This window comes from Glycine max, chromosome 19 (genome assembly GCF_000004515.6).
Source record: "Glycine max cultivar Williams 82 chromosome 19, Glycine_max_v4.0, whole genome shotgun sequence".
Classification (NCBI taxonomy): Eukaryota; Viridiplantae; Streptophyta; class Magnoliopsida; order Fabales; family Fabaceae; genus Glycine; species Glycine max.
Genome location: NC_038255.2, coordinates 6,293,202 through 6,365,290, shown reverse-complemented (window position 1 = coordinate 6,365,290; position 72,089 = coordinate 6,293,202). Strand labels below are relative to the sequence as shown.

At 35.6% G+C, this 72,089-nt stretch overlaps 1 pseudogene; it reads right to left on the bottom strand.

Annotated features, from left to right (window-relative positions):
• Nucleotides 1-59,329: 59,329 nt before the first annotated feature.
• LOC100809153 (uncharacterized) lies at nucleotides 59,330-70,849 on the bottom strand (annotated as a pseudogene).
• Nucleotides 70,850-72,089: the final 1,240 nt, after the last annotated feature.

The following is a 72,089-nucleotide window of genomic DNA, read 5'->3' as shown; positions in this document are numbered from 1 at the left end:
ACTTCAAAGTTGAAAACTAAGTTTTTGGGAAACTCTGTTGATGTTTACCCTGTTGGAAGGTGACAAATATATTACCTTTGTTTAGTAGATTTCCTCTGTCATATTGTTTTATTCTTCTTGTTACTAATTTTGTTTGTATTCTTCAAAGTTCCATCTTTAATTGCTGCATTCACCTATGGTACACTTTCTGAAAGAGTTTTCATGTCATCTTTATTATCTCAATAACTTTTTGGTGATATTTAATGAATGTATGGCATATTTGCTCTCTTAGAATATGGGTCTGGGCCTAACTAACCCATATTCTAAGATGTTCCAAGCTATTTAAAATGCTTTCTTATTCCCTATAGTTCTAAGATGTGGATGGTTTAGGTTTATATCATTTATGTTTCTACTTTTCTAAAAAAGAAATTATTACCTTTTTGACTAGCTTGTACTAGTTCTATAAATCTATTTCTATATTGGATTTAGATTTCAACATTTGAGCAATTTTGTTAGTCTATTACAGGTTTGACTTCAATGTATAATGAAATTGAAATGATTTTTTGAGTAATATGTGAATAAAAATGTTCCATGTTTCACCTGACTTTGATTTGATTGACCACTATTTGCTTACCAATATGTGCCTGTTAAAAATGAGTTATTGAAAATAATTGAGTGGACCTGAATTTTGTTTTCGCCTTCATTTAGGATTATGAACTGTCGATTTAATTATAAATACTAAATAGTATTCCACTCATGACATAAATAGATTTATTGTGGAATTAAGGTGCATAAGGAGGGGCTAATATACCCTATCATGAGTTAATCTTGCACTACATAAAGCTCTTTAACTTTTTTGTTCTTTTGTTTTGTATAACCACTTTTTTTCTTTGACTAGAAATGAATCAATTAATGAAGAGAAGTAAAGAAGTTTCCTTGTACAAACACAGAGCATCTCGAAAAAGCTATGTTGCCATTTGCAAATTACAATGCAAAAAATTTTTAATGCATTAAATACAATCACGATGTATATAAATTGGGACCTCAAACTTTGGAGGACTAAAAGGATGATTCTTTTATTTTAGTATGAGATACCTTGTTAATATAATATTTTTATAATTTATTTTACTATAACATTATTTTTTCTACATTTTTTCATCACATATTTATCTCTCTTTTCTTTCTGTTTGTCTCAGTTTTTTTATATAAAAGATTAACTTAGGATAAGGTATATTAGTCCCTCCCTATGCACCTTTATTCCGCTGTTAACTCGTTGGCAAGTGTACCAAATTTGTCACAAGTAGTAAAATACTCGGAAGTTCGAGTGTCGAATCCATAGGGACTTTGTTTGTACTTAGATTAATACAAATCCAATATAAAAGCAATAGATAAAGAATTTAAAATAAAGAAAAGAAAATATAGTAGATAAGATAAAGATTTAAAGATGAAAATAAAATATTTAAATTAAAAGATGATAAAGATAGAAGATAAAGAAAATAAGAAAATAAAAGTAGAAGATAAGAAAAATAAAAGATTAAGATAAAAATAAGATAAGAAAAATAAAAGATAAAAATAGAAGATAAAAATAAAATAAAATCAGAATTTGATAAGGTTGAGACCAGACCTGCCTTGTTTGCCTAACATGTATAAGTTTATGATTTTTCTTTATCAATTTAGGTAACTCTATTCTACCCACATCTATTCAATTACCTGCCCCTGATTCCTCACGATGACAAGCCTATTTTATTTATCTATCTTCCAAATTCCTTTGCAAAGACTCAACAAATAAAATGCATAAAGTATGAATTCTAGATATTTGCAAGAATGCATAGGCATAAAATTATCATTTTATTCCTAGTAATGATTTTCTTATGAAATCCTTTCTTTTTCTTCTATTAGAAGTTATCCTCTTCCGAGCGTCTAACCCCTAAAACCAATGCATGCATATCTTCTTTAAATCTTATTTAGAAGTTACCCTCTTCCGAGCGTCTAATCCCTAACAGAATATAAAGATGAATAATGCAAGATAAAAACAGAAAAGATAATAGAATAGAAAACACCTTTGCATTGATAAATAGTGAGTACATCATACATCACTTGGCTTTTAGGCCTGCAAGGCCCTAACTAGGGGTTTAGCCACTCATGACCATTGAGGGCTTTACAATGGATGAGGTATAAGAACTGATAGGATAAGAGGGGTGAAATAAAGGGAGTAAATGAAACCCCTAGGAGAGGGGATCTGTGTTCTTCTCTACTGCTTGGCTTCACTCCTTTTTTATAGTTGTTGTAGTGGACTTTGGCATAGTTCTAAAAATCTTTCTTTTTGATATTTTTGATATCTTTTGGATTTGTGTTGCTTGTAATCATATCTTCCTGATATTTTGGATATTTTCTCGATCTTTTTTTTCTTTTAATCTCTCCTTTTCATATCTGCAAGCCATACATAAGAAAAATATCAAATCTTAATATTTAAGCCAAAGATAACTGCTAAATAAATATTTTTAAAGATATTTTCAATATATTTTTACTATCAAAATAACTCATATTTATCCGTTATCAAAATCCCCCAAATTAAAACTTTGCTTGTCCTCAAGAAAAAACAAAAATGAGAGCAGGCTCCGAATACTCCAACACTTTCAATAGCTGCAATTTTTTTCAAATTCTTTCAACTGGTCCTTTCTGCATTTGCCATAATCTCGCAATGGAAACACAAACAACATCGAAATGAAAATAGTTAGTATCGGAAATTAATCAAGTTGGCTTGCTTGACTTTCCTCACAAGGTTAGTGTTTCTCTCTGCGCACAAGTGTCTTGGGTGAGTGTTTGAAATTCTACGACCTGCAATTAAGATTCCCAAATTTGCACTTCATCTCAGTTAAAGTTATTCTTACTTACACTTGGTGGATCACTAAGGACTTTTATTGGCTTGTAACGGGGCCTGGCTAAACAAGAAATCATGGTTTTTCTCGGATTTCAAAAACTTAGGATTATAAGAGAGCATGCATCCTTAGAAAAAACTTTCACTTATTTTCTGCCAAGGCTTATTTATTTTTCAGCCTTTATTCCTCTGACAACACTTTTCTTCTTGGCACTTATGACACCTTTCTTTTTCTGCCCTTATTTCAAAGTTTTTTTTTTACCTTAGCACTTATGGCACCTCTTTTTTTATGCCCTTATTTGAAATTTTTTTTTCTTTTTTTTTTTATAAGAATACTTTGGGCTTACAAGCTTCTGAGGGTGCCTTATTGTGTGCTGCTTTTTTTTTTTCTTTTTTTTAGGCAAATTCCCTTACGAATCCCCCAAATTAAGGACTTATCATAATTTGAAACCCTTATGCTCTCTTAGAACCCTAAAACAAGGTCAAGGATATCAAAATTAGGCTCAGGGGTTTATTCAAACAAATCATTATTACTTTTGGCTCAACAGGGGTGCAAGGGATAAATTCATTACAGGTTGGCTTTTTGGCTAAGTGGCTAAAATAAAAAGAAACATGGCCTTGATCATATCCACCTTATGCAAATAATCTAACAGTCTAAGAATGATGCAAAATTAGGAATTTAAAAGCAGACGTTCTCTCATAATTAAGTTCACACAGCTCACCGGGACAAGATAAAGTTATCGGCTTACCGGACCATGATCTCTTTCCATCAAGCTAGCCTTTTCTCTCTTTGTGATTCATGTTCCACTTTTGACTAACTCTTGCTTTCAGGAAACCAGTATTTTCACGATTGTCATGCAACATTTCAAGTGTTGAATCCTTCAGAAAAAGCCTAAATAATGACTTCACAAATATCATGCAATTTTTATTCAATGACTAAATTTAAACTACTAGAATTAAATTGCTGAAATTAAAATGCACAAAATCAAAATAAAGAAAGGAAATAACACAACTATCCTAAAAAAAAACAAAACACATAATGCAATTAACTAAAAGAAAGATAGGGTAAGAAATCCTGGGTTGCCTCCCAGTAAGCGCTTCTTTAATGTCATTAGCTTGACAAGTCAAATGCCTTCAAGGTGGCATGAAGGTCACGTAGAACACATCTTTCTTGCATTTTTTCCTCTTAGCTAGAGACGCCATGAAACTCGTGTATTCTGGAAGCACCTTCCACATTATTGCAAGAGAAGTGGTGGCGATCAAGGAAAGAATGACACTTAAGGCTTTTTCATGTTCTCCATGTCTTTCTTCCTTGACAATAAGTTGATGAGGAGTGGTATTGACTTGAAGAATGTTTTCTTGTTGAATTTCTACTTGTGAGTACTTCTCTCATTGTTGTGTTTTCTCCTCATTTCTTTCTCTTTCTTCCTTTTTTTCTCCTTCCTCATCACGGACATCTTCCTCAGTTTTCTTTTCCTTCTCTTCTCTCTCAGTGAAAATTACCTTGCAATCCTCTTTGGGCTTCATCTCAGCATTTACCGCAAAGGTTTCAGTGGGCTTTTTAGCAACTAGCTCAGCTAGTTGGCCTATTTGTACCTCCAAATTTTTTATTGCTGCATCAGTCCTCTTCATATGTGACCTTGTTTCCTGCATGAACTGTATTAGCAATTCTTCTATATTAGTGGTCTTCTCTTGATGACTTGGTCCTTGGCTAGGATGCTGATAGGGTGAACCCCCTTGGTTGAAATTATTACTTGGATAATACCTCCAATCATGGTCCTGCAAAAAATTATCGCTCTGATAGAATCCTAGTGGTCCTCTTTGATGGAATCCTTGATGATTATGATTGCCCATGTAGTTAACTTCATTGGATGTGTCGTCTTGGACCATGCATAAGCCTGACTCATGTGTTCTTCCACATATGTGACATCCCCCTACCTGCATAACAGAAGAGTGGGAAGGATTTACCGCTTGTAGTTGCTTTTATTTATGTCATGAGTGGAATACTATTCAGTATGAATACTATTCAATATTTATGCTATTAAATGAAATTCATAATTTTAATATGGCAAGAATTTGTTTGCAATTGGGTGGAAATGATGGCACCAATGTTTTCTAAAAAGTCTTGGCAATGTGTATGACATTTGATCCATGTACGGATACTAAAACTAGAGTGAAAACTAACATTTTTCTGGTATGGTGTGGACAGGTTCCATTTCAACGCCAAGGTATGTATTATGGTCCCTACATAATTATTGTTATTTCTTTCATTAACTATCTAGATATTTTTATAATTACTATATGAGTATTTTATTTAATGGTATTAATTTATAATAATTATTTGAGTTAATAACCCAAATGAAATGGTAGTAGGCATTATGATTTGAGTGTATTGAATGAAAAAGAAACATGTTTTCTAAGACGGTTGTGCTAAAAACCGTCTTAGAAAGTCTCTACTTTTTGAGACGGTTGTCTAAAAAAATTGTATGAGAAATTAGATTTTTTAAGACGGTTTTTCCAGACTATCATCTTAGAAAATCATTTTCAAAGACGGTTTAAAAACTGTCATGGAAAATGTTGACTTTCCATGACAGTGGCTTCAAAGATGGTTTTTGAATAATCTTGGAGTGCACTATAGAACCGACTTAGAAACTCTATTTTCTAGTAGTGTAAGTTCAACAGATGACAAACTCAGGAAGCGACATACGACCATTTGATTCTTAGACCTTTTCCGAAAGGGTATACAATTTGGCTTAGACATGGGGAGACAAGTACTTTACATACTACGGTTGAAACACCTACAATGCCACAACCAAATGAAGATAAAGTTCTTAGTAATGATCCCATATGTGACATGGCTAATGATGCATTTGGGCCTTATCTTGAGAACAATGATAATGGACGAAGACAAAGATGTGTCTCCATAAGCAAGCCAAATGATGCCAGATGATATAACAGAGCTTTTGGAGTTAATGAAGGATGGAGAACAAAATTTTGTATGAAGGGTATGATAAATATTCAAAACTTTCCTTCTTGATCAAGTTGTATCACATCAAATGTCTATGCAGAATGAGTGACAAAGCAATGTCAATGATACTGAAGTTGTTATCAAATCCCTTTTAGCATGCTAAAATTCCACGTTCATTCTATGAAGCCAAGCAAATCATTACTAAGCTTGGCCTTCATTACACCAAAATTGATGCTTTCCCATATGATTGCATGTTATACTTTCGGGAAGACAAAGACAAAGACATTTGTAAGAAATGAAATACATCCAGATGGAAGCTAGAAAAAAATGGAGCACCTATTGGTACTATTGCTAATAAATGAAAAAGGTGCTTGCAAAAGTTTTAAGGTATTTTCCTTTGAAATCGTGTTTACAAAGGATGTTTATGTCTTCTAAAATAGCTAAGCATATGTGGTGGCATGCATCAGATAGTACAAATGAAGGCTTGCTAAGGCATCCAAGAGATTCTGAAGCTAGGAAGAGGTTTGACTTAATGCATCCTTAATTTGCTTTATACCCTTGAAACGTATGACTTGGTTTGGCTATTGATGGGTTCAATCCATTTGTCAACTTCGACAATGGTCATAATATTTGACCAGTTGTACTCATACCCTACAACCTTCCTCCTTGGATATGTGTGAAGCAAACTTCATTCATTCTTTCCATGATCATTCTTAGTAAGAGAGCACCAGGAAATGATATTGATGTATATTTGCAACCATTATTTGAAGAGTTGATAGAGTTATGAAATATTGGTTTTAGAACTTTTGATTCTTATAGCAGTGAAAGGTTTAATATGCATGCAACTATATTGTGGATTATTAGTGATTTTCCAAGTCTTGGAACCTTATTTGGATGGAACATGCACCCTGTGTTAGCTTGTCCAAGATGCAATTTTGATGCTTTTCATACTTAGCTTCATAATGGGGGAAAATGGTGTTTCATACATCATCGTCACTTTTTGAATACAAGACATAGATTTAGATTAGTACGAAGACGATTTGATGGAAATGTGAAAAACAAAAATCCACCTTTGGCTGTAACAGATGAAACTGTCTTAGAACAAGTTGAAAATATTAATGTTGTATTTGGGAAAGAACCAAAGGTGAAAAAGCAAAAAATAAAATAAAAGGGCAAAGGTCATAAAGTAGACCCTCTACAATGGAGAAAGAAGAGTATATTTTTTGAACCGCCTTATTGGGTGGACAATTTATTGCCCCACAATCTTAATTTCATGCACATTGAAAAAACGTATGTGATAATGTGATTTTTACATTATTGATTGATCCTACAAAATCAAAAGACAATTTAAAGAGAAGATATGACTTATAAGAATGGGGTCTTAGACATGATCTTTGGCCTAATGAAAAGGGAAGATATCTTCTTATTGTATACACATTAACAAATGCAAATATGGTAGTTTTTCTTAGAACTTTGAAGAACATAATTTTTCTAGATGGCTACTCAAGTAACATTAGTAGATGCGTTGATATGAAACAACGTAAGCTTGGGAGATTAAAAAGTCATGACTCACATGTCTTAATGGAACAACTTCTACCTTTAGCAATGAGAAGCATACTCCCAAAGGAAATGTTTGATGTTATGATAGATTTGTGCTCTTTTTATATACAACTATGTGGTAAAGTATTAAAAGTTGATGAACTTGACCAACTACAAAGTAGAGTTGTCTTCACATTATGTCATATGGAAAAGTTATTTCCACCTTCATTCTTTATTGTCATGGCTCATTTGACTGTGCACTTAGTTGAAGATGCCAAGCTTGGAGGACTCATCCAATATCAGTGGATGTATCCTATTGAGACGTACCTAGGAAAATTAAAGTCTTATGTGTGTAATAGGGCTCAACCTGAAGGCTCAATAACTGAAGGCTACTTAACACAAGAGGTTTTAACTTTTTGCTCTAGATATTTAGATGGAATTGAGACTAAATTCAACCGATTGGGTCGTGTTGATGATGAACCTCACATTGTGCCACCTAATGTAAGCACTTTGTTTCCACCCGTTGGAAAATCAGTTGGAGGTTTTACTTACTTCACTTTATCTACAAGGAAAAAGTTACAAGTTCACCGTCATGTATTGACTAATTGTACACAAGTTGAAACATTTATTCAGTAAGCATTCTAACTATAATTTATTATTTATTATAACTTTTCTTCACTTGAAAAATTGAGAAATATACTTTATATATTTCATATAGGGAATTTCGAGATATTCTATGGAGACAATTGAGGAGAAGCACACAATTAGCCTCTGAGATAGACAAAAGGGTTCATAGGGAATTCGTTGAATGGTTTTTAGTCGTGCACATATATTATATCTCTTAACTTTGAATCCTTTGTTTTTATGAATGTTTTTTATTGTTATTTTTTTTCTTTTAGATAAAAAGTCACTCAAATGAATCCTATTCAGATGATTTAAAGTTTTTAGCTACAGGTCCAATTAGTTGTGCAAAGCTCTATACTGTGTACAATATTAATGGACATAAGATTTGTACGTTGGAGAGAGACCAAGGGCTTAGAACACAATATAATGGAATATTTGGTACATTTGGGACAAGGAGTATGCAAGTAGTAGTGACAATTAAATACGGTTTGGTGGTGTGCCTTATTATGGATAATTGGTACACATAATTGAGTTAAACTACCATGGTCGATTCTTGGTTAATTTGTTCAAATGTATGTGGGCCAATAAACTACTCGTAGAGGAATTATGGCCAATGATCTAGGATTTACATCAATGAGTTTTGCACACTTAATACACACTAGTGATGGTATGATGATGAGCCATACATCTTGACTTCAGAAGCTCAAATGGTTTATTATGTAGAAGAAAAGTTACATAAAAATTGGAGCATACCTATACATCTAAAGACGTGAAGACTCATACAACATGGGTGAAGAATATGGTGTCATCTTCCATCAATGTGAGCCATTTGAACATCAAAATTTGGAAATACTATTTCCACATGGGGAAGAAAATATACATTTAACAAGGTCTTGTTTTTAATTACCATTTGCTTTTCTTTAATGACTGTAATTTATCATCCTTCATTTATTATTGGTGTATTATGTTATTAATTAAATTAGTGTTTGACTTGTACTAATGTTATGGTTTCTCAGTATCTTTTAAGATGAAAAAGCATTCCACCAAGAAGACTTGTACAACACCACATAAGAACAAGAGTAACTCTTTTAGCCAAGTTCCAATCACTCCTAATAGTAGTAGTTCTCAACCTTCATATGCACATGCATCTCATCATAGTATGATGTGTCCACCTTTACCTAATCCACCTCTTCCTGGTAGATCTCCTCAATAATTATTAATATTTAAATTACATTTAAATAAAACACCTCAACAATTGATTTACAATATTTATTGGTTGTTAGGAACCTTGAAGAAGCCCCTAACCTTTAAAAACAATAACTCAACACCTCTGGTGCATGCTCATCATCCACAATCTAGTACAGGCTCATCATCCACAATCTAGTATTGAACCTCCACCCCACTTGTACATCAGTCTAGTAGATTACTTTCACCTGCATTTCAACCTAGTAAGATATCTCAAGTCACATTTTTTTTTTGTCTTAATCCTCTAGTTCCTTAAGGGGGGCACATTTTAATGTGATACCTAACATTCAATTGCATTAATTTTGTGGAATATATTTCTTAACTTATAGTTTGTATTGCTTTCCAAAAAGCCTAAAGATGATGCTACTTTTTACCAAGAAGACTAACTCTACATCTCAACTAAATCTTCAACCTCCACTTGAATCTCAGTTTGATTCTCGGCCTACACATGTATCTCAATCTCATACTCAACCTACACATGCATCCCAATGTAATTGTTAGCCTACACGTGCATCTCAATTTGATTCTCAGCCTGTACATGCATCTCAGTCCCATTCTCAACCTACACTTGTTGTTGAACCATAGTTCGATTTTGATAGTGTCGAGGAAGAAGATGAAGAAATTGAACTACAACAATCACAATCTGCAGCTCCTAAGAGAGCTTGGATAGTTGATGTCATTGGTAAGCAAGCATAATACAAGATTATTGTATGGTTTTGGATTTCCGGTGTGTTATGGCTATTAGAAAAATTGAACTTAAATAATTGAGAAATTGAATTCAACATAACTGTACAAAACTAAACCACTTTAGTGAAAAAATGAATTTGTACGTTCATTTTTTTTTTATAGAAATGAGTTGTCAGAGAATAGTTTAATTCACGTGTTTGAGAACTATTTTGATTGTTGTAAATCAATAATATGGAAAAAAAATATGATTTGCAAATTCTGGATTGTGCGGGAAGTTTTAATTCTAGACTTACAATAACTCTTAGGTAGTTCTTATCAACTGCTTTGCAACCTCCAATCATCACTCTCATCTTAGTACAAAACTAATGATGGAAGTTATAAATTCATTTGCTGGTAGTTCTTAATTTCTTACATTATAAGTGTGAACTTTGCACACCTATGTTTTCTAATATATTTGATAATTTGATAGATAAATAAGGCACAAAGAATACAAATGCACTTATGGTGAATGATGTTTGGTATTTACCTCCTACTAAAAAGATTGTTGTGGAATGGAATGATGATGACTAAGCCACTAGAGATAGTGGAGCATTGTTAAGTAGGTTCTTGGGTCACCTTGCAAGAGACTATGATGTATTTCCTATCAGTTATACCAATTGGAAGAAGATTCTTAAAGACTACAAGCAAGACGTACTTAACAACATTATTCAAGTAAGTGATGTATTTGTTTACTTAAATTATAATTTCAATTGTACTGCAAATTGTTGCTAACTTCAATTGTCGAATAATTTGAAGGCTAAGTTTGAAGTTGAGCATTCTCTTCCCATACTTTATGTTTCAAATCACTTAACACAAAATGGAGAGAGCATCGTCAAGAATTGTACGTGGGAGCAAAAGGATCATGACACCCATAATAGAGTTTTATTGATTGAGATGCTCCCACAAGGATTAAATAAGGATCAATGGACATCTTTTGTTGACTATCGTCCAAATCTAAACACTATGGTAAAATTGAATTTATATTCAACTTTGATTTGCATCTACTTAGATTTACAAATTTCTTCTATGTCAATGATTAGGAAAAATCCCAAAAAAATAAAGATAATAGAAAGAATCAAACAATTCCCTTCGCAGGTGGATCCATGAGCATTGCACGAAAGAAGCAAAAGATGGTAGCCTATAGTTCTTACTCTTTAAGAATGAAAATATTCATTTTCTTTTTAGCCATTATAATTCAAAATTTTGTTGGATTTTGTAGGAATTCGAGGTGTGGTCGCAAAGTTAGTAGGGGAGAAATATGGATAGCAACACACAAACATGTTAATGGAGAATTTTCTAATGAAAAGGCTAGAGAAATTGTAGTAAGTTCAATTCTATTAATGATGAATCAATTGGAATTATTTTAAAAGACATATCAAGTCAAGATTCCTTAGCTCAAGCTCTAGGAAGTCAAGAACACTATGATCGTGTTTGAGGGTTAGGATTGGGACCTTGCCCATCTCGATTGTTTGGACCCAATACGTTTGTATAGGGGATATCCTCATCTTCCCCTTCTTATAGAGATTTGCAAAATGAGGTTAGTAGTTTGTTGCAGTTTCCCTTAGAATTTTCATGTTAGGATTTAGCTTCCATGACTGGTTGTTTAGCTTCTTTGTGTCATACCCTAATTTCGTCCGGGGACCATTGTTTGATGGCATGCAACCTTTGCTTGACCGCTTCAAGGTACTTGGCACCCATTGTTGCACAATACGTAAAGTTCCATAATGTGCCAGAAGTCACAAGAAAGCATTGTTGCACGATCCATGAGGTTCCGTAACATTCCGAAAGCCAAAAAAGGGATGATTACGTAATCCGTGAGGTTCCGTAACCTTACGGAAGGAAAACAAGTATCGTTACGAAATTCGTAAATTTCCGTAACGTTACGGAAAAAGAATCAGCAAAAAAGGCAGGGGGTGCATTTAGTAAATAGGGGGGTGCAAATAGCAACCAGGCCCACTTGGGCCTTCCAGGATGTTCCTCCAGAAGGCAGTTGCTTCTGGAGGAAGCAACCTAGCTCACCTGGGCGAGCTGAGCTCGCCTGGGCGAGCTGGGTGGCAAGCTCCTCCCTCATTTTCCTATAAATTGGGGGAGGAGAGAAGAAGAAAAACGTTTAGCCCTCCTAGTATCTTGGGATCACTTGAAATTAGTGAAAAATATCATTTCCGTAAGCAAATCCGTGAAGATTTTCCGCCGTCTTTCGTTCGTTCTTCGTTGTTCTTCGGTCTTCAACCGGTAAGTTCCCAAAATCGAACTTTTTAATTCATTCTATGTACCCTTGGTGCCCCACTTGTTTCGTGTACTTTTATTTTCATTTCCTTTACTTTCCGTACTCCCTTTTTAACGTGCTTTAGTCATTTATTTAAGTCATTTTCTCGCCTAATCTAAAAATAAAATAAATTTCCACCGATCATTTGGATTGTAACATCCGTTAATTTCTGTTAAAATGAAATCCGACCGTTCGGTCATGCCGTAACCACGTTGGAAACCCAAAAAGAGGTAAAATAATAATATAATAATCAAAAAATATCTTTTAGTAAAACAAAACAAAAAAATCAATCGGACGTTTCTCTTTGGGATTTTTCTTTCTTAATTGAATTGACTAATAACTAAAGTGAAACTAAGGCTAAAATCGACTCACAAAATCAAGCTTTGTCCGCAAAAATCACTGAAAAAAACGTTTTAAGGTCCAACGCCTCAGCTTTTCTCACCAAGTAAAAATGGATCATTTTAAGGTCCAACACCTTAAATGACCACCATCCAAGTAAAAAAGAATCACTAGATTCGCCCCTTTTTGAAAGAACTACGTAGGCTTGATTTCCTCTTCGATGGAGGGTACGTAGGAGCAAGAGCCCCGCTTTTGTCGACCTCAAAAAATAAAAAGAAATACAAGTTTAGATACATAATTTCACACAATTCTAATCTAAGGCTCTTGTCCTTTGGGACAAATGTGAGAGGTGCTAATACCTTCCTCAAACGTAAAGATAACTCCCGAATCTGGAATATTCTTCATGACCGGTTTCCTTTGGTTTTTCTAATGTTTTCCTTTCATTAAACGTTGGTGGCGACTCCGCGCATTTTCCTCCTATGCAAGATGCACCCGTGAGCCTCGCCTCGCTCACCCGCAAAAGGGTAGGTTGCGACAGTTGGCGACTCCACTGGGGACTGTTTTGTGAGTTAGGCCTATTTTAGGAAAGTGTGGAATTATGAAACTTTGTGTGTGCGTCTTTTCTTGAACTGTGTAAAAATAATAAATGGTTGTCTTTTCCACATTTTTACACTGTATTCTAAGCACCCACGGGTTTGAGTAAAAAGGGGCCCTATACCCGGGTTCATGGAAATCTAAGGAGTGAAGGTGAATCTATGGTCATGCTAGGTCTCCGACTTGCTTGATAATAGTGAAACCTCGTCTAGAGCTTTCTCTCTTTATAATGTGTTGTCGCTGGTATTCCATACCGCCGCAATATTATTTTCTTGAGTGATGATACCTCTAGAAAACAGCCATGTGAGATATGGATCGTTGGGAGTAGTTATTAGAGACCCCTATATATTATCCTATAGGTTCCCAAATAGGGGCATGGAGCAAGCACACTCTGTATCATTTGTTCTCATGCATTCTTCTGCGGATAGCACATAAATTATAGTTTTGCTGTATATCTAGTGATATCGTGTCTCTTTAGAGTAACGCGTCACTTTTTAATGCATACGTTGGGGCGCCGCAATGCCTAGAATGTAGTATTAAAAAGATGGATCTTTTTCGGTCTCGTATATGTAAATTACCACTTGTTTTCTTTTCATTTCATGCATGTGCATTGCATTATTCATATCAGAGCCTTGATTCACCCATTTTTAGGTAAATGATGGGGACAAATCAAATCAGAAAAAGATTCTATCAAGTCAAGATTAAGGGCCTAGATGTCACCAGCCTTAAGGAGTTAGGGCAGTTGATGGGTCAGCTCCAGCGGCAAGCTTTTTGCAAAACTTACGGTAAAATCTGGGACCTAGCCATGATAGAAGTCTCCACAGAGGCCATTTCCTCCCTCGCCCAATATTATGATCGGCCGTTGAGATGCTTTACCTTTGGGGACTTCCAGCTGTCACCCATGGTGGAAGAATTTGAAGAGATTCTAGGATGTCCTCTAGGGGGAAGGAGACCATACCTCTTCTTAGGGTTCTATCCCTCATTAGCTAGAATTTCAAAGATAGTCCAAATCTCGGCGCAGGAATTAGACCATGGAAAGCAAGTCAGAAATGGGGTGGTTGGAATACCGAGAAAATGTTTGGAGGCAAAAGCAAGAACCTTGGCAGGTAGAGGCGAATGGGCCCCGTTCATAGACATTCTCGAACTATTGATCTTCGGAGGAGTCCTCTTTCCAAATGTGGATGGGTTGGTGGATCTAGTAGTGATCAACGCTTTTCTCGCCTATCATGACCACAAGGAAAGCCCGGTTGTCGCTATGCTGGCCGACCTATATGACACCTTCGACCGAAGATGTGAGAAGAGCAGCACGAGGATTGCTTGCTGTACTCCAGCTCTTTATGTATGGTTGGTTTCGCACCTTTTTCGCCAAGAGGTGAGACATGCTTGCCAGCTAGAAAGCCACCGTTCATGCACAAAGAAAGGAGGGGCAAATTGGGACCAACTCTTAGCAAACAAAGAAGGAACGTCTGTCAACTGGTTCCCTCGATGGAAAGAAGGAAGAACCGGGGTTCTTATTTTGTGCAGAGGGTTTCCGAATGTTCCCTTGATAGGGACAAGGGGTTGCATAAGTTACAATCCCATTCTTGCTATAAGGCAACTTGGCTACCCTATGAGAGGGGCACCGCTAGAGGAAGAGCTCGCGCCTGTCATTTCACGAGGTTTCAATAAGACCAATGGGGAGACACTTCAGAAGGTCCACAAGGCATGGGAGGTGGTGCAAAAGAAGGATAAAGAACTCAGGGGCAGTAACAATGGGCCCATCGGTGGCTACCGAAGGTGGTTGAAAGCCCACATACAAGGTTTGGATTGGCTCCCGAGTTTGAGAACTGCTAAAAGGGAGGAAGTTGAGGCACCGGAGGAAGACGAAGAGGTGCAGGCCCTTAGGGCAGAACTAGAGCAAGCCCAAACAGTCAAAGAAAGGTTCAAATTAGCAGCTCTTAAAATCCAAAATGAGAATGCCGAACTAAGAGATACAAATATAGCTACCACCAAGGCCTTGGAACAAGAGACCAAGAGGGCTCGTAGGGAAGAGCACGACCGGAACAAGTTCCGAGGGGCTCTGTGGGGCAGCAACAGCGAGCTTAAGCTCTGGAGAGAGGAAAGAGACCAATCACGAGTACATGGCATGGTCTTAAAGGAGGAGTTAACTTCTTGCTCAAGATCAAAGAAAATTTTGGCCCAACACTTAGAAGCCACGGAGCAAAGCATGCTAGCTATAATAGGACAGTACAAAGAAGGGTTAAACCAGTCTTTGACCCATGAGCAAAAGCTAGTAGAGGACTTCGCACAAGCATACGTCGAGAAGGAAGCAAGAGGGAGGGTGATTGATGCATTGCATCGAGAAGCGACCATGTGGATGGATAGGTTCGCCTTGACCTTAAATGGAAGCCAAGACCTCCCGCGACTACTAGCCAAAGCAAGGGCCATGGCCGAAGTGTGTTCAGCCCCAGAGGAAATTCACGGGCTAATCAATTACTGTCAACACATGATAGATTTAATGGCCCATATAATTAGAAACCGTTAGGTTCTGTTGTAACACTTTTGTAAAATCTTGGCTAGATGAATGCTTTTGTTCCTTTTTATAAAAAGAGAAGTTCTGAAACTCATCACGTTGTCTAAAAAGACCTTGAGGTGGATCTAAGTGCTCTGATCATTCATTAGCATATTCATGATTTGGTGGCATGCTCACCACTATCTGTTTCTTTAGGGAACTCACCATAACTAAAAAAGCGCAAAGGCACCCCTATAACACCCGATCCAAAAGTAAGATGGATAACGAAGAGGGAGTGCAAGAACAGATGAAGACCGACATGTCGGCCTTAAAAGATCAGATGGCTTCTATCACGGAAGCCATGCTAAAAATTCAAAAATCAATAGAAGACAATGCTACGGCAGCAGCTTCCAATACAGTTAGGGAAGCGGAACCGGTGCTACAACCCGCAATAAACTTGGGCCGGGACAGAAGCGCGATGGGTTTCAATCGGAGGTATAGTCCTCAAGCCTACCCTTATGGTTTACCTCCAGACTTCACTCCCCGTACCGCTCTAGACAATTTGAGCCAAGCCCCTACCTTCGAGATGCCCATTTAGGCCCTCTACTTCCCCTCAAGGAACTGGCCCCCCATGAGTTGCCCCAACCAAACATGATCCGCCATGCCCCGTCTCAATCCGCACCCATTAAGGAACTCCTTCCCATTTCAAAAGACAAGGGAAAGATCGATCTGCTTGAAGAGAGATTGAGAGCGGTGGAAGGCCTCGGCAACTATCCTTTCTCGGATTTAGCCGATCTGTGTCTAGTACCTGACATCATCATTCCTCCCAAGTTCAAGGTACCAGACTTTGATAAATATAAAGGGACAACGTGTCCAAAGAGTCATCTTCGGATGTATTTCCGAAGGATGGGGGCATATTCCACGGACGAAAAGTTGTTAATGCACTTCTTTCAAGACAGCTTAGCTGGAGCAGTAGTGGCGTGGTACACAAATCTGGAAGCCTCTCAGGTCCGGTCGTGGAAAGACTTGGCCACTGCTTTCATTAGGTAGTACCAATACAACACAGATATGGCTCCCGATCGGAACCAACTTCAGAGCATGAGCAAATGGGAACATGAGTCCATTAAGGAATATGCTCTAAGGTGGAGAGACCTAGCAGCCAAGTCATCCCACCTATGATTGAGAGGGAAATGATCACGATTATGGTAGATACGCTGCCTACGTTCTACTACGAGAAGCTGATAGGATATATGCCGGCCAACTTTGCAGACCTCATCTTCGCCGGAGAAAGAATCGAGTCCGGACTGAGGAAAGGAAAGTTTGAATACGCCTCCAATGCTGGCCCCAACAGCAACAGAAGAGCCCCAGTGGCGGGCACACGGAAAAAGGAAGGGGATACCCACGCGGTCACCACCGCCCCAACGTGGATGAAAACTCCCTAAAATGCTCAAAACTCATACCAACACAACCACCCGAACTTTTCGATCTGAGCCGGAAGTTCCCTTCCAACTCAAGTAGAAGGGCCTGCCACAACAGAAAAAACGCCTGTACAACACGCGGCTCCAGCCACACCCCGGCCAGCCAATAATACGACTCCTAGCGCGAGCTATAACAATACACGACGCCCCTCGAGAGACAAGTTCTCTCCTATTCCCATGGCGTATTCCGAGTTATGGCCCTCATTATTGAAAAACCATTTGGTGGTGGCCATAACCGGGAAGGTCTTCCAGTCACCATACCCCAAGTGGTACAACCCGAATGCCACGTGCGCATACCATAGTGGAGCCCCAGGACACAACATTGATTCTTGCCTGCCATTCAAGTATAAGGTGCAACACCTAATAAATGTCGGCTGGCTATCATTTCAAGAAGAGGGCCCCAACGTTAAGACCAATCCACTAGCTAGTCATGGAGAAGCTAGCGTAAACGCCATCGAAAAGGATAGGCCATTAGGGTCAAAGAGATTAGAAGATGTGGCTACATCCAGAAGATTCATCTACCAGTTGTTGCAGGCAGCATGCATGGTCTTTCGTGACGGAGACAAAAGCGACGAATGTCTGTTTCATCTCAGGGAATCACACGACATGGAAACCTGCCCCGTGGTGGAAGAGCTACTTCAACGGCTCATGGACTGGGGGCAGCTCGAAGTGTCCGAGAGAGATAGGGAAGAACCACAGATTTGCACGCAGTCGGTAGAAAGGAAGGCTCCCCCAACGCCCAAAGCCCTAGTAATATGTTTCACTAGGAATGTGACCGGCCCTAGGTTCGAGTACCCCCCGACACTACCCAAGCCGACGCCATTTTCCTATCAAAGCAATAAGGTCGTCCCGTGGAAATATACCCCTCCCACTTTTAGAGAAGGGGCTGCAACCGAGGTTGACTCCTTGCCAGCCAAAGTGACCAACATTACCGGCCTTAGTGGCGTAACCCGTAGTGGTCGGGTGTTCGCTCCCCCTCACTCGGTATAATTGCCCTCCAAGGGGAAAGCACCCATGACCCAAGAGTCCGCAGGCGCAGCCACCCCCTCAAAAGAAGCGGATCCCCCGATAGTAAAGGGAGCTGAAAAGAAGGAAGGTCTCCAAGGAAAGGTGGTGACCTTGGAAAAGGCTCATGAGTTCCTTCGTCTCATCCAACAAAGTGAGTTTAAAGTAGTTGAGCAATTGAATAAAACTCCAGCAAGGATCTCTTTGCTCGAACTGCTCATAAACTCTAAGCCTCATCGTGCAATATTGGTAAAGGTCCTCAACGAAGCCCACGTAGCACTCGACATCTCAGTCGAGGGTTTTGAAGGCATTGTTAATCATATAACTACCAATAACTATATCGCGTTCATGGAAGATGAGATTCCAGTTGAGGGGAGAGGGCACAACAAAGCTCTACATGTGTCTGTCAGATGCATGGACCATGTCGTCGCTAAGGTACTCATCGATAATGGTTCAAGTTTAAATGTGATGCCAAAGACCACCTTGGAGAAACTTCCTTTTAATGCGTCACGTCTAAAACCGAGTTCGATGGTAGTACGAGCTTTCGACGGTAGTCGGTGGGAGGTGATGAGGGAAATTGACATCCCCATTCCGATAGGCCCCCACACTTGCAATGTAGTTTTCCAAGTGATGGACATAAATCCCGCCTACAGCTGCCTTTTGGGGAGGCCATGGATTCACGCGCTAGGAGTGGTCCCTTCGACGCTTCACCAGAAATTGAAATTCGCGGTTGGTGGACTCTTGGTGATAGTGTCGGGCGAAGAGGATATGTTAGTAAGCTGCCCCTCCTCAGCACCATATGTAGAGGCAGCGGAGGAATCCTTGGAAACAGCTTTCCAATCCTTCGAGGTGGTAAGTTGTGCCTCTGTGAAAACAAGTCCATTGCTACCTTGTCTCTCTAATGCGGCCCTGATGGTGGCGCGGGTAATGCTCAGGCACGGTTATGAGCCCGGAATGGGTCTGGGTAAGGATAGCCACAGGAATGCCGATGTGGTTGACATTAGGGGTAACCCGTACAAATATGGGTTGGGGTATGAACCCAGGAAACCTGGAAGAAGGAATGCACCATCAAGACTCCGAGCAGATAGGGCATGGCCCGGTCATGTTAGCCAGTGTTTAACAAGTGCCGGGATAATGTTCGAGGAAGAGGTGGCGGCAATAGGAGAAAAGGCTCCACAAGATCCGCCGAGTTTCCTGCGATCGTGCCATCCCAATTTCCAAGTGGGGAACTGGCGCGTGATGAGCCAATCGGAAGTCTATACCGCTGATTCAATATAATTGGAGGCTATAGATTCCTTTTTTTTTTTGTTTTGTGAAACCTACCTTATTAAATAACAAAGAGATCTTGTTTCATCTGTTCTTGCGATTCCACCTTTTCTCATATCATTTTGCATGTTTTTGTTTTTTTGTCTTGAATGGTATAGATGTGAGGATCGATCCTTTGAGGATCCTAACAACGAGGGTTTGATAATCGATTTTGACCGAGAAGTAAGTCAAACAATAAACGAAGAAGAGGAAGAGGACGTCCTTTCACCAGAGTTGGAGAGATTGATCGCTCAGGAAGAACGCGAAATGAAGCCTCACCAAGAGGAAACCGAACTGATAGACTTAGAGATCGGAGAGGGAAAGAAAGAAGTGAAAGTAGGAATCGGTATGACTGCACCTATCCGCCAAGGTTTGATAACCCTTCTTGAAGAATATCAAGACATCTTCGCATGGTCGTACCAAGACATGCCAGGTCTGGACCTCGACATTGTGCAGCATAAGTTGCCATTGAATCCTGGGTCTTCCCCGATTAAGCAAAAATTACGAAGAATGAGACCCAAAATGTCTTTGAAAATTAAAGAAGAAGTGAGAAAGCAGTTCGATGCGGGTTTCTTGGCTGTGGCTCGATACCCGAAGTGGGTAGCCGACATTGTCCCGGTCCCAAAAAAGGATGGCAAAGTGCGAATGCGCATAGACTATCGAGATTTAAACAGTGCTAGTCCTAAAGACAATTTTCCCTTACCACACATTGATATACTGGTAGATAATATAGCTAAGTTCGCCCTTTTCTCATTTATGGACGGTTTCTCAGGGTATAACCAGATAAAAATGGCACCCGAAGATGTGGAGAAGACCACTTTCATCACCCTATGGGGAACATTCTGCTACAAAGTGATGGCCTTCGGGTTAAAAAATGTTGGGGCAACCTATCAACGTGCCATGGTAGCTTTATTCCACGACATGAGGCATAAAGAGATAGAAGTCTATGTAGATGACATGATTGCCAAATCTCGGACCGAGGACGAACACCTCGTCAATCTTCATAAGCTGTTTGGAAGGCTGCGGAAATACCAACTAAAACTAAACCCCGCCAAGTGCACCTTCGGGGTAAAGTCGGGAAAGTTGTTGGGTTTTATTGTGAGCCAAAAAGGGATAGAGATAGATCCCGAGAAAGTGAAGACCATTCTTGAAATGCCAGAGCCACGCACAAAGAAGCAGGTTCGAGGTTTCCTGGGCAGGTTGAATTACATCGCGAGATTTATCTCGCAACTCACCCCTACCTGCGAGCCCATTTTCAAACTATTGCGTAAAAACCAGGCGGTCCTGTGGAATAGCGATTGCCAAGAGGTCTTCGAAAAAATCAAACAGAGCCTCGCGAATCCCCCAGTGCTCATGCCACCTGTAACAGGAAGACCTCTTTTCCTGTACATGACTGTGTTAGACGAGTCTTTGGGGTGCGTGTTGGGGCAGCACAATGACTCTGGGAAGAAGGAACAAGCCATTTACTATTTAAGCAAGAAGTTTACCGCCTGTGAGATGAATTACTCAATGTTGGAAAGGTCGTGCTGCGCCTTGGTATGGGCGTCACATCGTCTTAGGCAGTACATGCTCAGTCATACCACTTGGCTTATCTCCAAAATGGATCCCGTGAAATACATCTTTGAGAAACCGGCCCTCACGGGACGGATCGTTAGGTGGCAGGTACTACTATCTGAATTCGATATTGTGTTCATCACCCAAAAGGCGATAAAGGGAAGCGCCTTGGTAGATTATTTGGCCCAACAACCCCTCCAAGATTATCGGCCGATGCACCCTGAGTTCCCGGATGAAGACATCATGGCCCTATTCGAAGAGAAATGAACGCACGAGGATATAGACAAATGGATTGTTTGTTTCGATGGGGCATCTAATGCTTTGGGCCATGGAGTAGGGGCAGTCCTTGTATCCCAGATGATCAATGTATCCCTTTCACGGCCAGGCTCGGTTTCGATTGTACCAACAATATGGCCGAATATGAGGCGTTCGCCCTTGGGATTCAAGCTGCCATTGATTTTGATGCAAAACTACTCAAAGTATATGGAGACTCGGCTTTGGTAATACGTCAGTTAAGAGGAGAATGGGAAACTAGGGATAAAAAATTGATACTCTATCAAACTTATATCTTGAAGTTAGCCGAATTCTTTGACGAAATTTCTTTCCACCACATACCTCGGGAAGAGAACTAAATGGCCGATGCATTGGCCACCTTGGCATCCATGTTTCAACTTGCCCCACACGGGGATCTGCCGTACATTGAATTCAGATCTCGGGGCAAGCCGGCACATTGTTGTGCGATAGAGGAAGAGCGAGATGGGAAACCTTGGTATTTCGACATCAAACAGTATGTCAAGAACAAAGAATATCCACCAGGGATTTCCGACAATGACAAAAGAACGTTAAGGAGATTGGCTACTGGTTTCTTTGTGAGTAGTACCGTCCTATACAAACGAAACCATGACATGACCCTCCTGCGATGCGTAGATGCCAAAGAGGCGAACTACATGATTGAGGAAGTCCATGGGGGTTCATTTGGGACACATGCCAATGGGCATGCTATGGCCAGGAAGATCCTTAGAGCAGGTTATTACTGGCTCACTATGGAAAGCGATTGTTGCACCCATGTAAGGAGATGCCATAAATGTCAAGCGTTCGCAGACAATGTCAATGTTCCGCCACATCCTATGAATGTCATGTCCGCCCCTTGGCCTTTTTCCAAGTGGGGGATAGATGTCATAGGGGCCATCGAACCCAAGGCTTCGAATGGTCATCGCTTCATTCTCGTGGCGATAGATTATTTCACCAAATGGGTCGAAGCGACTTCCTATACCAATGTCACGAGGAGCGTGGTGGTCAGATTCATAAAGAGGGAACTGATTTGTCGATACGGACTCCCTTGGAAAATCATTACTGACAATGGCACCAATCTGAATAACAAAATGATGTAGGAAATGTGCGAGGATTTCAAAATCTAGCATCATAACTCCACCCCCTACCGGCCGAAGATGAACAGAGCTGTAGAGGCTGCAAATAAAAATATTAAGAAAATTATTCAAAAGATGACAGTATCGTACAAAGATTGGCATGAGATGTTTCCTTTTGCCCTGCATGGATATCGAACCTCGGTACGAACTTCTACTGGGGCAACGCCGTACTCCTTGGTTTATGGGATGGAAGCAGTACTCCCATTTGAGGTAGAGGTCCCTTCCCAGAGGATGCTAGCGGAATCGGGCCTAGAAGAATCAGAGTGGGCTCAAACACGCTACGACCAACTCAACCTTATTGAAGGTAAGCGTTTGACGACCATGAGCCATGGGCGCCTATATCAACAAAGGATAAAGAACGCGTTCGACAAGAAGGTGCACCCGCGCAAGTTCAACGAGGGGGACCTTGTGCTGAAAATGATATCCCACGCTGTTAAAGATAATCGAGGGAAGTGGGCCCAGAACTACGAAGGGCCTTTCGTTGTGAAAAGGGCTTTTTCTGGAGGGGCTCTGGTGCTCACCAACATGGATGGCGAGGAGCTACCCTCACCCGTGAACTCCGATGTTGTCAAGCGATACTACGCTTAAGATCTGGGGCAATTGAGCAAATCACTGCATGTTCTTTTATTTTTGTGTGTTCTTCTTGGTTTCCCCCAGGGATTCCTGTCCGTTGTAATTTTCTCGTCACAGTTCTTTAAAAGAAGAGAACATAGGTTTGAGGCTTCAATCCTCACTTTGGTTTTAAACCATGTGCAGTTTGTGATAACCTGAGCCCTTTCTCTCAGTTCATGGGGTGCCCCAAGCGCTTAATTAAAACTGAACCTAACTAGCTTTCACTAAGAAGATTGTTGCATTTGAAAACACTCATGCATAAGCATACGTATGCATATTTTCTGATAATAGGGGCAGAATCGTCTTAGGCAGTGGTCAGATGTCGGGACGAAGCTAAAGGCAGAAACCAATCAAGATAAAACGGTAACGCTGCCACAGTTTGCCGCGCAGTGTCATTTCCTACTCTCAGGTACTTAGGGACGGACGCAAGTAGAGGCTAGGGTCACGACCGATGGATCGTCGTCCCTTGCCCAGCTCTGGACAAACGGAAAGCACCGCTGCAAGGCAACCCAGTATCCTTTAAATTCCCAGTAATTATCATTGTTATGTCTTTAAAGTAAATATTGGATGCCTAATATACCCTGAGGGGGTTCGAGTAAGCGAACGTCGACCCATAAAAGCCTTACTTATTTCCTCCCAAAAAAAAAATGCAGGTTAGCTCCCCTGGGCGAGCTGAGCTCGCCTGGGCGAGCAACCCCTGCACGAAATGGTTTAAAAAGGGGGGAGGGAGAAGGTTTCTGCACCAAAAACTCTCCCCCCTCATTCAAAAAATCAAAAGCTCACGGATTCACGAGTTTTGCAGCCCTTGGGTCACCATTTTTCGCGTTTTTGATTCCATTTTGCTCTATTATTCATCTCCAACAAGTAAGTAACTCATTCTTGGGCTCTCTAGCTTTCCATTGATGTATTTTGGTGCTCTAAGTTGCTTGTATTTGCTCAAAAACGTGGGGGATTTATCCTTGGATTGTTGCTTGTTTTTGATGAATTAAGGGGTTGTAGGGGATGGCCCTAGGCCTATGGTGCATTCTGAGATAATGGGGCATGCCACATTGCCCCCATTCCCTTGATTTTCATGCTTAAACATGCGGCCACCAAGTGTTCGGTGAAATGCCTTAATGGCATTTGCGCATGATTTTGTGAAACTTAGCTTGTGAAACAAATTGTGCACATATGGCTGCCATTGTGAGTGTGTGGGCAGTTTTGTAGAAGCTAGACTAAAGTTCCAAAAGCATGACTTACGCCTAGGAATCTAAGTTTTTGGTTTTGAATGTTAAAAATGCATGAATATTAGAACGTGTTTGAGAAGTTTTTGACTAGAATTTGAATTTGCTACCTCATGAGGGATACCTTGCACCTAGGTAGCATGAAAAATACTTTTCAATAGTATGTATATATGTGAATATATAGCATGAAATACTTCGCAAAGTGTGTGAATATATAGCATGGAAATGTATTGCAAAGTGTGAATATATAGCATGAAGATGCCTTACAAAGTGTGTGAATATATAGCATGAAAATGCCTTACAAAGTGTATGGATATATAGCAAAAAATGCCTTTCAAAATTTGTATATGTTGGTTAGGTAGCGTAAAAATGCCTTTCAAAATATGTATATTTTTTAGTAGGTAGCATAAGGAGCCTTTCAAAATATGTGCATATATGTGGGATGTAGCATGAAAAGGCTTGTCAAAAACATACATGGATGTGTGTCATAGCCTTTCACCAAATTTTTTATGTGTGCATGTGTAAATGCATGTATATAGATATGTGTCATAAAATAGCACATGCCCCAATGTGATTATTTTGTGAAGCGCAGGTTGACACTCACGCCATATAAGTGTTGTTTGGCTCTTGTTTGTAATGATTGGTATTTTCTTGTAAACTAACTTTCCAAATGTTTGTCCTCGCAGGAAATGGCTCCAAAAAAGCTTTCCGCGAAGAGATCTAGGAGGGGCGCCGCGGCTGAAGGGACATGTGCCGCCCCCGAGTTTGATGGCCACCGTTTCAAGAGCACCGAGCACCAGCAGCGCTTCGAGGCCATCAAAGGATGGTCGTTCCACAGAGAGAGATGCGTCCAGCTCAGGGACGATGAGTACACGGATTTTCAGGAAGAGATAGCTCGCCGACATTGGACGTCGCTGGTCACTCCCATGGCTAAGTTTGACCCGGATATAGTCCTGGAGTTTTATGCTAATGCTTGGCCCACAGTAGAGGGAGTGCGGGACATGCGGTCATGGGTGAGGGGTCCGTGGATTCCCTTTGACGCAGATGCCCTCAGCCAGTTCCTGGGTGACCCGCTAGTGTTAGAGGAAGGCCAGGAATGTGAGTTTAGTCAGAGGAGGAACATGACCGATGGGTTCGACGAACAGGCCATTGCCCAGCTATTATGCATACCGGGTCAGGATTTCGCTCGGACCGCTGCAGGGAGGCGGGTGCGGATCATGCGCACCAGCATGACCACCTTGACCTAGATGTGGATGACATTGCTGCTTAGCAATGTCTTGCCTAGTGATCATAACTCCGACCTTTCTCTGTCGAAGTGTCAGCTGGTGTATGCCATCCTGACATGGATGAGCGTCCATGTGGCTCAGTTGATTGCTGAAGCCATCTATTTATTTGCAGGTATGCCACCCACCAGACACCCTCTAGACCTGGATAAGTCTAACAGGGCCCTGGGGTTTCCAGCATTGATCACGGGACTCTGCCAGTCATTCGGGGTTCCCGTCACACCTAGTAAGGTGATCCGACCGCCGATCACCCGGGCCTTCATTGAGAAGTATTGCACGCCTAGGCAGGCGCAGGGTGATACACCACAGGCCGCAGACGCACCGCCACCACCTCATCAGGCTGATCCTGCTAGGTCATTAGGCATGGAGCGGTATCTACAACACTTGGTTCGCCAGCAGGCGGCCAACCATCGGGGCTGGTGCAGATACATGAGTGTTTCTACCAGCTCTGCCTCAGTCAGCAGGGCCAGGGTTTCGTTCCTTTTGCGTGCCCTACTCCTGATCAGTTTTGTGCTGAGGTCGCATGGCCCGGAGATTGGCCCGAGGCCCAGGCAGGGGAGGCGCCTGCAGAGGCTCCTGGCGATGCAGAGGAGGCCCGCATGGATGAGGAGATGACGGATTTTCTCGGTTTCTTGGGAGGGAGCGGAGCCACATGACCATGGGATCCCCAGATTCATGTTCTTTTTTATGTTTCATCCTTTATCATTTACATGTTATTTTATTTCTATGACTTGAGGGACTAACGTTTGTTTTTGTTGTTTTGATTGTCATTTGTTTTGTGGATACATTTTGTTTGGACTGTTGCGTTAGTGCTTACTTTGTTATTGTCGATAATGTTCGTTGAAATTCCGGAACCGTGTAGAGTTTTCGTTTAGAAACGTTGTCCTAAAATAAAACGAACAAACATCATGATAACACCAAGAATAGAAAAAGAAAGAGGCGTTGTGAACAAAATGTCATGTCTATATATGAGGAAAAGAAAAGAGTTTTTGTATATAAAAAGTGTATGAAAAGGTTTTGTGTGTATAAACAATGTGTGAAAAGAAATTCTTGTGTATGAGCAATGAGTGTATATAAAGAAAATTTTTGTATGTTGAAAAAGGAAAAAGAAATCTTTGAAAAGGAATAGAGGTTTTATATAGACCATGTTGATATAAAGAGAAAGAGTTTTTTTTTAATACGTGTGTATGCAGAAAAAGTTTTTCATGTATAGGAATGTAGGTGTACAGAGAAAAAGCTTTTCTCATAGACGGCGATGGATGTATAGTTTTTGCAAACATGCATAAGAAAAGTGAAACAAAAAGAAAAGAGAAAGAAAGACCTCGAAGGTCAGCATGTTATGGTCATAGGAAGCACAAATCATTCGTAGAGAGCAAACATATCTTTTGGAAACAAGAAACTGACGCTAAGAGTTTATTTTCCAAAATAACCGAGATAAGAATGGATGGATTCGTTGAACCAATGAAAGAACATAATTTGGAAACGTTGGGTTTACTTGCGTAAATCCCAAGCTTTAGTATCACAATGCCATAAGCTGGATGCTTGAGTACCCACCTAGCTGTATGCATGACTAATTTTGCACGTTATTTTCAAATCATCTTTGTTACGTGTGCCTCGTGGAAATGATAGAGAAGTTTAACCCGAAACCGACACCCTACACATAAATCTGTTTTGCCCCAAATATCAAAATCGAGCGCACACAATGAAAAGACCATGTGGAGACACAACCTTAAGCTACTTTGAACCTTGGTCCATGAAGAAAATCCTCATCCTTTCCCCCGAAGAAGAGGACAACAGAATCTCCTCAAGGGAGAGCGAATAACGAATGCTAAAACCTAAATTCCCAATCAAAAATCGGAAGAAAAAGAAAAAGGAAGAAATGAAAAGGAAGAAATGAAAAGAAAGAAAAGAAAAGGAAAAGAAGGATTCCCGATCGAAGATCAGAAGAAAGCAAAAAGGGAAAGATCGGAGGAAAAAAGAATAATTCCCGATCAATAAAGGAAACCTGGAAAGAAAACAGAAGATCTTCGGACCGAGTAAATTTTCGGCGAGGTAAATGACCGTCGGCAAAGGGAAAACCCATTTTTTGAGTGGTTCTTCCTTTGGGATTGTCGTTCAAGGTCGCTCCCGACTGGCGATGTCCCGCCCCACATAAACAAAGAGGAAAAGACCGAAACACCCAGCTTCCTCTAAAAAAAAAACACTACCCTCGAGAAAATCTTGTTGATCCGTGATCGTGTGTGTAATCTTTTGGTTCGATAGGAAATCATGTGCAAAATAAAGTCAGGGTGCAGCTATGGTTTGGAATTAGGGTAAAACACTTACCTGTGTGAGTTTTTATACACCATGAGTGATTTTATTCCCAATTTCGGTATGACCCGACGTTTCCCCTGAATGTTCATTTAAAAGCTAAACGTTGACATCCTACCTTTCATTTTCGGTTACAAGGAAAACTATTTTTGGCATAAGCATATTGTTTCTCTAAAATATGGTGCTCTCGTGAATGATTTATTTTTCCTTGCTAAAGCATGTTCGCCTTTTAGGTGAAAGAACCCGGTGGACCATTCGGTCCTAAAATCAAATCAAATCTTATTCGGAGCCCCATGAATTGATTGTCATGCATGCATCCTCCACCATCGAGTCTGGAGCCCCATGAATTGATTGCCTAGCGTTGTTCGTGCATCCTCCACCATCAAATCTTATTTGGAGCCCCATGAATTGATTGTCATTCATGCATCCTCCACCATCGAGTCCGGAGCCCCACGAATTGATTGTCTAACGCTGTTCGTGCATCCTCCACCAACAAATCTTATTCGAAGCCCCAGGAATTGATTGTCATTCATGCATCCTCCACCATTGAGTTCGGAGCCCCATGAATTGATTACCTAGCACTGTTCGTGCGTCCTCCACCATCAAATCTTATCTGGAGCCCCATGAATTGATTGTCATTCATGCATCCTCCACCATCGAGTCCGGAGCCCCACGAATTGATTGCCTAGCGTTGTTCGTGCGTCCTCCACCATCAAGTCTGGAGCCCCAAGAATTGATTGTCATTCATGCATCCTCCACCATCGAGTCCAGAGCCCTACGAATTGATTGCCTAGCGCTATTCGTGCATCCTCCACCATCTTATTCGGAGCCCCATGAATTGATTGCCTAGCGCTGTTCATGTGTCCTCCGTTATCAAGTACGGAGCCTCCGGTGAGGGGAAAATACGGTTTTTTTGTTATTTTCCCAATCGGTTCCTTCACTAAACATGTGTATACGTATATATATTATGTTATTTTTGTTTGTTTGTTTGTTTTGTTTTGTGTTGTGCAGGGAAAGAAGAAGGAGAGACGGGAGTCACTTATTTCAAATCGTTTTGGGTTGGAACTATTGTAATTGAGATCAATTAAATCCCCATGATGGGCAAAGGATGGCCTTCAGGATTCATCATAGATTAATTACGGAAAGGGCTAAGACGGACGAAATCAGTGTTTTATCTTTGCTTTCCTCCTATCTCCGATAAAAGGTAAGTAAAGAGGGGCAACTGTCATACCCTAATTTCGTTCGGGGACCATTGTTTGATGGCATGCAACCTTTGCTTGACCGCTTCGAGGTACTTGGCACTCATTGTTGCACAATACGTAAAGTTTCATAACGTGCCAGAAGTCAAAAGAAAGCATTGTTGCACGATCCGTGAGGTTCCGTAACATTACGGAAGGAAAACAAGTATCGTTACGAAATTCGTAAATTTCCGTAACGTTACGGAAAAAGAATCAGCAAAAAAGGCAAGGGTGTATTTAGTAAATAGGGGGTGCAAATAGCAACCAGGCCCACTTGGGCCTTCCAGGATGTTCCTCCAGAAGGCGGTTGCTTTTGGAGGAAGCAACCTAGCTCGCCTAGGCAAGCTGGGTGGCAAGCTCCTCCCTCATTTTCCTATAAATAGGGGGAGGAGAGGAGAAGAAAAACGTTCAACCCTCCTGGTATCTTGGGATCACTTGAAATTAGTGAAAAAAATCATTTTCGTGAAGAAAATCCAAGCCGAGGCGCTTTCGTAACTCGTCCGAGACGTTTCCGTAAGCAAATCCGTGAAGATTTTCCGCCGTCTTTCGTTCGTTCTTTGTTGTTCTTCGGTCTTCAACCGGTAAGTTTTCGAAATCGAAATTTTTAATTCATTCTCTGTACCCTTGGTGGTCCCCACTTGTTTCGTGTACTTTTATTTTCATTTCATTTACTTTCCGTACCCCCTTTTAACGTGCTTTAGTCATTTATTTAAGTCATTTTCTCGCCTAATCAAAAAATAAAATAAATTTTCACCGATCATTTGGATTGTAACATCCGTTAATTTCTGTTAAAATGAAATTCGACCGTTCGGTTATGCCGTAACCACGTTGGAAACCCAAAAAGAGGTAAAATAATAATATAATAATCAAAAAATATCTTTTAGTAAAATAAAACAAAAAAATCAATCGGACGTTTCTCTTTGAGATTTTGCTTTCTTAATTGAATGGACTAATAACTAAAGTGAAACTAAGGCTAAAATCGACTCACAAAATCAAGCTTTGTCCGCAAAAATCACTGAAAAAAACGTTTTAAGGTCCAACGCCTCAGCTTTTCTCACCAAGTAAAAATGAATCATTTTAAGGTCCAACGCCTTAAATGACCACCTTCCAAGTAAAAAAGAATCACTTGATTCGCCCCTTTTTGAAAGAACTACGTAGGTCTGATTTCCTCTTCGATGGAGGGTACGTAGGAGCAAGAGTCTCACTTTTGTCGACCTCAAAAAATAAAAAGAAATAAAAGTTTAGATACATAATTTCACACAATTCTAATCTAAGGCTCTTGTCCTTTGGAACAAATGTGAGAGGTGCTAATACCTTCCTCAAACGTAAAGATAACTCCCGAATCTGGAATATTCTTCATGACCGGTTTCCTTTGGTTTTTTTAACGTTTTCCTTTCAATAAACGTTGGTGGCGACTCCGCGCATTTTCCTCCTATGGAAGACGCACCCGTGAGCCTCACCTCGCTCACCCGCAAAAGGGTAGGTTGCGACACTTTGGATTCTCTTGGATTAGATGTAAAGAAGAGAAAAATAATTAAGAAGACAAAAAAGATAGAGAGATAATAATACGTTATCTACATGTATATATAGTAGTTTTACTTAGTTTCAACATTTTAACTCTTATTCCAATTAGTTTAAAATTCATTTTCATACTTGCTAAGCCATTATCAATATTATGAGACTCTTTGCTGGTTGTTTTAGCTTGTTTGGATTCTCTTGGACTTTTATGTGACTCTTTGCTTGTTTCAAACTATTTGTATAATTAAGATCTTATTGTGGATTTTTGTTTTGAAGGAAACTATTAAATTGCCTTGTTTAGATATATTGATTTGATTAAATTTGTGTTTTGAAATAGGATTCGAAATCAAAATCACAAATGGTTAAACATAATATGAAAATCGAGGAACAAAATAAAAGATTTGAAAGAATGATGGGTTTCTTTGCACAGAATTATGAAGGTGAAGGATTTCCTGACTTGGCCATGTTTCAAGTTTCACTGGTAATATTTTAAATTTGAATTAATTTTATAAATATTTTAAAATATAATTTGAGTTTCTAACTATGCTTTACATTATATTTTGTGTTTGACTAAGGAAGTGCGCAACCAATAATGTCTCTAATCATTCTCCAAAAGATTCTCAACACAAAGAGTAGAGCGACATTTGACAGCTAGAGATGTTGACTCTTTCATTTAAAAAAAAAAATACTTAAAACTCAGTTGAATATGTTATGTTACTTCTTAGGAGTTCTTTTTGGATATTTCTAAACTATGGATGCTACTTCTTAGTTAGGGGTTCTTTTGGATGTTACTTATTAGCAATTTTATTGGATGATTTGTTTAAGTACATTTCTTTACTCATATATAAAAATTGTGGATTTCTTTATTTATTTTATTATATTTTTGGAATGTTTATCTAGCTTACAAAATTGTAGACATAAAGATAGAAATTTGAATTATTTGGTACACAAAAATCCTCCAATGCAACTTCATCTATGATTAAAATATTATGCATGGGTTAAATAAATTAGGTAAATAAAAAATTTAAAAACATACGATTAACACGACTTCCATGGACGCTTTGCCAACCAAAAGCACAACTGCTGGTAACTCACTTAACGGGGGTTATAATTGCGGTTAACACAAAAAATAACCCCAGTTAAATCCATTCTTTCTTTGTATTGGCAACAACTTAACATGTTAATTTGAATTATCCCTCAGAAAGAAGCAAATAAGCACATTTACTATAATTATAGTAAATGATATGCTATGCAAAGAAACAACTAAGCTAGCTATAAGATTTGTTTATAAATGGAATGCCATCAAACAGATTTCTTACACAATATAGTAAGTTTCTATCTGTATACTATCATACATACACAATATATAAATTACAACTAGTTTATAGTAAGTTATATATTGCACATATATCAATTACATCTCAAAGTTGATCTCGAGGAGCAGGTAACAACACAAGAAGATGAACTAGATCGCCGGAAAATTGATTATAAGTGGAAGGCAAGCTAGAGAAAAAGCTTATGTTGACTAAGCATACCTCGACTCTTTGGATTTATAAAGACATGAAGAAAATTCTCCCTGAAATATTTGCTATATGCAAAAGCATAGAAATATTTAAATTCATCATATATATACTATATATGCATTTCAATCTATCCAATACTCTTTTTAGTTTCTAGGTAGTAATAAATATTTTTTGCAACTAAAATATAAATTAAGGACAAATCCAAGCAAAACACACAAATAAAAAAAGAAAAAAAAGTGGTTTACCCTTATGAATTTTCCCCCCACTTTCATAAAGTAAAATTGAAAATAAAGATTAAAAAAAATTGTGCACACCCTTGTTCTTTGATTTTCATCACATTGAAAGAACAATAATGATAACAAAAAATGTCACTAGTTTAAATAAAGTTTTATATGTATCATGTAGGTTTAAAAATGTTTTTAGTCACTCAAGGTAAATTTTTCTTTGCTCCTCTAAATTTAAAACTGATTTTTTTAGTCATTGTAAATTAAAAACCCTCCCAACTATTTGTTTTTCCATTCAAACGCCCTTTACCCAAATTAATGTCGTGAGAATTAATATTTTAAAAGAAAAACACACATGTAATAGGGTGTTTAAAAATAAGAATGCAAAATAAAAAAAGATTACCATTTAAGCGACTTGAAACCTGTAAAGCATGTAAGCAAAATAGGCTAGAGGACTAAAACTTGTTTTTTTTTATATATAAAAACTTTAGGAATTAAAAACATATTTAAGTCTACCATGTATTAAATAACTTTCTAATGATAATCAAATTAAATATTAAATGAATGATAACCATAAATAAAAATGAGAAGAAAACAGCTTATAAAAATTGGAAGCTAAATATTTAATACCAAATTATAATACTAAAGTATTCATTATTTAGAAATGATGATAAAAACAAGAGTATTTGAATTCATACAACAATAAAATAATAAATATAACTTAAATACTTGATTCATTCATTATTGAGACAAAAAACTTATATAAAAAAGTGAATATTTAAATATTTTTTGGATTAACATGTTATGGGTGTAAATTGTTAATTGATTGTGCCGATAACTAATTTTAATGACCAAGAAATATGGTTGATCATATTTAGTGTGGTCTCCCTTCCTAATCATCTATTTTGCATCCACAAGACTTAATTATGTAATTGAACGCTTGACCCTTTCCTCTTGCCCCCAAAATATAATATTATATAAAAAATGTAAAATTTATGATGTTAAGATTTATATTAAATATAAAGTAAATGATGGTAAAATTCATAACAAATATGAAATTTATTATGCTAAAATATGTATTAAACAAAACATTTATGGTGCTAAGTTTTTTTGTATTAAATATAATATTTATGATGATAAAAATTTGTATTAATACATTTATGGTGTAAACTTATATTAAATGTTATATTTATTAAGAAAAAATTGTATTAAATATAACATTTATTGAGTAAGACTTTTCTTTTTAAAAAATGTAGAGTAACATAACTAAAGGATGACAATATTAATAGGAAAGAAAAATTAGAGAAAAATGATGAACAATATTGGGTTACCATGTCATAGGTGTGAAATATCTATTAATTTTATCAATAACTATTTTCCATTGAAAAACTTGATTGATCATCTTTAAAAAAGTATTTTTCACTCAGGCAAACAACTCATTGTTGATAAGAAGTAATGTTGTTAAACAATACTAATGCATTCATTATTTATAAATAATAATAATAGTAAGTAAATAAGAGATATAAGGTTGACTTGGTGTTTCTATGAAATCTATTGATTCTGGCCTATAAAGATATCACACAGTTAAATAAAGTTTTCATTTTAATTTTCATGCATTAGTATAAACATTTTCACACTGTCAATTGTAATTAAAATATTCTAAATAATTTTTCAAGTAATTATTGATTATAAAAGTGAATAAACTTTTTTTTTTAGATTGTGAATAAATTAGATATATCTTATAGATGATATATAACCAATTATTAGGCTCAACTCAAACACACCTAATAACATATAAAATATTTATTATAATATTATAAATCTAATAACAATAGGTGGAAAATATATATTTAGTGATATAATTTATGAAATGATAAAATTTTTTTAACTTATAATTCAAATCAGGTTAGTGCTAGAATAAGATAAAAAAATATCGTAATTAATCCTTCGATGATGAGTAACACTAATTATAGCAGTTCTCTAAAATCTTACACTTTTCGTATCATTTTAAGAATTTTTGTTTACAACATGTTAGTCTGAATAGAATTGAACTCAATTTCCTTAAATAAAATATTGTATTGGAGGTTATGGATAAAAAAAGAATATTAATGGAAAGGAGAGACCTTACTAATGATTTTAAGTCAAGTTACTTGGTAGCAATTAGTTATTGACAAAAACCATGGATATTTACACCAATAATATGATTAAAAAAATGAAATGTTTTAAATATTTTTACCATTTAAAAATATTGAATTATAGAAAAAAGTTTTTCTTATGTATATATATAATCTTTTGTGGCTTGAAATGAATATAGTAATTAATACAATTAAAAAACAATTAAGTCATTTAAACTATGATAAGGAAAGTAATTAAATGAAATCCTTAGCCAAAGAGTGCTCATATAAAGCATTTGTCATAGGCAATATTGAACAAGTTTAAGATGTCACGCAACCATCGTTTTGCTAGCTACAAACACATGTTGGTGTCAGACTCTGAAACTGAGTCTGATGATAACCTTAGCAAAATTGCTGTAGCTGTTGATGGTAAACAAGGGGAGGATGAAGCGAAAAGGTCTTTTTCGGCTGACGAAGTTGCAAGGCCATTCAACTCCAAACAAAGTGTTGATCGAGGTTAACAAAATTTATCCATTTGCTATACAATTTTATATTTATTTTTCAACTATATTTTTTCTTACATTTTTCACATCATAAAAAGCTTTCATTAATTTTATTAGTCAAATTTGACCTCAATTATATAAGATCTGTGAAAAAAGCTTTAAATCAAGCGACACCTAATTTTTTCTTCTTCACATATATGCATTTTTAAGTTGAATTGTTTCATAAGTCTGTCCATTTTTATCCAAATACTAAGCTGTAAAATTCTTTTCTTGAAACAAGTAAAACATCTAACCTTGAACAGGCTATATATTAAGGACACCCTTCATTAAAATAATCAAACATATTGATTATGAAAAATAGAACTTTAATTTATTATGAAAGTATAAATTGTCGATATATTTATTAATGTCTCCCATAAGATTATTTCTCGTAAAAAAAGTATCCGTGGTCTATAAGAAAATATTTAAAATATTAGCTTGTTCAATTAATAAAACTTTCTTGATGGGTGCTAGAACAAAACAGTCTATGAAAAATGAAGTATAGCTGCTTCTTATATATATTGTTATATATAGTATATCACATTAGCTATTCCTAAAGTTTTGTAAAACTATACAAACTTGACATGCTTTTATCTATTCATACACCATCCCTTTTAATTTTGAAAAATATACACCGACATCTTTTATACATTACACTAACCTCTTTAATTATTTGAAAAACATTACCTCATGCTTGCCTATAAGGGAGATTACTATAAATCTTAAAAAAGCATGAGAAGTTTGTCTAATTTTATAAAACCTCATACATGGTTAATATAATATACTATTTTTATAATGTGTATTTGATTCTGTGATCCCTTAATATTTTCAATAATGTTTTAATATATTATTAATGTTTTGAAATATATAATTATAAAAAAATTAATTTTGTTGATTATACATTTATTAAATGAACTTTATTGATTATTTTGAATTTTAGTCTTGAACATTGATTATTGGTGGCAGATTCACAATGGAGGTAGTGGGGAGCACATGCCCCCACAAAGTAAATCTTTTTACATACTTTGCCAAGTAATTTTTCCCCCATAAAGAATAAATGTTGCCTCATTAAGATAATCATTTTAAAAAAATTAATGCAAATCATTTATAAAATATAAATGAAGAAATAAATTGGTACTAGTTTTACCAAAAAAAATAAATTGTACTAATATATATTGAATTTTTTTTGAAGAATTAAATGCACAATTGAAGATCAAACATTGATTGTTTAGTTATATTCACAGAGAGATAATTTTTATGGTATTGACAATGAAAAAATCATACAATATTTTATTTTAAAAATATGAAAATTCATGAGATTATATCTTTTGTAAAAATTTATAATATTTTTTTTTTCACAAAAATATATGGACTATGCTTTTGTCCCCAATAAAGGATTTTTTTACCTTCCATTGTTGATTATATACAAGAGTAACGGACAAAAATTTAAGGGCTGAACAGGGTAATAAATCTTACAATTTTCCTTTAATTGTCTTTCATTTTTTTTTATATCATGAAATCTTCTTAAAATCCATCGTTACACTACTCGCAATATAATCTAGAAGAAAGATTACAAGTTACTCTTACCAGTAAATTCTACCCAATTTGTTATTTTATTCAGTGCAAAATTCTAATTTAATGGACTTTGCTACAAAATAAGTACTCCCAAATTTTCATGTGAAAGAAAGATAATATATACCTTGAAATTAATGCAGATGCTCTAGTAAAGCTTGCAAAGAAATATCAAAAGCACATGCAGAACAAGCCTATTCCAACAAGCCGTCTAAACAAAGAAATTATGGTTGTGAACTGGAAAGGTTTGGCCAAAACCTTGGAGAGAATGTATGGGCAACCATTACATTATCTAACACACAAGCTTTGTAAAGAATGGGACAAGTCAAGGTTTGGAAGTAAAAATGAAGAGAAACCATTGAATGCGATTATTAATTGGCGCGACGCTGAAGACACTATATGGAAAGTTGAAGCAGTCCATAGGCTTTGCACTTCCCCTATTCATCTTGCAATGCTTTGGCTTGATGATCCAACATACCATATTTTTGTTAATGAAGTTATTACAGCCCCTTCAAGTTCAATAAAATAGTACCCTTTAGAAATGATCTATTTCGTTCCAATTAAACATAATCAATGTTTGGGATACTTTTATTTTGGGTTTGATATTCTGAATTTACTGTAGATGTTAAGGTTTTCTCTCAATTATTATAAAATTTTCAATTTATGCTCTTTGATTTCAGTCTTTTAATCATAATTTGCTTTGATGGCTTGGATGTAGCACGTAATTGATTTCAAACGTGCATGCTTATCTCTATTTTAGATACGTCAGCAGTACATTCTCTAATTAACACACACTCATAAATTCTTTTTAACCAACGTTATTATGTAAAGCATCTGTCATAGACAATATTGAATAGGTTTAAGATATTACGGAACCATTCTCCTGCTAGCTACAAACACATGTTGGTGTCTGAAGGGAGGGGGAAGGGAACTCTTTTGGCTGACGAAGTTGCAAGGCCATTCAACGATCAATAAATTGTTGATCGAGGTTAACAAAATCTATGCATTTACTATATAGTTTTATATTTATTTTTCAACTCTATTTTTTTCTTAAAGTTTTCACATAATAAAAAGTTTTGATTAATTTTTAATGAGTCAAATTTGGACCTCAATTATATAAGATCCGTTTAAAAAAGCTTTAAATCAAGCGACACCAAGTTTTTCTTCTTCTTAGTGTATTTTTAAAAGTTGGATTGTTTCATAGTTCTGTCCATTTTGATCCAAATATCAAGCTCTAAAATTCTTTTCTTGAAATAAATAAAATATATCTAACCTTTAACTTGCCTAATTTTCTGTCCCAAAACAGATGTACCATTTTTTTTCATACTTTGATAAATCAAATACAAATTAAGGAAAAACTTTTATCCCAAAAAATTTATTGATTCTCTCCTTGAAAAATGTCAAATGGTTAAATAAAGTTTTGATTTTAATTTTCATGCACTATATTAGTATAAACATTTTCACACTATCAACTATAATAAAAATATTCTAAATAAATTTTTTAAAGTAATTATTGATTGTAAAAATGAATATTATTATTAGATTGTGAATAAACTAAATATATCTTATAGGTGATAACCAATGATTAGATAATACTATGAAAAGGTTTATGTATCAGTTTATTTTATTAGAAAAGTCTATATAAACTGACAATATACAAAAGTAATTATATTTTCATTCAATTATAAAATATCATGTATGAAAAATTTATTCACTTTTACAACTAAAAATCAAAACTATTACGAATTTTTATTGTTAAGTTTTACATCGACAATTTATAGAAATTATGTCTTTTGAAAAAATTCTAAAAACTATATATACAATGTATTAAATAGTTTACTAAAAACAATAATTAATTATAAAAATAACTGAATAAGAATGTTTGGATTTTCTTAGCCACTGAGATTAAATTCAAAAAATTGCATAATTTAATCTAGCTATTGTGATTTTTGATTGAAAGTTTTACATGGGAATTGAAATACATAGAAATAAATCCTTTTCATTTAATTCTAAAAAATTATAAACACCGTGAATTAAATAATTTCCTAATTAAAACAACAATCAAATAAAATATTATATAAATAAGCATGTATGAATTTTCTTAACCATTAAGACTAAATTCAAACAATTTACAAAATATATTAACTTAAATTCACTATTCACGTCATTGCTTACCGTGCATCTATCCATATCTCATGTGTTTTGTTTTCTTATGTATCTCTATATATATACTCTTCCCAAACACTTTCGATGAATACTGAAACTTTTCTCTTAATCCACAAGACAATTTCTTGCCTTTCAAACACTTTGCTCATTCACTATCCCTTAGCTTTTTTCCTACAAAACTACCAAGGAGTGTCTGCCCTGACTGAGAAGCAGTTCACTGTGCCATCGAAGAAAAGCCCATACAGTTTTGTAGTCCCATTGGCAAACTCTTCAACCTCATGTGTTGTGATGGCCCCAATAGGAACCAGGGTTTTGTTGAGTTTGTAAGCTCTTCTGCTGTTTCTCATATGTGTATTTTATTTTTATTGTGAATTGTATTGTTGTTTACTCAGTCGTGTTCGATTAAATATATATACTTGTCTTATGACAAACTATTATGAAAAAAATATAAGGATTTTTAATTTATCTATGTATAAAAAATTTAATGTAGATATTATTACACCAGAAAATGATCGAAATTGTCGATTTGATTAGTCGAATATATATATATCTTTCCACCGATTTGACTAGTCAAATCGACAGTTCCGATCATTTCCTGGTGTAATAATATCTACATTAAATTTTATATATATATATATATATATATATATATATATATATATATATATATATATATATATATAAGTTGGGGTCATTATATAATTAGCCAAAATATTAAAGTGGATTAATTAATATAAAAATATGGTTGAGGGCATATATATCATGAAAGAATAATTGTGTAGATACCAGTGATATTATAATTTGATGAGGGGTCAAATTATAATTATCAAATGTGGGGTAACTAATTATACTACCCCTACAAAGGGTTATGGTCCCAATTGTAGAACGCAACTTAACTCACCAACGCGTAAGTTTCTCTTCATCCCGTCAGAAAAAAGAAAGATAAGGACTCTCTATAATTGGAAGATCACAAAATCCAATTTTCTGATCAACCTTTCATCATCATCATTCTATTATGACTAATCCAAGTACGCTTCCGTATATAGTTTTCATCATGATTTTGAGTATGGGAACACAAAGGAATTCTACTAATCTCTGTACAGTACTTCCTCTATACATGGATAGAAAGCATGTGGTTAGGATCAATGATTAGAATGAAATTAGGTTGATTGATTGAATCCTTATATTTGGAATTAAATCCCAACATTTGATATCAGAGCCACCCATACTTGATTCATGTATGATGTCTGGACAACATACACATATGAGATACAATGTTTTTTTAGGAAACAAATAAGATTATCACATTATTGCGGAATGAACAATGATATAAAGCATTTGGTATAAATTTAAATGCATCATTTGTTTGTTCTTACTTTTAGAGGCCACTGCGGTATATTGAAATAATAATCACAGGCTTCTAAAATTTAAAATAAATAAATAAAGTTAAAATAATTTACTAAAGAAATATTTTAATTTTGGATTTGGTGCATCAATGTTCAAAATTCAATTATGGTAGATCAGATTAATTATTTAGCATTTAAATGAGCTAATTGAATCAAGATATCACCAAAGTGACATCTCTTGTGTAGATTGTTCATGAGAAATGTTAAATGTCGTGTGTGATTATTTATATAAATGGTGATTGGCCCAAAGGAAAGTTATCATTTAACTAAGTTACATACATACACACATGTGATGTTAAACACGTGATAATTATGAGGTTTTGCATATGAATGATAAGTCACATCAAAAGATGAGTTTGTTATTTGCAAAACGCTTTTCAATTTCAACAAGGAATTCTTTTGGCACTAGTTATAGCATCTGAAACAGTGCCCCTACAGACCTCAGGAATGTCACGCTTAATGATCATAAGACTCATGCGATTTGAGTGATCCCACTTCTCATAAAGTTTTCTTTATTCAGAGGTACTCGAACCCGTAGGAGAAGGGGGTTTCTTAATCCTTAATACAAGGTCTAGATCCATGCAACCAAGAACAATTTGCATGTTCTCTTTCCAGTCCTTAAAATTTGCACCATTAAGGACTGGAACCGAATTCAGATTAGCAGATATAGAAGCAACAACTTGAAAAGATCAAAACAAAAATACAATAAGCTCACATAACAGTCATCAATGCATTTAAATAATGGTATATCTTATCTCAAGATATCTAATGCACCATTAATATCAAGTCTTTGGACAATGATATTAATTGCTAGTGACATCCTTGTTGTAATGTTCAAACATTGCTAAGGTGGAAACAAGTACTCTCCTTCAGAACTTGATTTCCATGAAGTATCAAGGCAAAGGAAATGTCAGGGAATACATTATGGGAATGTCAAATATTGCTTCAAAGTTAAAGGCACTAAAGCTTGAGCTATCAGAAGACTTGCTTGCTGATCTCTCTATCTTCACATTTTAGTCATTTAAGATCTGTTATAACTGTTAGAAAGAGAAATGGTCTCTTAATGAGCTCATTTCATACTGTATGCAAGAAGAGGAAAGGCTAAAGCAAGAAAGGACTGAAAGTGCTCATGTTGTGACTACCTCTACAGACAAGGGCAAAAGAAAAAGGATTGAGGAGCCCAAGAATGAAGCTGCTAAGGGTCCAAGACAAAAGAAACAAAATCAGGGGGACAACTATTTCTTTTGTAGTAATCCTGGACATGTAAAGAATAAATGTATCAAATATCATGCTTGGCGTGCAAAGAAGGGTATATTTCTTACTTTGGTTTGTTCTGAGGTCAATTTAACTTCAGTACCTATAAACACTTGGTGGTTAGATTATGGTGTCACTACTAACATCAGTGTTTCAATGCAGGGTTGCCTAAGCTACCAGAAGCCAATTGATTCTGAAAGATGGATCTATGTTGGAGATGGTAAATTGGTGGAAGTGGAAGCTATAGGGCACTTTAGATTATTATTATGTATTGGTTTTTATTTGAATTTGAAAGACACTTTTGTTGTACCGTCATTTAGACGGAATTTGGTTTCAGTTTCTTATTTGGACAAATTGGGTTATTTGTGTTCATTTAGAAATAATGTGTTTAGGTTGCCTTTTAATTCAGATATTGTTGGAACTGGTTCACTCTTGGTTAATGATAATCTATATTTACTTGATACTGTAGCTTCCTATGGTGAATCCTTTAATGCAGAATTGTGTGGTACTAAGCGTAGAATTGATAATACAAACTTAGGAGCATTATGGCACAAATGCTTAGGTCACATTTCTAAGAATAGAATTAAACGACTTGTGTCAAACGGAATCTTGGATTCCATTGATTTCACAAGCTTTGATGTTTGTGTTGAATGCATTAAAGGTAAACAGACCAAAAGCAAGAAATTAGGTGCATATAGAGCTACAGACGTCTTGGAATTGATACATACAAACATTTTTGGGCCATTTCATACACCTTCATGGAATGGTCAACAATATTTTATATCATTCATAGACGATTACTCTAGATATGCATACTTGTTTCTTATACATGAAAAGTCACAATCTCTGGATGTGTTCAAAACATTTAAAGTTAAAGTTGAAAATCAACTCAACAAAAGAATAAAGTGTGTCAGATCTGACCATGGTGATGAATACTATGGCAGATATGACGGTTCAGGTGAACAACGTTCGGAGCCTTTTGCCAAGTACCTAGAGGAATATGGAATCGTCCCATAGTACACCATGCTAGGGTCACCTAGCATGAATGGTGTGGCTGAAAGATGAAACGAAACTCTTAAGGATATGGTAAGAAGTATGATTTGTCATTCTAACTTACCAGAGTCACTCTGGGGAGAGGCACTAAAGACTGCAGCTTACATTCTAAATAGAGTGTCAACCAAGGTAGCTGCCAAAACACCTTATGAGCTTTGGGTTGGGCGAAAGCCTAGTATGAAACATTTTCATGTATGAGGATGTCTAGTTGAGGCAAAGCCTTATAAGGCAAATGAAAGGAAGTTGGACTTCTAAACAGTGAGCAACTACTTTATTGGTTATTCTGAAAGATCCAGGGGCTATAAATTTAATGATCCCAAATTAAAGACAAGTTTTTGAGATGGGAACTGCTACATTCTTTGAGGATATTGAGTTTGGGGGGAAGAATAAGGTTAGAGACTTTGTCTTAGAGGAAGAATCAGTAACAATTCCAGAACCGATTCATACAATTGCTTTTGATAAAGCAAATTTGGAACCTCTACAAGACATTGTTATTGAATCTCCCACTCAAGATAATTTGGTCATTCACGAAAAACAAACTCAAGATCCTCAAGAACCTATACTTCATGAGCCAATACCTTTACAGAGATTCACAAGAGAAAGAAGAAGTGCTATTCCAGATGATTATATGGTATTTCTCAAGGAACATGAGGAAAATAATGGTATGATGGAAGATGACCCAGTCAACTTCCATCAAGCCATGCAAGATTCTAACTTAGAAAAGTGGATTGAAGTAATGAATGAAGAGTATAAGTCCATGCAAGACAACAAAGTTTGGGAACTTGTCCCATTACCAGAAGGTGTGAAACCCATTGGTTGCAAATGGATATTTAAGACCAAGCGGGATTCCAAAGGTAATGTGGAGAGGTATAAGGCTCGTCTTGTGGCGAAAGGCTATACCCAAAAGGAAGGGATTGACTTTAAAGAGACTTTCTCTCCAGTTTCATCGAAAGACTCTTTTAGGACAATCATGGCTCTTGTTGCACATTATGATTTGGAGCTTCATCAAATGGATGTTAAGACGGTGTTTCTTAATGGCAACATTGATGAGACAATTTATATGGTGCAACCAAAAAAATTTGTGTCAGGAGACCCAAAGAATATGGTTTGCAAACTGACAAAACCATTTATGGGCTAAAACAGGCATCTCGTCAATGGTAACACGAATTTCATCAAGTAATTCTCTTATTTGGTTTCGAGATGAATCTTGTTGATGATTGTGTGTATCACAAATTTAGTGGGAGCAAATACATTTTCCTAGTCTTATATGTTGATGACATACTGCTTGCCACTGATGATATAAGCATGTTGCACGAAACCAAGAGATTTCTATCAAGAAACTTTGAAATGAAAGATCTTGGTGATGCCTCCTTTGTATTAGGAATTCAGATACACCGAGATCGATCTTGGGGTATTCTAGGATTATCACAAAGGAGCTATATCAAAAAGGTACTTAAAAGGTTTGGCATGCATGAATGTAAATCTGGGGATACTCCTGTTGCTAAGGGATACAAGTTTAGTCTCAAACAGTGCCCAAAAGGAAGTTTAGAAATTCAGGAAATGCAGAAGATTCTCTATGAATCAGCTGTAGGGAGTTTGATGTATGTCCAAGTATGTACGCATCCGAATATAGCATACATAGTTGGGGTGTTAGGCAGATATTTGAGCAATCCAAGAATGGATCATTGGAAAGCATCCAAAAGGGTTATGAGGTATTTGAAGAGAACAAAGTACTATATGCTCACATACAAGAGGTCAGATCAGTTGGAGATCACTGGGTATTCTGACTCGGATTTTAAAGGATGCTTAGATAGTTTGAGATCCACTTCAGGTTACATTTTCATGTTAGTCGGTGGTGCGATTTGTTGGCGTAGTGCGAAGCAAACCCTTACTACTTCATCCATCATGGCGGCAGAATTTGTGGCATGCTATGAGGCATCAAATCATGGAATATGGCTGAAATTTTTTGTCACGGGGCTGCAAATTGTGGAAGGAATTGAAACACCACTTAAGTTATATTGTGACAACAAATTAGTTGTATTGTATTCTAACAACAATAGGAGCTCGACCAAGTCGAAGCATATTGACATCAAGTTCCTAGTTATTAAGGAAAGGGTACATAGTAGACATATTTCCATAGAACACTTAGGGACAAACTCCATGATAGCGGATCCACTTACTAAGGGACTTCTACCCAAGGTCTTTCATGAGCATGTTGCTCACATGGGTGTTTTACAGTTCGAGGAATCTTTGGTTTAGTGGGAGTTAGTCACTTTTATGTATTTTATGTTCTATGTTAGATTTTATGTATGCATACATTGACTTTTGGATATATGTGGTTATATATATAAATATGGTTTATTATTCAGTTATTACACTTTGTATATTAAGGTTATTAAATGATCTCATTGAGGTAAAGTAGGACCAGTTGAAAATAGACGTGTATAGACCACCTTCACGTAATTTTCATGCTACACATTTCATGATGAGTCTATGTCATTTGATTCTATCAGCATTAGTGATCATTGATGGGTTTAGTTGTGATTGATACAATGAAAACTGCTTTGGTTCTACATGCGAATGTAATCAATGGACAAGATTTTTGGAATATGCTCAAGGCATGTAATGACAAATTTTGAGCTCATAAAGTCTAACACATTCATAAGAATTAAGGATATATATATTTGTGACCAGTGGGAGATTGTTAGTAATTTTGGGTCATACATATATATATATATATATATATATATATATATATCATAATTGAATGAGTTAGGACCATTATATAATTAGCCAAAATATTAAAGTGGTCTAATTAATATAAAAATATGGTTGAGGGCATATATGTCATAAAAGGATAATTGTGTAGATACCGGTGATATTATAATTCGATGAGGGGCCAAATTATAATTATCAAATGTGGGGTAACTGATGGCAGTTACCAATATAAGTGGTTATGGTCCCCATTTGTAGAGAGCAACGTAACGCACCGCAACGCGTACAGTTTCTCTTCATCCCTATCAAAAGAGGAAAATCCAAAGAAGGAAAAATAAGGGCTCTCTACAATTGGAAGATCACAAAACCCAATTTTCTGATCAACCTTTCATCATCATCATTCCATTATGGCTAATCCAGGTACGCTTCCGCATATAGTTTTCATCATGATTTTGAGTATGGGAACACAAAGGGATTCTACTCATCTCTGTACAGTAATTCCTCTATACATGAATAGAAAGCATGTGGTTAGGATCAATGATTGTCTGCTAGAATGAAATTAGGTTGATTGATTGAATCCCTATATTTGGAATTGAATCCCAACATTGGAAGGTCTCTCCAGGGAGGGTGGGGAGTTGCAGCAAAGTATATATATATATATATATATATATATATATATATATATATTGGCTCTACACATGTTTGGAAAGACTGCATCTAACTTTATTTGATATGAATAGGCTAACATTGAAGCAAAGTGCAACACGAAGAGGGGAAACCGTGTCTGGCAAATTTAATTTTGCAGTGGGAAGATTCAACTAATAGGTACCCAGTTAAAATGGCTACAGAGTTCTTATTATAAGTTAAGAGGATGTATTGCTGAGTCAAACAAAAAAACATTTTTTTAAGACTTTATTTACTTCATATTTATTGGCACAAGGATGCTTTTTGTTTGTTAGCTGGAAGTCACAGTTACGTAGTTTCTAGTGTCTACTAAAACCTCTCACTATTAAAAAATTACTTTTTTACGACGCGCATTCTAAGATGATTATACGTAACCGCCTTAGAATGTCACGCGGTGACAATTTCGTAATTAAGAAGAATAATTTTTTTATGACACACATTCTAAGATGATTTTAGGGAACCCCCTTAGAATGTACTAGGGGAACGTAATCCACAATGGGTTTATATATAAAGACGTCATTGTTTTTATTCCCCTAATTACATAATTGCCACTATCACGTGTACTTTGAAACCCTAGGCTCCTCTGAAATCCGATCCCTTTCATTTCTCCCTCCACTCTCTGGCGCTTCCTTTGACTCTTGCCTTGGCCACTAGCTCACGGCCGCACAAGAACATCACCAATTTCTGCGATGAGCTCCACGCCGTCCTCGACTGTCATAGCAACCTTGCCCTGCTGCGCGTATTCGTCGGTGGCATCTACGTTGGTGGAGCCGATGACGTCCACCAGCTCCACGAGAGCGATGAGCTCCATTGGCTCATCGAACGCCTCCAGCGCTCCAACCAGAACAATGCCTGCGATTCTTGCGGAGGCTTCAGATTCATAGTGTGCGATGAGTGCAATGGAAGCCACAAAGTCATTATATGACGTGAGTCCTATTGTATCTTCTTAAAGGTTTCGGTCTGAGTTTTATAAATAGAAAACAACAATACAAAAATTAATCATCAAAATCAGTGACACTGGGTGGTTCCTTTGAAATTATTTTGTCTGGTGTGGTGGGTGATGCTGCCAAATTGGGTCGAAACTGTTCCTACTGTGAAGAAAGTGGAGCTAAAGTTGGAGACTACCTCTTTTTCCATGGCATCAACTTTAACTTCATCATTTTGATTATCATTGGTACTTAATTAAATGAATAGAAGAAAACATTACAAATATCAAAATTTACATTTAAAAACTAAATATTGAGAACTAATATAAATCAATAAAAACAAGAAATTACACACCTCATTGTCTTAAACGTAATGTGCAGTAGTACAAGGAGGTAAAAATGAGAAAGCAACTTGCCCTTTTAGGCACTGATAAATTAAAACAAAAATAGATCGAAGAAGATTGTAATGAAAATTTTCTAAAATTATAGGCCTGATTAAAAGGAAAGGAAAGGAGATTGAAAGACAAGAGATCATACCTTCTTATTATGAATACATTCAAAGAGCAGAGTTAAGAAGACATATAAAAATTGGAATGAAAAGGAGGCCAAGAACACGTGAACCTAACAAAATTAGAATTGAATCACTAATTCAATTGGGCCGTCACCACGATACAGGTCAACTCCTAAGCCGTAGTCTGCATGAAGCAATGTGAATAGCAGCAACAACAATGTATCGTGAAAGGGAGATGAGAAACAAAACGTAATAGGGAGAGGAGAAGGAAACATGATTTACTAGAATTTGGAGTTTTTAATCTCAGCCTTTGATTTTTTCTAATTATATTCTAACGCTTAAAATCAATTTTGTTGGAAAATATAAAGAATAAATGTCCCTCTCTATGTGATTAAGATGGACAATAAAAAAAAAAAACTAAGAGAGTAAGAAAAGAAGAGCAACATCAAGAAATTTTTTACATAAAAAACCCCATGAGTATGAAAGGAAAAAATTCACAGGATCAAGTCCAGAAAAAAAAAAAAAAAAATATATATATATATATATATATATATATATATATATATATATATATATATATATTCAAAGTGAAGTAAGATAACAATAATTTCAATCTCACCCAATAGGAAAATTTACAATATTTCTGAAACACACACTAAGTATGATGGAAATATAATTCTTTTTTCTTGAAGAGGATTAAAAAAAACTCTCTCACTCTTGAAAGATCATAATTATTTGTTTGCAACAACTCCTCACAAACCTCTATTTATATAGTGGAGGAATATGACTTCTACCAAGAGTAATAAATGGATGTAAAATAATCTTCATATTTTCAAGAATCCTTGAAAATGTTATCTCCATTTTTTTAAGATGAATGTAATATTATTAAAAGTTAAAAATAATATTCCAAAACTTTATAATCTCTACCTTTTATTTTTCATGTATTTAATGTTATCAAGATTTGTTGAATGTGATGCTCTATAATTATGGAGAAATTTCCAATAAATTTTTCTCACTTTTCATTTTTAAAACTTTTCTCATTTGAAACATTTTATATATATATATATATATATATATATATATATATATATATATATATATATATATATATATATATATATATATATATATAAAAGGAATGTGGGTGTTTCAATATCATCAACCACACCACATTCCACTAACACTCATGATTGACATGAAGTTAATTAGTGGCAAAGTACTTTCATGAACTTCCTAAATAAATCAAATCCAGCCGCTATACGTGGGCTTTGGAATATATGACGTGCACTCATCATCGCAGGCAGCATACCACGTACTCTACTCACTTGGTTTGAATCAAGACACTTTTGGATGGTCCCTGGAATTTTGCATTTTTGTCCCACGCAAGATAGCTGCATGCACATTCATTTTCTCATACGCATATGCATGCATAGTGATTTGGTTCCCTTCTTTTTTTCAATCATTTATTCCAAATCTATGTTACCAAATAAGCATAAAATTATGAAAAAAAGTATTTTTTTATTGATTAACAAGATAAATGTTTTATACAGTAATATATGTTTATGAAACGAAAGAATAACAGGACACAAAAGCATATAAAGGTGACAGAAGTACAGACAAACTCAATAGGTAACATGTCACGTGACTTACTATTAGGACCTCTCTTTTATGTATTTTTCTAAAAATACTTCTAAGATAAAAAAAAATAAGAATAGAAAAAAAAGAGTTTTCCTATGAATTAAAATAATTTTTTTCATGAACTAAAATTAGTTCTTTTTTAATTAATCATTCATTAATTTATAGAAACTTTTTATATAATTTTTTTAAAAGATAAGATATTTACACGATTAATTAATAGAAAATTTATTTTAGGTTAGAGAAAATCTATTTTTTTTCTTATTTTTTTCTTCACAATTCTTTCGAGAGAAGCTCATTTTAAATATTTAGCATTTTACTGATAAATAAAATGATTTTTTATATAGGACAATTACTATAATATATATATATATAACTTAATTAAGGAATGACTCAAAAAATTTATTATTTCTTTTTATCTTTTTTTTTGGTATATCATATCACTTATTACATTATCTCCGCTTGTCCCATGTCTTTCTCTCTCATGATGTAAATTAGTTTTCTTTCGGTGTCTACAAAACATTATTCTTAGAAAAATAGAAAGTAAAAACAATGAAACAGACAAGAAAACTGATAATAAAACCACTATATCAGATCTTTTGTCATCATACTGTATGTCACAATTCTCACTCCTTTAGCTTCTCCATGATAATCAGTTTTAAATATCGATGGTATCACATTGTGAGGCAAATTTTTCAACATGGGATTCTTTTTGAAACATATTCTTGAAATGGGTCTCTTTTGGAAGTATTTTCTGTATGGTGCTGTTTCTGACGTAAAAAACATGCAAATCGCAGAAGTTATTGGCGACTTCGGGCTGGCTGTGACACGTGGCACTGGTCTCGCCAGTGCCACTGGCGATTTCAGGATGCATGGAACTCGCAAGTTTGACTGGCAAGTTGTCCTAGGGGAGCCAGGCTAGGTTGCAGCGTTGTAGAAGAAGAATTGCAGTTTGCAGGTACCCGCTAGTTTGACTGGCGATTTTGGTTCAGGGGAAATCGCCAAGAAGTCCAGCAGCGATTTGAGCTGCATAAATCCCCCTCCCCCGTAAACGAAAACCCACTTAAAAACGCAAGAAAGAAAGAGTTGTTGGTGTTGGAGTGAAGCTTTGCAACAAGGAGAACGTGTTCTTCCATTTTTAGTTTTCAAAGTTGGTAAGTTTGTTTCATTTTCTTATTTTATTTGTTTAATTGTTTGTATTCTGATAATTAAATTAGTTATTTTAGATATTATAAAATTTGTATAGAGTTTTAGGTATAGTAAATTAGTAGTGCATTAGTTTTCTATCTTACCTTAGTTTTAGTTTTAAATGGTAAATTAGGTTTACTTTGATAATTTAAGTTTTGTCAATAGGTTAATTTTTAGTTATAGTTTTAAATGATATTAGTTTTGTTTTAGTTTGAAATAATATTAGTTTTAGTTTTATTTTTAAATGATATTAGTTTTGTACGTTAGGTTTAGTTTTAGTTAAATATATTTAAATTTTCTATGCTAGTTTAGTTATATGATACCTTGTATTAATTTTGTATATATATGTTATTAATTATTTGTGGCAAATATATATATTATGTTATTTATTTAAATTTGTGTTTTCATGTAATTGAATTTATTTATGGAATATATTTAAATAATGTTTTATATATTTAAATTATTTTTTATATTTAAATTATGTTATATATTTAAATTTTGTGGTTGGTGGGTATCGAAAATAGTTTTAGTTTATAGGTAGTGTAAGTTATTATTTAAAAATATTTAAATAATAACTGTGGTATTTAAATTTTATATAATGTTATGGGTATCTAAAATATTTTGTCAGAAATATATATATTATGTTATTTAATTAAATTTATGTTTGCGTCTAATTTAATTTATTTATAAAATATATTTAAATTTTGTTATTTGTATAATATATTTTGTTATTTAAATATATATATATATATATATATATATATATATATATATATATATATATATATATATATTGTTATTTACTCAAATTTTAATTATGTGGTATATATATTTAATTAATTTTTTGTAAATGTAGTTAATTTTTTTTCTTTACAAGTAATGTCTAAATTATTTCGTGAATTTATTGTATTATATTTTATTTTGCAGTATCAATGGCATCTCCATCGTCATGTTCATCAAATATTAAAATTAAGTCTGGCCCGATCGACAGTGACGTATTATGGATGCAAACTAAGCATGTTTCAGAACATGTTTGGAATGGGGAAGAAGACCGAAAATTACACATCAGATTAGCTGTCCCCACGTATTAAGGGGAAGAAGAAATACCAGAGGAAATTATTCCTCTACTTCGGCAATGTGGTTTTTATTGGATAATGAAGATGGACTACCTAAAAATTAATGTGTCATTAATTGCTGCCTTGATTAAAAGATGGAGGCCTGAAACACATACTTTTCACATGAGATGCGTAGAGTGTACGATTACTCTTCAAGATGTCTCTGTCTTATTAGGTTTGCGTGTTGATGGGGCACTATTAATTGGTCAAACTAATCTTAATTGGACTGAATTATGTGAAGAATTATTGGGAGTCAGATCACATGAAGGTGAACTTCAATGCAGTGTAGTTAAATTAAGTTGGCTGGCTCACCATTTTTCACAAATAAATAACCATGACGGTAACGTAGAACAACTACAAAGGTTTACCCGTGCATGGATTCTTAGATTCATAGGAGGAGTCCTATTTGTTGACAAAAGCAGCAGCAAAGTTTTCCTAAGGTACCTGTAATTTTTACGTGACTTTGAACAGTGCAGCATGTATGCATGGAGACCTGCCGTGCTTGCTTTTTTTATATAGAAAGATGTGCAGCGCCACCGATTACAAAATTAAATCAATCAGAGGTATGTGCATCTTAATCCAAATGTGGGCATGGGAACGATGCACAACTTTGGCACCAAAGAGGACTCCTCCCGTAATGGAAAATAAGCCACTCGGACATATGTGAGTAGTTTAAAAAATAACATTTCATTTGAAAATAATTAATAATGTAACGCGTCGCCACTGATGATTTCATATTTTTTTGTAGGTGGTTGCGACGTGGAAATCAACATATTGGCAATGATGATCTGATAGTTTTTCGTCGCAAATTGGATATTATGAAACGACATGAGGTAAGAAGATAGTAATGTATTCGTTAAATAATAACGAAAATGTCATGTTTAAGTGAAAATTAACAATTGTGTTATTGTATACAGTTTCTATGGGAGCCTTACACAGCAACTGTTATGTCAGCGTTGCCTCCAATTTGTTTGGTTGGTAGTGTAGCATGGTACGCGGTGGTGCCACTCATTTGTTTCCATGTTGTTGAGTGGCACCAACCTGATAAAGTGTTGCGACAATTTGGAATGCAACAACCTATTCCTGAGTGTCTTTCGCAACCACTCAATATCCATGGCCTAACGCTGAAAGGCAAACAAGCTGAAAATTGATTCCAGTTGTTGGCTCTAATGATCAGTCTATGGAACAATCGAGCTGAGTTTAGGGTCGACGTTTATCCTCGACAAGAGGGCCTATTGAGTTTTAACTAACGATTTCATTGAACCCCACAAAGTAAATACATTGAAGAGAACTTAAACCAATACAAGTCACTCGTGTAACATACATTAATCAATTAAATGAACAACTCTCACGCTCAGACTGCATTGGACAGCGACACCTGTTATGCCCTTATGCTCCACATCTACTACATTTTTGTCGGTGTTTAGATGATTCGACCCAATCCATCTCATTCCTTATCCTTGTTGATTTTGGCCGACCTTTCGCACGAATTGTAGTTGGGCCAGGGATAAGTGTCCATGCGTCATTAGAAGAAGGAATAGCCGCTTCATTTCCAAGAGGCCACCATTGTGCGAAGTAAGCTTTTAAAATGTGCTCATTTGTGTAAACAACATCTATATTTTGGTAATAGTTCATGCTCACGTAACCACAAGCTGCAATAATGTGTTAACATGGATAGTGAAGCGCAAAATACCTTCTGCATTGACAATAATGACCATTCAAGTTAACTGCCCACTTTTGTCCGCCACGTTGTGTAATAGGATTGAAGGTCTCCTTTACTGCAAACCTTGTGGAGTGGATATCATACACGCGAACGATGTGCGAACAAGCTTCTTCATGATTTTTTCTAAGTTCTTTAACAAGCTTAGAACAATATAATTGTCCTTCATTTAAATGTCTTTGGGCTTGGCGGCCACGATCAACAAAGTACTTTCGACACCTACTATATGTTGATTTGACCAACGCTGTTATCGGTATGTTGCGGCAATCCTTCAATTCCTTATTTATACATTCTGAGAGGTTCGTTGTCATGTGGCCATATCGACGTTCTTCTCTATCATAAGCCATGGTCCACTTTTCCTTTAAAATGCGATCAATCCATGTTGCTATGGCTGGACTCAGTTGATGGAATTTTTCTAAATTTTGATCAAAAATATGCTTGCAAGGAGTGTAGCCTGCATGAAATTAGTTAACTACAATAATTTGAAGTATACATGAAAGTTAAATTAAGGTGACCACGATAAATGAAATCTTACCCAATTTCTTCAACATTTCTTTTTGTTTGGCATTATTGAATTTGCGATTGAAATTACTTGCTATGTGTCGGACGCAGTAAACATGATAACCGTGGGGAGGTTGCCAACCAAGTACTTCGTTAGCCACAACAAACTTTATACTCGAGTGACGATCAGATATGAGACAAATACCATTTTTATCTGTGACGTGTTCACGCAAGTGTGCCAAAAATCATGACCACGCTGTTAACGTCTTACCTTCGACCACAGCGAATGCTAGAGAAAGGACACCACCATTTCCATCTTGTGATGTGGCCATTAAGAGGGTCCCCCAGTATTTTCCGTACAAATGTGTGTCGTCAACTTGTATGATTGGCTTACAAAACTTGAAAGCCTCCTTACATTGACCTAAAGTCCAAAACACTCTATGAAACTGACGGTGTTCGCGACTAACCGTGTTCCCAACAATAAAATCGTCATGTAGTATTTGAAAATATGATATAGGAAATGATTTTGCATGTGTTAGCCACGACGAAAGTTTCGCATATGACTTTTCCCAATCGCCATATTCAAGTGCAATGGCTTTTTGCTTCGCCAACCAAGCTTTTTTGTACGACACCTTGTAGGCAAATTCACTGTTAATCCTCTCTTGAATCAAAGAAACTTTTATTGATGGATCTTCTCTGATCATGCCTGTTAATAGAATAACAAAATTAAAATGAGAATTAACGCAAAAGTAGCATAATATGAACATCAAATACGTACCTACTACACAAGTGGCAATTAAATCATAATCAAGCTTCTTGTGATCTTGTGTCATGGTCATATTGAGACATGTGTGTGGTCCACCCCATTGTGTGACTTTCCATGAATCAGTTTTTTTAGATAAAATTGCCCTCATATAGAACGGGCAAGGACACTCTGCGCTTTTATTCAAGCAACAAACAACATACTTGTTCGATTTTCTTTCAACAACTTTGAAAGTTTGATGCACCTTCATAACATATTGTTTCAGTGCATTTTTTACCGTATCTTTAGTATCAAAATCCATGCCAACATATAATTCTTGTCCAACATTAAAAGTCGATGGCATCTCCAAACCGCAAATGTCTTCCTCATCAGGATGACTCCAGTTGATATTGTTATAATGCAAAATATCATTCCAAAATGGATTTTCAATTCCTTGTACACCTAATAGTTAAAAAAAATTCAAATCATACTTATTTAACATTAAATACAATTCACGTCAAATGATAAATGTATTCACCTATTTTTTTAATTAATAAATTATACCTTCTTCTGAGTGAACAATTCTTACTGGTTGAATCATGTCGGCAACTTCATCGTCTGTATCAGATATATCGTCAACACCATCATCTTCGTCTAAAGACTCTTCAACGTATGAGTTAGACACAAGATAATCATCATCATCATCATCACCATGTAAGTTGCTTACATTTGTTGGCGGTTGTGTCTCATTATTAGATAAATTATTTCCGCATGATGTAAGAGAATTTGCAGAATGAAACATAGAACCACCAACCACATCCTTTTCTATGTACAATTCCAAAACTGACATTTGATTTTGTTGTTGAAAACTTTCAAGCATGGTTTCAACATCTTCGTCATCACAAATTTGCAAAGCAACATATTTTCTAGAAACTAAAAATCTACAACTGATAGCAGAAATAATTTCATTATTTTGTAACTTTACCTTATCTCCAATTTTTTTTTTCAAAGCATTGAAACTAATTCCACATTTAATCTGAATCGCTTTTTTAGTGCCTTCTAATATTACACCATCATTCTCTTCATATACCCTTCCATTGAAATACAACACTGATATAACTGAATTCATCATGTACCTACAAAAACACTATTGTAAATAATTAATCATAATAATAATAAATTCAAAATAAATAAATCTAATCACAAAAAACCTCTTTACTGAAAAACTTCACATTAAAACTTTATTTTAAATAAAAATTATTAACTTCAATTAAATATGACGAAAAAGACTTAAAACAGTTGAACGATTTGAACGTACTAATTTTAAAAGCAAAATAATCCATCAACGAAGCAAAAGGTAGTAATTAATCTTAACAATAATAACTTTAAAAAAACAACAACAACAAGCTAATCTAATTAAAATAAATAATACACACTTCATATTGGAAATTTTCTCCACACTCAAAATACTTACTTCAAATAAATATGATGCCAAATAAATTTTTGATTTTAAACAAGGTTGAAGTTCAACGCTCATACATTTTTAACACACACAAACAAACCATCAACACCCCAACCTAATCTAATTCAAAAAATACTACAACTTCATATTTAAAAAATTTACCATACTCAAAATAATTATTTCAAATAAATATTATGCCACAAAAATTTTGGATTTTAAACACACTTCAAAGAAGGCTCATAAATTTTTAAGACAGTAACACAACTTCAACACCAACACCAACCTAATATAATTATAAATGACTATAAACTTCATATTCAAAACAATTTTTTGACTCTACATATTTTCTTCAAATAAATATGATGAGATAATTTTTTTAAAAAACAGACTTTTACTTCAACCCTCACAAATTTAATTTTAAAAAAATACAACTTAATTAAAAAAAATTATAATAAACATTTCACATTCAAACGTGTTCTTCCGGCATCAAAAAAATTATTTCATAAAAACTACTTTCATGCCACACACATTTCATTAAGAACTTCATACCTTAAAGTTGACTTCAACAACAAAAGGTTCAACAATGACAAAAAAAATTGGATAGCAAGCAATTCAAAAAACTGAGTAATTTTTAAAAAATGCACAAAAAATGTCAAAGGAGCATCCCTATATAAAGCAGATGAACTCGCCATTGGTAATGGCTACTCCAAGGACAACTCGCCAGTGCTGCTGGCAACTCCAACTACAGCACAATTTGCCAATACCCCTGGCAGTTCCAACCTGATAAAGCTGACTTCTCCTACAACGCGTCCTGCAACCCTAGACTGTGTAGAACACCTCCCCTAGGGCAACTCGCCAGTCAAACTGGTGAGTCCCATGCATCCTGAAATCGCTAGTGGCACTGGCAAGACCAGTGCCATGTGTCACAGCCAGCCCGAAGTCGCCAATGGCTTCTGCGATTTGCATGCTTTTTACGTCAAAAACAACATCATGCAAGAAATACTTCCAAAAAAGACCCATTTTGGGAATATGTTTCAAAAAGGACCCCATGTTAAAAAATTTGCCCACATTGTGATTTCACCCTGTTTATTGATATCGTGATAAATTAGAGACACATACGATAAATGCATTCTCAATTGCGGTCATAGACAGTTAAGCAATCCTAACGTTGTGGCCAAAATCATGGTCGCGGACCATTTTTTAAAACCTTTGATCATCACTATTATAACATCAGTACCTTGCTTCACCTTCACCAAAGCCAAAGGAAGAACAACACAACAACAAAGTAACGTAAAGAGAGAGAAAGAGAGAGAGATGGCGATGAGCAATATTCCAGTGGTGAATTTCCCGAAGCTTTCAACATATGAGGAATGCAAGAAGCTAAGAAAAGCATGTGAGAAACCAGGGTGATTGAAGATTTCTGCTCCCAATTGAATGTACCACCCAATCACAGGTTCCTTTATTTTTACTCTTTCACTAAGACCTTATTTCTAGAGATTTGACTCCTTCAGATTATTTTATAAGCAAAATGAGTTTATCTAATTTATTCCAAGTAAAAATGAAGTTAACCAATTCCATCACACTTGATAGGTACATTTTCTTAGGTACTTTAGCACATCCCCACCCAAAAACATAACAAGAAATACCTAAATATCTAAATCACTAGTCTCTTGATTCTGTTTCTAGTACAGGTGCACCATGACACGCGAAAAGAAATAACAAGAAAAGGATATTGAGATTTGAAGGTTGTTTAATTTGTATCACTTCCTATATAGACTCATTTAAAAAAGTATACACTTAATGTAAATATAGTATCATTAAATTTATTAAATTAAATAAATTTTATTATATTTAATAAATATAATAGTTAATATATACTTTATAAGAAAAATCTCAGTTTATTTATATATTTATATAAATACTACTCTAATAACATTAGTTGAATATTGTCTTGTGTGTGTGTTTGAAAAATTAGTGAAGTAAAATTATATTTTAATTCATATAAGAATATTTTTATTTAATATAAGGTATTTTTATTTAATGAAACAAATTACAATTAACAATTGTCGCACTTGAAAGCATGCTCAAAAGACCATTAAAACAAACACAACTTCTCATCAGACAAACAAGATAATAGAAGTAAGTCACAATACAACAACAAATTAATATGAAAATGAAATTTAATTCACCTTTGTCAGAAAATGTTCTATGCGCAGAACGTAATCAATTGGTGTTAATTGTCAAGCTTTCAATGGACTATCTCACCTACAATGCAGTCAATAGCTGCTCCATGATTAAATCACTATGAAAATTTTGCAGGTGAAAACTGAACTGAGAAAAATCAATTATTAAAAAGACAATTACCTTTGTAACATTAGCAGCTCGCACCTCAACATATCGGCTCCCTTGAACAACTTCCACATATGCATTAGAAATTGGACCTGTCCAGAGATGCTGCAGCATGTCCCTTGCTTGCAGTCTTCCAAACTCAACATCTATATCATGGTGACAGGATCAGTAACTGGAAAGACAGCAGGCAAAACAAAAACTAGTCTCCCTAAACCTAGAGACAAATAGAGAAACAAAAAATAGTCTCCCAAAAAATAGTCTTCACGATATAGAATTGAATACATTTGAACATCACCAAAAGACACAAAGTAAAGAGCCGTTCATTTCTTCAAGAATAAGAACAATATCTAATCATTGTGAAAAAATCAACATGAAACGAGTAAGGGTATGTTTGGATAAACTTCTCTCAAGTTAAAATCAACTTAGGAATTCAGCTTTTTATAAAAACTCATCTAAACTTTTCAAAAATTCATTTTGCCTTCTTGTTTTCTTCTCTAAGTGCTTATAGAGAAGTTTATCCAAACAAAGCCTAATTATCATTAGACCATGAATATACCATTGAACATCATAAAAAGACACAAAGTGAGGAGCCATTCATTTCTTCAAGAATTAGAACATAACTTAACTACTAAGAAAAATCTAAAACAGATAGTAACATATGAAAATACAACCAGCTAGCTTTACATGGATAACAATGTCAATGTGTATCATAAGCAACGAGATTCAGCAAGAGTCAAGAGAATCAACTAAGGGATTAAACATTGAAAGCATCTTGAAATTACATATAATTTACTTGAACCTCAAAAATAAAAAAATAAAAAAATTAGCAAAAACATGCCAGGCTTTTTCAGTAACATTAGATCAAGGGTGACAAACAAAAAGAACCTTTTGTAGCTAAAGCTCACTCACCTTTAGGTCCCCACGACGGTTGCGGCGGAGGCGATGGAGCATATTACTCTTCATCACGTCTTCTCTTGTTCTTCTGGCAACATATGCAGAGAATGCTCAACTCAAGAAGAACCGCCACAACCCCAACGACAGTTCTTCTTGCTAACATAGGCATGGTAACAAATCATTTACCTCTCTTCTATATGTATATAATCTTTCTATGAATGACCTATAAACACCACCATTGTCGCCTTGGATCCATGCCTGCTTCAAAATAATCAGTTAGATTTTGAAAATCAAAATGTCCTAGATTGTTGTCATGTTGTGACAAATTGGTGCATGCAGCTGTGAGTGTGGATGTATTAGAAATCACACACAAATGAATTAACATGAAAAAAGTGTTTTATTACCTTTATTTTGCCTATAAAATTTATGTCTTATGCAAGTTCAACAGGCTCATTCTGAGGTGCTTGCCCATTCTCCAATGGAAGAATGATTTTATATTTCTTTGGCATGAAGGCATTGAATCCCATAAGTAAATCATCATGTCCTTTAAATAGTTGCTTCACTCTTTTTGCGACACTCACTGTATCAATCCTACAAATGTGCAAAGAGAAGAGACATAAAATAAATTTCTGCTAACTAAATCAGGATTCCTTTTCCAATAAAATACAACAATAAATTAGACACAAATGCTTTTTTATCAACACAGTAACAAATATCTCCTTTAACACTATCTTTGCAATGATACTAATTATAAACTTTCACACTAATTAATATGCTATATATTTATCACACTAACATATAGGTGCTGGGGAAAGATTTTAACATTAGCCAACTATATTTTCACCTTAACATTTTAAGATAGTGTATATACATAGTTAACAATGTTTAGTGGCAGTAATGGCTAAACCAGTATTGTTTTCCATGGCAAAATTCCTCCTCCACATCACCCTTGCTGTGAATCCACCACAACAGATTAGTCATTGAGTTGCCATCATCAAAAACTTTCAGGCCTCTTACCTTTTGAAGTGCACTTTCTTTATCATAAGTTCCTTCCATGGCATAGATAAACCCTTTTCACCCTTCTTCAACACCTTTCCTGTTCAAATTGGGCAATGTCCACTCTACAAGCTCCTTAACATAACCAACATCTGTTAACAAGGCCTCAGTAATAGAAGACAATGGTAAAACATAAATACCAATCCTGCACTCTCTCCACTGAACAGGAGCAAACCACAGTCCACTACCTCTCTTGTTAGACCAAAGAACACTCACCAACTTGTTATTTTTGGTAAAATCTTCCTGATAGAATTTATGTTCCTTTCCCACATGCCACCACATTTGAGCTGCATGAATTTCCAATGCTGCAAGTGTTGATCTGGTGGCAATAAGTTGAGTGTCACGGTATGCCAGACCCATCAATGTTGCAAAATAATATGCATTGTTTGAACGTGAGCATCAGTAGCTTTGATTTTTTTTTTTTGTCTCACGTTTAATTTATTTACCAAGTTTTAAGGAGTTTTGTTGTTAGGTTGTTTGACTGTTATGTACCAGTCATTTAGTGGCTTAAGCATAGTTGCTGAAGTTTAGCTAGTTAGTTGCTATTTTCTCTGCCTTTCAGTTTTAACTCGATCCATTTAAGCAATATCTGATGCAATCAATAAATGTGCATTTTTTCGTTTAAGAATATTTGGTTCTCCTCTTCTTTAATATATCTCCAACAAACTGGTATCAGGAGCTATTTTCTCAAGGGATTTGTGAGTAATCCAACAACAAATCTTACCTTGATTCAATCCATAACATGGATTCTAAAACACCCTTTACAGCATTAGTGCCACCAGTGTTTAAGTGTAAAAATTATAAATTATGGGCAACTAGGATGAAAGCCCACCTCGAAGCAAATGATATCTGGGAAGTTGTTGAGGAAGACTATGAAGTTCCTTCCTTAACAGATAACCCAACCATGGCTCAGTTGAAGAGTCATACTTTAAAGAAATCAAGGAAGTCGAAGGCAAAAGCTACATTATTTGTCGCTATTTCAGAAGAGATTTTTACTAGAATCATGCACCAAAACTCAACATTTGAAGTTTGGAATTTCCTTATAACTGAATATGAAGGAGATGACAAAGTTAAAGGTATGCAAGTGCTCAATCTAATTCGTGTGTTCGACATGCATCGAATGAAGGAGTCAGAGACAATCAATAAGTACATAGATAAGCTTCTTAGCATTGCTAACCAAATAAGGTTGCTTGGTTTTGAATTTTCTGATTCTAGAATTGTTCAGAAAATACTTGTAACCCTTCCTAAAAGATTTGATGCTATTGTATCTGCCATGGAGAATAGCAAAGATCTATCAAAAATCACCTTGGTCGAACTAAACAATGCTTTACAGGCTTAAGAACAAAGGAGATTGATAAGAAGTGAAGATTATGTGGAAGGAGCATTGAAGGCTAAGTTACAAATCAATCAAGGAGAGAAAGACAAAAGGATGAGTTTTAAGAACAATTTCAACCCAAGTGTTATAGCTAGCGAAAAAAAGAAGGACTTTCCTCCTTGCAAACATTGTAACAAGAAGGGTCATCCTCCTTTAAAATGTTGGAGAAGACATGATGTAAAGTGTGGGAAGTGCAATAAACTTGGTCACCATGAAAGAATATGCAAAAGAAATTCTCAACGGAAGCACGATGCCCAAGTAGTAAGCGAACAAGAGGAAGAGTAGTAATTGTTCATAGCATCTTGCTTTACAAGCAGCAGTTGAAGCTCTAGTGACTATTGGCTTGTAGACAGTGGTTGTACTAATCACATGACCAATAATGAAGAAATTTTTAGAGATTTGGACAAGTCACAAGTATCCAGAGTCATAATTGGCAATTGCGATTACATTACTGTCAAGGGGAAGGGAACTGTTTTTATAGAGAGTAGCACAGGTACAAAACAAATTTCTGATGTTTTGTATGTACCTGACATTGATAAGAATTTACTGAGTGTTGGGCAGCTACTTGAGAAGAGATTCAAAGTCTTCTTTGAGAACAAGTAATGCACGATCAAGGATCCATATGACAATAAGGTCATAAGAATTAAAATGAGAGGCAAGAGTTTCTCACTTGACCCAATGGAGGAGGAGCAAGCAGCTAATACTACTGCTATGACCAACACAGAGACTTGGCATAAGAGGCTAGGTCATTTTCATCACACAAAAATTTTGAATATGCAAAAGAAAGAGTTAGTTCATGACTTGCCCCATATTGAGTCCAATCTACCAAGCTGCAAGGCATGTCATTTTGGCAAACAAGCAAAGCTTTCTTTCCAAAAAGGATCTTGGAGAGCTAACATGAAGCTGCAACTCATTCATACAGATGTTGTCGGACCTCATAAAACTCCTTCACTTAATAGGAGTAAATATTACATTGTTTTTATTGATGATTATACAAGGATGTGTTGTATCTATTTTCTCGGGTTCAAGTCAAAGGTTGCAGGTGTGTTCTTATAATTTAAGAACTGGATTGAGAACCAAAGTGGCTTTAGAATTCAAGTTTTGAGGTCAGATAACGGCAAGGAATACACCTCAAATTAATTTGATAAATTATGTAAGTAGGCCGGAATTGAGCATCAACTTATAGCCCTATACACTCCACAACAAAATGGGGTTAGTGAGTGGAAAAATAGAACCATCATGGAGATGGATAAATGTTTGCTTCATGAGAAGGAACATCCCAAAGAATATTGGGCGGAGGCAGCAAATACTACTATATTTTTGTTGAACAGACTTCCCACAAAAGCAATTGATGGGAAGACTCCTTTTGAGGCCTAGTATGGCTTTAAGCCACAATTAAAAAATCTGAAAGTTTTCAGTTGTTTGTGTTTTACTAATGTACCACAGGTTAAGCGAGAAAAGTTGCACAAAAGAGCGGAGCTCGACATATTTATCGGGTATAGCCTAACATCTAAAGCTTATAGAATTTTTCAACCTGACACAAGAAAAATTCTAATAAGTAGGGATGTAAGCTTCATGGAGAATGAGAAGTGGAGCTGGAATGATGAAAAAAATCAGCAAACTGATGATTTGAATCAAGAAAAGTTAGTTGATCATCCTCCTTTATGCGGCACTAGATTACTTGCTAACATATATCAAAGGTGTAATGTTGTTGTGCTTGAACCAGCAGGATATCAGGAAGCAGAAAAACATCCTAAATGAAGGGATGGTATGCAGAAAGAGCTTGCAATGATCGAAAAAAATCAGACTTGGGAATTAGTTGAAAGACATCAACATCAGAAGGTGATTGGAGTAAAGTGGGTGTTCAGAAAAAAGGAGAATGTAGATGGCTTAATTAACAAATATAAAGCAAGGTTAGTGGTAAAAGGGTATGCTCAAGTTTTTGGAGTAGATTATTTTGATACTTTTGTTCCAGTTGCAAGGATAGATACAATCAGAATGTTACTAGCCATTGCAGCACAAAAGCAATGGAAGATTTATTAGCTTGATGTCAAGTCAGCCTCCTGAAATGGCTTCCTAAAGGAAGAAATTTATGTTGAGCAACCTGAAGGCTTTGCTGCAAAAGGAGATGAAGACAATGTGTATCTATTAAAGAATGCATTGTACGGCTTGATGCAGGCTCCAAGAGCCTGGTATAGCAGAACTGACGAATACCTACTGAAACTAGGCTTTGTTAAAAGCTTTAGTGAGTCTACTTTATATGTTAAAGGTGACAATGATAATATTTTTGTGGTATCCTTATATGTGGATGATCTCTTAATCACTGGCAGCAACATTGAGCTTATTCAACAATTCAAAGAAGACATGATGCGAGTCTTTGAGATGACTGATCTTAGAGAAATGTCTTATTTCCTTGGAATAGAAATCAAGCAGAGACAAAATTAAATATTCATCTATCAACAAAAGTATGCAAAGGAGATTCTAAAAATGTTCTGCATGGATAACTATAAGAGTATGAGCACTCCTACGTGTCAAAAAGAGAAGTTGTGCAAGGATGATGGAAAAGCTAAAGTGGATGAGTCCGAATATAGAAGCTTGGTTGGCTGCTTGATGTATCTAACAGCAATAAGGCCAAATATTATGTATGATGTAAGTGTTCTTTCAAGATTTATGAGTTATGCTAATGAGTATCATCTTAGAGCTGCAAAAAGATTTCTCAGATATGTCAAGTGAACTGTAAGCTTTGGTGTTAAGTTTTGTCTAACACCAAGCTTCGAGTTGCAAGGTTATTCTGATAGTGATTGGGTCGGGTCTTTAGATGACATGAAAAGAACTTTTAGTTTCTATTTCAACTTTGGATCCAAAATATTTACTTGGAGTTCAAAGAAGCAAGAAATTGTGGCTCAATTAACAGTCGAAGCAGAGTTCATCGCTGCAACAGCATTTGTTAATCATGCTTTATGGGTGAGAAAATTTTTAAATGATTTGCACTTAGAGCAAAAAACGATTACCAAAGTCATGGTTGATAATCAAACAGCTATAGCTATCTCAAACGATCCAATTTTTCATGGCAAGACCAAGCATTTCAGCATCAAACTACTCTTCATTAGAGATATTCAGAAAGATGGTGCAGTTAGACTGAAGTATTACAACACTGAAGATCAACTGGCAAACATATTTAGAAAGCCTCTTGCAAAAAGCAGGTTTAAAGATTTAAGAGAAAGACTTGGAATTCGCACCTACTGATGCAAGGAGGAGTGTTTGAACATGTGCATCAGTAGCTTTGATTTTTTTTTGTCTCACGTTTAATTTATTTACCAAGTTTGAAGGATTTTGTTGTTAGGTTGTTTGACTGTTATGTACCAATCATTTAGTGGCTTAAGCTTAGTTGTTGAAGTTTAGTTAATTAGTTGTTATTTTCTCTGTCTTTCAGTTTTAACTAAATCTAGTTAAGCAATATCTGATGCAATCAATAAATGTGCATTTTGTTGTTTAAGAATATTCAGATCTCCTCTTCTTTAGTACTCTTCTGATTTCTTCCATCTGCAAATTCACTAGTACTCTTCTAATATATCTCCAACATGCATTCACAGCTTCACTAGTACTCTTCTGATTTCTTCCATCTGCAATGCAAATTCAGTTAACCCTCTGGCCCACAAGTGCAATTTATAGAGATAAAAACACCTCAATCGCGTGTAGTTAGAGTTCGATCTTCTTTTGAAGTTCATGAGATCTGCTACAAGTGAATAAAATAGGCTTGAGGCTTGTACTTCCTTCCCCAATCTTTGCAAGCATGGCAATTCCATAAAGGAAGTACCCCAAATTGTAATGATTATTATAAACACCAAACCCAAAGGATGTTGTTGTTATTCCCAAAGGATTCAAACCATCCACATCTTCAGAAAGCGTTGAAAAAATATCCTCTTGGAATTCCTCTCTGATACCTCCTGTGGAATGCCAAGTAACCGAAACCGGATTGGTTTTCAACAGCCACGAGTCTCCAACAAGACCATCAATGCTTCTATATTTTAAATCATGCAACACAGTCACACCACAATCACTATCATTCAAAAGCTGAAGGTGAAGAAGGTGGGCTAGCATTAGCAACTCCCCCCACCCTTTCTTTTCCCATTTATACTCCACACATAATGGCTTTGTGAATGCTGCATCTCTAGACACAAGATAACAAGAGCAGAACCTATTGAGAATTACCTCATACTTGGGGTCAGAATCAGGCAACACCGTTATCCTAATTATTCCAGAAAATTCAGTAGAAGCAATCTCAAAAAGGCTATGGTTTAAACTAATAGGGGAGGAAGTATGAATGAGCCATGTTTGGCCATTGTTGAGCTGCAAGGTGTGTTTGGTGAGGGAGTTATTGGATGAGAGAGAAAGAATGAAATGCATGGTAGTGATTGATAGCGTGAGATATGTCACTGATGTTGCCACAAAAGGGCTTCCCCTAACAAGAAAGAACCTGAGGTTTGAAGAGGGAATGCCCAAAGTGACACTAAGATCACTTAAGGAAGAGATTACATGCTTTGTCTAACACATTGTTTTTCATAAAATAAATTAAAAGAAATTTTATTTAAAAATAAATAGATTTTTAAAAAAATAATGACATTTTTACAATTAAATAAATAAGAAGAAATAGTTTTATTAATTAAAATAATGGTTTTAAGATAAATAAAATAAATATGTATTTTTACAAAATAAAAAACATGTTTTATTTATTTATCTATTTAATAGGGAGTAAAATAAAGCTATCTTTTTATGAAATATATAAAAAAAGAGTAAATAGTAGAGTCGGAACCCTAGCTATAAATAGAGAAATATTAGGTTAGTTTTTACAATTATGATACATTTTTACGCCCTTTTTTAATCCCAAATTCATTGTCATTCTCCTTCTCATAAAATCCTCTTTTTTCTGCATATACTCAAACATGTCTCAATAAGACTACGATTACAGACTTATTAATCGTTGGATCATCTTGAGATTTGAACAGCACCTTCGAAAATCATTTTCAAATATTTTCACCGTTGGGATTTGTGAAAGAATGTTTGTAGAGAAAAAAATTCCCCTTGCACAGAGACAGTGAAATTGAGGCTTCAATCTCTTCTTCTTATTCTCTCTAACGCTTGAAAATCCTAACAAAACAACTAGAGGAAAAACTTGAGAAATCTTAGGGAACCGCTAGAGACGTTGTTATCGCTATCAGACTACACACGTGAGTCCACTTAGAGGTAAATGATAAGTTTATTGCAATTAGGGTTAGAATGAACATGTGTAAGGATCCTTAGATTATCAAATTTGGGTTTATATTGGGATTTTTATTGTATTTTAATTCTGCTTTTATGATTATAATCTCAAAATTGTTATGTTTGATGGTTAATTGATGCCCTAATGCAAATTGGTTGATAAAATTGAGTGTTCTTGGTGTTTTCGTGTTTTTGAACCTATGATTTTGATTTCTTTGATTTTGATATGATTATGTGAAATTTTTTGAGGGGTTTTACTCCCCATGTTGTGAGAAGCATTTTTGTATAATTCATTTGTGTTTTGGACAAGATTTTTTAGATTAGCATGAGAATTAGATTTTTGGAAACGTTATTTGTCATGTTTTTTGTTTCATAAGCCTATTCGTGTTGATGATTATAACATGTATATATGTACATGAATTGTTAAAATAAATTAGGAATTAATAGTTCAAATAATAAAATTAAATTGAAGGAAATTAATATATTATGATTCAACGACAAATACTTTCAATGCATTTTTAGTTTAATTATTTATTAACTCTTTTTAATTGAAAATAATATAGTTCGATTTAATATATAGATGTTTTGTACCATGTCAATATTAATATTGTGTGATGTTTATATGATTCATGAGATGTGATAACATGTTACATTGGGATTATAACATTGTGATTGAGATTAGGTGTATGTGATAAATTGAGTATGTGTTAAATTATAAGATACATATGTATTGAGATTTTGTACACATTGAGTTGTGAGCTATGAACTGTACAATCCTACAACTGTAAGACCCTTTAAGGGCAATGAGTATTGTGATGGGATCCACTATAGGAATTCGACGAGTTGAATCACTTTGAGACGCGACGAGTTAAAATGATTTTGAAAATAATTGAGTAATTGTGTGTATTACATAGTTCAAGCTTCAATGGTACATATATGATTTTAAATGCCTATTTTAATGAGATGAATAGTCATATCAACATAACATATTAATATTATTACTGTGTGATATGTATATGATGCATGAGGCTTGATAATATGATGTCTTGGGATTATGAAAGTATGATGAACTATGTGTAAGTGACAAGTTAAGTATGTGTTAAATCGTGAGATCACACATGTATTGAGATGTTGTGTGCATTGTATTATGAGCTATAAATTATATAATCACACGATTGTAAGACCCTTTAAGAGTGATGAGTATTGTGATGGGATCCACTATGGGAACCCGATGAGTTGAATCACTTTGAGGCGCAACAAGTCAAAATTATTTTGAGAATAATTGAGGAGTTGTGTATTTTGTATAGTTCATAGATAGAGTCTACGTGTTAAAATGTTTTCTGGGTTGGACCTGAATCAAGAGGGAAAGGCCCTGATGAACTCTTCAAAGTCTAGGCCTTGGAGGTAAATATTCAGTTTGAGTGCTTCTTTAAGCATATGTCGATCTCATATGGTTGGAGCATTCTCACAAAACAGCGTGACCCTGACTAATCTCCCTATGATTTTACCTAGTGAGAGTGACTTAACTTACCAATGTGTGCTATTTCTTGTCATGTACTCCTAGGCGTCCGACAAGGTTTTTCACTAACATGGTACCACATTGCATATAGGATTGAGTCTTAGTGTATCTGTTGCATAACGCCTGTGTAATGATCATTATGACTTGTTATGTGATGCTGTGTAATGAATTGTGTAAGTGTGAGATGAGGTATTGTATTTGATATGTCTTGTCTTGAATATGTGATTAATCGTGAAGGTGAGGAATGTGATTTGTGATTAAATTCTAGGACAAGTGATGTTACGTGTTGAGTTTTGAAATTATGCGAACTATGCCAAAGTTGAGCCTTGTTATACCTATATTGTTGTTATAATTATATTATTGTTATATTTATATCATACATGTATGTTTCGTTTATCTCTATTCGTTGAGGAATGTGATGACTCACTCCCCGTGTGTTGTTTGTATTTGGATTTTGTGATGATCTCGAACCTTGTGTTCGTGAAAGCATATGGCTAGATGGATTGCTTTAAGGAATTTCGTGCTAAAGAACGCCAGGACACAATACTCTGATAGGATGTGATATTAGGGCATGAGTTTCTGTTTTGATTGCATGATGTTTCGAACATGTTATTTTACTTTATTTTATTGTGTTGCTTAACTTGAGTTTGTGGAAGCAAAGCTTTCCAAGTTTATTTTGATGATGCCAAAGACTCAAGTCAAGAATCAAGAGTCAAACAAGTTTCAAGAATCAAAGAGTTGTTCAATCAAGAATCAAGATTCAAGTGAAGATTCAAGAGAAGACTCAAGATATGTAAGAACTTCAAGAAAAGCATCAAGATAAGTATAAAAAGATTTTTTTTCAAAAAAAAAGATTGAATAGCACAATTTGTCCAAAAGAATTTTTCAAAGAAAAATCTTTTACCAGAGTTTTTGCTCTCTGGTAATCAATTACCAGAAGGCAGTAATCGATTACCAAAAGCCCAAACAGTTTTATAATTGTTTTACAAAGTAGTAATCGATTACCATGGGCATGTAATCGATTACCAATATTTTTGAACATTGGATTTCAAATTTATGGAGTCACAACTTGTGATAAAACATTTTCAAACTTGTGTAATCGATTACACAACATTTGTAAATGTTGGTTTCAAATCTAAACATGAAGAGTCACATCTGTTGATGTGTAATCGATTACACTATAATGGTAATCAATTACCAGTGACTGTTTTCGAAAAATAAATTGCCAAAAGTCACAATTTTTAAAGTGACTAGTTTTCAAGAAAGTCATAACTTTTAAAGTGACCAGTTTTGAAGAAATTGCCAAGAGTCACAACTTTTAACTTGGTTTTTCAAGAGCCATCAAATGGCTATAAATATGTGACCATGGCACGAATTTAAAAAAAAAAGATTTCATTCAATTATTCTCAACATCTTTCTAAGAGTTTTTGTTCAATACTTGCTTTGTCAAGAAAAGTTCATTTGGCAAAAACTTGTGCTTATTCTATTTTCTTCTTCTTTCCTTTTCCATCTTGCCAAAAGAATTCAAAGAACTAACCGTCTGAGAATTCTTTTGATTCCCCAAACAAAGAATTCAAAGAACTAACCGTCTGAGAATTCTTTGCCCAAACGCTGAATTCAAAGAACTAACCATCTAAGAATTATGTGTAAGAAGCAGGTAGCTTCTTGGTTGTAATAGTGAACACAAGGGAGGGTACATCCTTTGTGGTTCGCTTCAAGTAGAGGGTACATCTACTTGATTGTTCAAAGAGAACAAGGAAGGGTACATCCTTTGTGGCTCTTTGCTTGTAAAGGATTTTAGAAGGTTGTTGGAAATCTCAAGAACCATGGTTTGCTTGGGGACTGAATGTAGGCACGGGTCGTTGTCGAACCAGTGTAAAACTTGTGTTTGCTTTCCTCTTCCCTACGCTCTTTACTTTTCCGCTGTGCATTTTTTATTTCCACTTTACTTTTGTCTAAGTTATTGTTTCTATTCTTTACTTTCTCATAACTTAGTAGTAAAGCCTAATTGAATCTAATAACATTAAGAAGGATAAATTTTTAATTAGTCAAGACACGTTCATAATTAATTCAACCCTCCCCCCCCTTCTTAATTATTCCGAGGCCACTTGTTCCAATAGAGTTCTTTTGTAAACTTGAATGGCCTTGTTTTATGCAAGAAATGTTTCTGAGAAGTTTTATTTGCAGTGAAATGAATGTGGACCTTTTACCCACATGGATTTACTTACAATTTTATTGAATAAAATTGATTTAACTAGATTTCGTGTTTTATATGTTTTTCCCATTTATATGCATGTTGGGGTACAGAGTGTCACACTTTGCGTGTGCATATGGGGTGGTTTTTCTCTCCAAGGAAGAGATGGTGATGTCAGGGTTGAGAATCTATGTTATGAAGGAAGAGTTAAAGGTAAGAGAAGGGTAAGAGAGAGAAAGGGAGATTTGATGAGGTAAGGGTGAATGTATTCTGGTGTGTCTCCATTTTGGAGAACATAATTTTGGAAAAAAAGAGTTTGTAAGGAGTGGAGAAGATAGAAGGTTTGTAGAAAAGAAAGTACAAGGATCGGGGAGAACTATGGATGAGTTTGAGGGTAGACAAGAGGAGCATTTGGTTGCTTAGGAAGAAGAGGAGGTGATGGAGCTAACGACAATGGTGATGGTGGTGGTGATGGAGACGTAGATGGAGGAAGTGGTGGAGCAAGAGGTGAAGGCGGACGTTGAGGTAGAGGTGGAGATGATGGTCATGGTCGTGGTCGTGGTCGATTTTTGAAGGGTCTTTTAATTTCTCTTTCAATCTTTTTTCCAAGTTTCTTAAACATGGTGAGTTTGGATTTAGATTTGGATGTGGATATACCAAGTTTCTTAAACATGGTGAGTTTGGATTTAGATTTGGATGTGGATATAGTGGATGCTTAGTTGGATGGAAATAGAAAGGTTTGCTTACTGTGCTTTATATAAGAGAGAAAATTGAAGCTGAAAAGAAAAGTAAGGAATTTGGAAATGTCTGGAGAAAGGAATTGTTCAAAGAAAATGAAGGGGTTTTATGAGTGTACATTATGCTATAGAAACAGAAAAATGTCAAAAAGAAGAAACGATGCCATTCCTTGGCTTGGGTGGGGAAAAAGGGGTAAGGATCACTGAAAGATACTTTAAGGTTTCTGTGCTTGAATGTGCAAGGAAAAGATGGCATGACTAGGTTGTTTGGCATTTGATATTTCACCTTGCATCTTTTCTGTACCTTGTTCAAACAATATTTTATTCCCCTTAAAAAGGTCATTTTTATTCAAGTTTATGTACAAGTTATACCTTTAGCATCTTAATGGAGTTGTTTAACTCACTTTTAGTAGATCCTATAATGTCACATAAAATTAAGAACTTCAACAAATTCTCTCTAATGGTGCATGCAATATCTCAGAACTTAAAAATGAGTCCTATATATAATTATTTCACAATTCTTAAGAAATTAATGTTGATACAATTTTGTTTTTGAAACGTGAGTTTGCGAGATTTATTTTCCTATACAATAAAGTTATTCATCTTCTATGTTCCCAAGAGATAAATTGGCTTCACAGTTGGTTTTTCTTCTTCACCCTACAATGTCATTCCTGACTAAGAAGAGTTAAATTAAAAAACAAAGATTTTCATCACTTTACACTAAGATAATTGATAAAGTTTATGTATTACTTTCCAAAATGAAATTACATTGTCACATTAACTCCATTTTTAACACCAAGCAACAGTTTCTTGTGTCAGAAATTCATTTATGCAAATTTGACTCTTGGTGAAGTAGCCTAAGCGATCTCAATAATGTGAATCTACTCCAACCTTGGACTACATGCTAAAGCAGTAATCAGTAGGAAAATGGAAAAGGCTCAGAAAAAGCATAGAGCTTCAAAAGACTTGAGGAGAAAGTAAGTGTAAGTTAATTGCAGAAAGCTGTCAGACGAGGCAGTTAAAAGGCACATGTTGCATCACATGGAGCTGT